The sequence below is a fragment of the Humulus lupulus genome, chromosome 4 (genome assembly GCF_963169125.1).
Source record: "Humulus lupulus chromosome 4, drHumLupu1.1, whole genome shotgun sequence".
NCBI lineage: Eukaryota > Viridiplantae > Streptophyta > Magnoliopsida > Rosales > Cannabaceae > Humulus > Humulus lupulus.
The window spans coordinates 228,042,781-228,114,869 of NC_084796.1; the positions used below are offsets into that span (position 1 = coordinate 228,042,781).

The 72,089-nt window shown below is 37.2% G+C and overlaps 2 protein-coding genes and 1 non-coding gene across 3 annotated transcripts; 2 read left to right on the forward strand and 1 right to left on the reverse strand.

The window, feature by feature from the left end:
* Window positions 1-8,842: 8,842 nt before the first annotated feature.
* LOC133832966 (uncharacterized) lies at window positions 8,843-9,456 on the reverse strand. Its single transcript, XM_062263235.1, has 2 exons — window positions 9,017-9,456; window positions 8,843-8,924 (listed from the first exon to the last, which is right to left on the reverse strand). Exons 1-2 carry the CDS (start codon window positions 9,454-9,456, stop codon window positions 8,843-8,845), a joined length of 522 nt encoding a protein of 173 aa, XP_062119219.1.
* Window positions 9,457-31,292: 21,836 nt separating this feature from the next.
* LOC133833725 (small nucleolar RNA R71) lies at window positions 31,293-31,399 on the forward strand. The gene has a single exon (XR_009893091.1). It is a non-coding gene; the product is annotated as a small nucleolar RNA R71 (small nucleolar RNA).
* Window positions 31,400-40,879: 9,480 nt separating this feature from the next.
* Window positions 40,880-45,243, forward strand: LOC133831281 (delta(14)-sterol reductase). Its single transcript, XM_062261524.1, has 13 exons — window positions 40,880-41,083; window positions 41,197-41,314; window positions 41,579-41,649; window positions 42,100-42,156; window positions 42,273-42,364; window positions 42,624-42,671; window positions 42,969-43,089; window positions 43,180-43,226; window positions 43,500-43,581; window positions 43,795-43,871; window positions 43,968-44,087; window positions 44,612-44,686; window positions 44,784-45,243. The coding sequence occupies exons 1-13, from the start codon at window positions 41,036-41,038 to the stop codon at window positions 44,935-44,937; spliced, it is 1,110 nt and encodes a 369-aa protein (XP_062117508.1). The 5' UTR covers window positions 40,880-41,035; the 3' UTR covers window positions 44,938-45,243.
* The last annotated feature ends 26,846 nt before the right edge of the window (window positions 45,244-72,089 follow it).

The window sequence follows — 72,089 nt, forward strand, 5'->3', positions numbered from 1 at the left end:
TCACAACTAATAGGCATAAATTGAAAAGATCACAATAATGAAGAATAAAACATAAACTTTGCATTAATTCATAGTAGAGTTTCAAGAGACTTAATTAAAAACCCTAGAAATAGATTTAGTTCATATCCATAATACTAGAATTCAACATGAAATAAAGATAAAAGAAAGAAGAAAAGAGCTCTAGATCGATCCAATATTCTCCTAAGTGCTCCAAATTGTTAACTCTAGGTCTTAGGCTCTAAAAACTTAGTTAATCTGATTATGTACTAAACCTTGCGTTTCCCCAGAGTGAAAAGACCAAATTGTCCCTTAATAAAAAATTCCAGAAAAAGGCACTTCTAGAGAACCAGTGTGGTCGCACTGCCCTCTGGCGCGGTCGCGCTACTAACTTCAAAATGCTAGTTTAGACAGATTTTTGTCTTTTTGTTATTTTTTCGCCATTTTCGCTCCAAAGCATCCCGAGTCCTTCAAAACCTAAAAGCAAACCAAAAAAAGCGTAAAATAGAACAAAATAAACATAATTAACTAAAACACTCCCTAAAAAGACACACTAAAAATAGTCTAAAAGTTGTTTATAAACTCCCCCAAACTTACCCTTTACTCGCCCTCGAGTAAAGAACACAAAGGACAAATAAAAACACAACTAAAATGTAAAACAACCAACACAAATGAATCAAGCCAACAACAACACATTAAGCCTCAAAATATTACGAATGACATGTTCATATAATCTTTAGAAAAATCAACAACTAATCTAGAATTTCAGTCAAAACATTATTCCAACTTAGGTCTAAACAAAAATAAAAGCTCTCCAAATCATAATTAATAAATAAAATTCATTTGAATCAATTCATGCTCACTATTTTTTTTTCAGTACAATCAATCAATATCATTATCACATAAGCTTGCTATACTTACTAATCTCCACTAATGTAGACAACACATGTTCAAAATCAATAGGAATTTCATCGCTTATAATTGAACGACTTAGGTAAAGGTAGATGAAATAGTCATTTTAGCTCAAGTATACCACAAACACACAGACCAAACAAACCAATCTTGATATAAACCTTACAAACCCAAAGCAATCCCAAATGTCCCATTCTTTCTTGTTTTGAGAGAGAATTCACAAACATGGTTTTTTTCTCTCTTTGTTTTTTTTTTCATTGTTTTCTATTGAAACTGCACTCCCCCAAACTTATTCATTTGTATTTTCAATTGGAGTGTAGTTCATTTTCAATATTTTTTCTTTCTCTCTCAATTTTTTTTCTTCTAATGACACAAATTTCCAAATATAAACCCCATTACAAACCAATCCCCCAATCACTTTTCATATGCTCATGGTATAAATCAAAGGGAATGGAGAAGAAAAAAGTTTCAAATAGGCTCAAAATTAGTGTCAAACAACAACAAGATTCACATTAAGCTCAAAAATGGGTAACTAAGGATTTAATAAATCAAGGTTGGCTTGAAAGGCTCAATCGTTCCAAAGTCATCTAGGATTTCGTCTTAAAAAGCAAGAAAACAAGTTCTAGGATATCAACAATTTCATATTTTATTTTTATTTTCAAAATTCAGCAAGTATAAATATTTTTCAATCACAAAAATTTTATTAAAAATCATGATCAAGCTCTCAATTATTTAATTAGACCCAAAGTAAAAATGGAAATAAATATTCAACCAAACACATAGATTTTGCATAGCTTTCATTTCCATTCAATTTATACACATATCATTCAACATATTGTCATTAGCTAATCATTGTCAACTTGATTCAACGACACTCTAAACACCCTAGACACAACACAACAAACACAAAACAACACAAACTAAAAGAAACAAACAACCTAATATACACAAAACAACAATAAATATCTTCCCACAAACATAACCTAAGCATTGTCCCCAATGTTTAATAAAAACAATCAGGAAAAGAAACTTACCTGAAAAACTCAGTACTCACGACGAAGGACCTTCACCACCGTCTCCCTCAGGTGGAGGATAGCCAAAACGTAGTGACTGTGGAAACTGAGGTAATTGACTATTGTCAATAACGAAATGAGAGGCGAACGCTTGCTAGTACCCATGTTGATATTGTGCCATATTGACGCTCCATAAATGATGCTCCTGAAAATCAGCTCCTTTCTACTCATCCTCTCCTCCAAAAAAGAAGGACGAGGATGTCTAGGTCGAGCCTGAGATGAAGTGCCACTTGAGAAGCAAAAATAGCAGGGCCAATGGTTTTGGTCTTGTTAATTTGAACAATATCATATATCAAAGGAGTCAAAAGCTCCCCAGTCTTATCAAATTGGACCTCGACTTTCAAACAAAGACTAGTAATCAAACTAGGAAAATACAACCCCACATTTTGAGTGAACAATGCAAATTGGATTTGGGAAGCTATAATCCTACTGATATCTACAGTCATAAATGACAAAACAACATAAAGTAATACTGCCTTATTAGGATTCACAGTAGTCACATGACTACTAGGTGTCAGATTAGTACAAATGAAATTCAGCTAAATTCTTTTTTCTCTTTTCAATAGGTTAAAAGGAAAACCTATTCTAACCATCCCATTGAAAGTCCATTGACTCCTAGATGGAGTCAAAGCAGTCAAAATTGTAGCCCAGGTACTCTCCTTACATAAATTATTTTTGAGTTCATGATAATCATCATTGTCACATGTGGGCAACCTAAAGAATTCATTTATAGTTTTGCTATTAAAAGAAACAATTTTCCCTTTAACTATTGTTTGCCAAGTATAGTCATGGTCATAGGCAATGGCATAGAATTCCCTAACAATGGGTATCACAACATGGATAGTGGGGAACAAGAATACTTCTAGTGATGAGTATTAATAACAAAGACATATTCCTCAGGGATAGTAAACTCTCCCTGAGCATCAGTGGCAAACCCCCTCTTCGGAATCAAATTCCTATTCTTACCTAGACTTAGCAAGCATTGGTAAATCTAGATGTAGGCTCTATGTCCGGATCTTGGGATAAAGGCAATTATTCTTGCACTTTTTTTTATTTCTTTTCCTAGATGGTGCCATCTCAACAATAACAATTCACAAAAATTCACACAAAGAATTAGGCTCAATTGACATAAATGATTTTCAAAAATTCCTCACAACCACCTAAGAAAATTCAAAGGATATCAAAGATCACCACAAAATTCAAGAACAAAGGCAATTGCAAGTAAAATTGATAAGCCCTAATTTGATGACCTAAAATGCAAATTTCTCAAATTATACCACAATTGTCAAATTAAATGAATGCCCAAGAAAATTCAAGCTGTATATGATCAATAAACACTCAAAGGAACATCAATTTCAACTTGATTTCATCAAATCATTACAAAAATAAAAAACCCCCAATTTCATGCCCTAAAAATGTCAAAATTCAAAATCCTCCAAAATTACAATGAAACTCAACGAAATAGATGACAATAATTCACAAGCATCACAATAATTACATCAGTTTCATCTTAATTTCATCATAACACCAAAATTTCAAAACCCCCAATTTCTAGGTCAAAGCCCAAAATCCATTCAATTCTTAATCATTTCTCCAACAATAATCTCAATTTCCAAGTAAACAATGCCCAATTTTATAAAAAAAACAACCTTAAATCCTAAAAATGGACAACATAAACATCAATAGCATCAATATTTTTGAATTCCCTTCAAAGAACACAACAATTCAATTGAAATAAAGAGATTACAATGAAAAAACTTACAATGTAGATGCAAAATCACTAGAGCATGAAAAAATTAAGAGTAAATTGAAGACATACATATTAATGGGAGCTTTAAATTGAAAACCCAAAGAAAGGAAAAGAGGAGAAACTCAAGGAAAAGAAGAATAACTCGTGTAGGAAAGAAAAAAATGTGGAAAGAAAAAACGATAAAAAATTGTGGGTTTTCAAAATTTAAAAACCCTTAGAAGTTTGGGCATGGTTGTGGTGTCGCGCTACCCATGGATTGGTCGCGCTCATCTCTCCCAATGCTTATTTTGAACGGCGTCTGGCGTGCTCGCGCTCCTGCTCCTCCCATCATGGTCGCACTACCGGGCTTGTTTTCCCTGGGGCTCTACGAGTGCGGCTGCAAAAGGCTCACCACGATCGCGACTAGGGCTGTGCAGAAATTTTTACAACTCGCCCAACACGAATAATCCGCCCAAACCAACCCGAAAAAACCGCCAAAAAATGCAACCCGAATAAACCGACCAAAATTTAAACCGCCCAATTGTTACATTGGGCGGGTTGAAAATAATTATCAACCCGCCCAATTAAGAATTTATTATTTTTAATATATTCAAATAAATATATAAATTAATTCAGTTTTATTTTAATTTTTTTACTATAAATTTAAAATATTGTTTTAAGCTTAAAAAGATAAACTTCACATTATTAGTACTAGTATTTAAAAGAAAAAAAATTACAAAAATGTAAAAAAAAAAATACCACTTTTGTTTGGGCGAGTTGACCCAACCAACTCGCCCAATCCGACCAACCCGCCCAAAAAAAATACAATTTCGGTTTGGGCAGGTTAACCCGACCAACCCGCCCAAATTATTGGACGGGTTAAATTTTTTTTTTCTTAATTGGGCAAGTTAGGGGTCACTTTTGCTAACCCGATTATGACATTGGACGGGTAAAAATGCCTTGTAACCCGACCAACCCACCCAATGCTCAGCCCTAGTCGCGACACTTGCCCATAAATCCTCTTTTTATTTTTTATTTTATTCACATATTGAATGATTCGATCATTACAAAATCAATACTAAAACTTTAAAATTAAAAACTAAAACCTAAGAAAACAAAAACAAAAATGGTTCAATGAAATTCATATTTACAAGCTTAAAAAGAAATAAAAACAATTGGGATGCCCCCCAATAGTGCTGCCATTAACGTCATTTAGCTAGACGTTGAATTCCTTGCCATAGTGGTTTTAAGAGGAGGATGGACTTCTCTTAACCATAAAATCCACCCAAGTATGGCTTAACTTATTGGTCATTCACCTTGAAAGTTTCCTTATATTTATTTTGCAATTCCACCGCTCCATAAGGAAAAAATTTCACCACCGTGTACGGTCCCGACCATCTTGACTTTAACTTTCCCAGAAACAACTTCTACCTTGAATTAAACAATAATATTTGCTGCCCGGGTTGAAACTCTTTATGAACAAGGATTTTGTCATGCCAAGCTTTAGTGCACTCCTTATAAATCTTTGTATTCTCATAGGCTTCATTATGAAATTCATCAAGTTCATTCAATTCCATGAGCCTATTTTGTCCAGATATGTTCAAATCCATATTCAACTGTCTCATTGCCTAATAAGCTATGTGCTCTAACTCCACTAGTAAATGACATGCTTTACCTAGACCAAGTGATAAGGAGACATGACAATGGGAGTTTTAAATGTCGTCCTATAAGCCCATAGTGCATCAACAAGATTTTTAGACCAACCTTTCCTTGAGTTACTAATAATCTTTTCTACGATACTTTTCACCTCTCTATTGGACACTTCCGCTTGACCATTGGATTGGGGATGATAGGCCAAAGCTGTTCTATGTCTTACTTCATACCGAGCAAGCAAAGCATCAAAACAATTATTGCAAAAATGACTCCCTTCATCACTTAGAATAACTCGAGGAGTTCTAAACCACGTGAATATATGATTTTGTAAGAAATTAAGTGTTGGGGGAGAGTGAGATTACACCACCATAAAATCTAGAATCTACACAAAATAATGGTTGATGGAGACCAAATAAAGATTGAGACAGATGATACAAACCCTAGTGTTGGAACATAATTCTACAACTTTGATGATGCTTCAAAACCCTTGATGAATCCACCACTTTGAACCTCTTATTCTTCAATGCAAAACACAACCAAAGGCTTATAGATGATTCTTATTATTGTCCTAATTATCTATCTCCTAGCCACCATTGATCCTTGAGGCCTTTTCTAAGAGGAAATAGGAATTGGAATTGAACAAGCCTTAAACTCACAAAGTCAAGCATTTTCTTTATGAGTTTCTTGGAGAAAACTAGTGATTCTTGAAAGCTAGAGAGAGAGAGGTTAGAGAGAGATTTGAGAGAGTGATCAAGCCTTCCAAAACTCTATGAGGACATTTTATAGTGTAGGCACCATCATTAGGTCTAACCAATAGGATTGGAGCTAAAGATCTCATCATTTCAAGCTTAAAACAATTGTCCGTATGGACACGTCAGGCGATGCGTTGCCTGCCAGTAGGCGATATCGCCTACTAGCAGGCGATGCGTCGCTTGCTAGGGCTTTTTGAGCCCTTTGTATCCAGGTGATGCAACACCTTTCCCTCAGACTTTTGACCCCTCCAACAGGCCTAAAATTTCGCCATATGGTACCAAAATTTGTGGGGATCCTTAGATACCTCCATGTATCACTTTGGACCCAAAAACACAATTTTTAAGTGCCTATAATTGAAACTCAAATTTCACATCTACATTATGTGAAATTCACTAAGTGTTTTATACCTAGCTTGTATAACAACACTTATCCTTTGTATTTAACCAACCATAACATTCCCCCACTTGGTTAAATACAAGCCTCAACCTCTAGCTCAAAGTGCCTTTCGACTTGAACTTTGCCTTAGTGAAAATACCACAAAGTCTTATCGAAATCATTGGTAGCTTAAAAGCTTGAACCAAGTATTCCTTATGATAAAACCAGTAATACCTCACACACCTCCACTAGATCTTTTGTTTTCCCACTTTCTCGCTTAGCACACTTATGGCCATGTGCTCATCCCTTCATGAACTTTCCAGGGAGAAACTCCAACTCACATGAGAGGCGGCACCACCTCTAAGTTCACATAGGTAAAGTTCTTACAACATCTTTGTTTCCTTCAAAGATGCTTGTTGCACTTGACTAAACTTCATTAAAAGCCTTAGGCTTAACCCTTACTCGGTAGCAACCAATACTAACCATCTTGGATGGAACTCACAAAAAATTTAGTGTTGAAACCATTCACTTATCAATGACTTGTTTTCACCCAATGAACTATTTCCCTTAATGTTCACAAGTTTGGAGTTGGGTTGACATAATTCGCAAACCAGGGCACCATAGAATCCTCTCTTACTCCAAAAAGTTGCTCATTAGGAACGTGATCATTAATTTGCACCTCCTTAGTACCTTGGTTTTCTTCCACCTCAAGTCTAGACAAGTGATCTGCTACAAGATTTTCTGTCCCCTCCTTATCACGAATCTCCATGTAGAATTCTTGAAGCAATAACACCCATCTAATGAGACGAGGCTTGTCATCTTTCTTGGTCATAAGGTATTTGATAGATGAATGGTCGGTATACACAATCACCTTATTTCCAATAAGATATGGTAGAAATTTGGAAAATGCATAAACATTAGCTAGAAGCTCTTTGTCTGTGGTTGCATAATTCAAATGAGCATCATTCAAGGTTCTACTAGCATAATAGATGGTTCAAAATACCTTTTCAATTCACTGCCCCAAAACTGCTCCAACTGCATAGTCACTGGCATCGCACATAACTCAAATGGAAGGTCCCAATTTGGTGCAATTACAAAAAGTGCTAAAATTAACTTCTCCCTAAGTACCTTGAAAGCATGAAGGCACTCTTTATTGAAAACAAAAGGAACACCATTCATCAACAAGGTTGAAAGAGGCTTCGAATTCTTGGAAAATTCCTTGATGAATCTTCTATAGAACCCCGCATGCCCAAGAAAACTTCGAACCCCTTTTACAGAAACCAGAGGTGGAAAATTTTCAATAGTATAAATCTTTGCAAGATCCACCTCAATACACTTGCTAGAAATTTTGTGCCCCAAAAAATTTCCCTCGTTCACCATAAAGTGGAACTTCTCCCAGTTCAAGACTAAATTTGACTCTTCACACCGCTTGAGTACCGCTTCCAAATGCCCCAAACAATCATCAAACGGCGACCCAAAAATTGAGAAGTCATCCATAAAAAATTTGATACTCTTCTCCACCATGTTAGAGAATATGGCCATCATACACCTTTGAAAGTATTCGGTGCATTACAAAGTCCAAATGACATTCCTCGAAAAGCAAAAGTGCCATAGGGACATGTGAATGTCGTCTTCTCTTGGTCTTCAGGTGCAATTGATATTTGATGATATTTTGAGTATCAAACATTTGATCAAAAAATGACAAAGGGAAATGATCCTTCCTCGTCGCCATATTTAGCTTGCGGTAATCTATAAAAATTTGCCACCCCGTCACAATACGAGTCGGGATGAGCTTGTTATTCTCGTTCTTCACCACACTCATACCACATTTCTTAGGCACCACTTGCACTGGACTCACCCAAGCACTGTCAGAGATTGGATAAATCACACCAGCATCTAACCACTTTAAAATCTCTTTTCTGACCACTTCTTTCATGGCTAGATTTAATCTTCTCTGAGCTTCAATGAAGGACTTGCTATCGTCTTCCATGAGAATTCTATGCATGATTGTTGATGGGCTGATTCCTCGAATATCCAACAAAGTCCACCCAATAGGCAATTTATTGGCCCGGAGTACTCTAAACAACTTTTCCACCTCCACTTCAGAAAGAAAAGAAGACACTATCATATGCAAGGTCTTCTTCTCACCCAGATAAGCATAACAAAGGTGGTCTGGCAAGGACTTCAACTCTAATAGAGGTGGCTTCTCACTAGAAGGCAGTGGTCTCTTCGGCCCTTGTCCCAACTCTTCAAATTTATTTCTATAGCATGGTCCATAGGAGTTCACCCAATTAACATATTCCATGACCTCCTTACCATCTTCTTCATCAACATCTACCTTTGTCAAAGTTCACTCAAGAGGATCATCCGCCAAACTTGTACCAGAAACTGCTCCATCCACCACATCAATATTGAAACAACTATCACTTGCTCTAGGATAATTCATCACCTTAAACACATTAAAAACAACCTCATATCCTTGAACTCGAAGCCTCAACTCACCCTTCTATACATCAATCAATGCCTGCCCTTGGCCAAGAATGGTCTTCCAAGAATGATAAGGATGTTGACATCTTCCTCCATGTCTAGAACAATGAAATCTGTTGGGAAGATGAACTTGTCCATCTTTACTAACACATCCTTAATAATACCCTGAGGATGCTTGACTGAATGATCCGCCAACTGTAGAGTCACTGTTGTAGGCCTTGCTTCACGTAGCCCAAGTCGATGAAGCACAGATAAGGGCATCGGATTAATACTTGCCCCCAAATCACACAATGCATGTTTGTACTCAAAGTTCCTTATAGTGAATGGTATAGAGAAACTTTTCGAATCTCTAAGCTTTTGTGGAAGCTTCCTTTGCAATATAGCGCTACAATCTTCTGTTAATGCCACAACATCATAATCATCCATCTTCCTCTTCTTAGATAGAATTTCCTTTATGAACTTTACATAATTGGGCATCTTCTCTAAAGCTTCAGCAAAAGGAATATAAATTTTGAGAATTGTTTATCAAGAGAATTCTTCCGAAGCATCTGAGGATAAGGAATCCTAATGTGGTGATCAATACTAACTGGTGGTGCCATGTAACGTCCTCCTAATTCAAGACCGTTACATTGTGTACTTTAAATAGTGTCAGACTTGCTAATCAAGTCATTTTGTTATAAACGTGTAACTAAGGTTAACGTCAAGGGTTAGGGTTAAAATTTTTGGTCAAAAGGAACTGTTGACTTTTCATTTAAAAGTTTCATATATACATGAGATCCAAAAATATTACAACAACCGTTTAAAAGGGTGTATATACATCAAAAGTTACAATTGACCGACCTAAGCGGCAAAATAAGGGATATAACCCTAGTTCCTCTGAGATACCCTTGGTCGTGAGGGATGAGCAGTCGTATATGTACACGCCGCCACCGAAGCTCTCCAACTCATGGCTGGTCAAGCTTTCCTTTCCCCTTACTTGCACTACATAGCTCCTGTGAGCCAAGGCTCAACAAGAAAACTTAAACATGTGCATGAACAATAAATACAAGTTCTAAATACATATCTAGCATGCCCAGCAGTAATAACCTACTTATGCATGCATACAATTACAAATAAATTATCATTGGATCATTTTGGGGCCCACTGCCCTGAATAGTATACCATAGAGTCAACCCTAGGCCCTATGCCCTAGCTATGTGACCATAGAGTCACCTGGGGCCTTTGCCCTTAGCTCTGAGTAACTAGCCATAGAGCTAGTCCAGCATACCTGACGCTTTAATTTTTCAACGATCATAGGGTCGGCCAACATAATAGTACGTTCCGGATTGGGCCTAAGCCTTTCGACCAGTGCGTAGCGCGCTATTGCTGCCCTTGACTAATAAGTCAAGCCCTAAGCCAAATATTCAGACACAGAGACAGATACGGATACAAATACAGATACATATATAGATAAGCATACTTCAAACAATACAAGTATGCATACATAATAATCATACAATGCCATCAATTAAATGCAAACATAGTAATAACCATGTTCCTTAACGGGGTCGAGCCCTAGCTACGCAAACCATGCGAACAATCATATAACACTTAGCCAGAAACAGAATATTCAAGTATGTTTAATCAACAAGCGCAAACATAACTCAATCACGTTCATTCACAGGGGCCCGAGCTCTATTCATAGTTATAATCACCAACCGGGCCAAGCCCTAATCACATATACCACATATTGGGTGAAGTTTTCTTATCTCAGGTCCAAGTATAGCGTAATAATAAGAATGACCCTAGAGCACAATCCTGGTTCTGAGCCCCTAGCGGTAACCTAGTCACAACCATAATATAGGATCCCATCAATAACGAGCAAATAAAGGTTTCCGAACCGAGCCCTAGCCTTCGAGACGTCGAATTATACTAAACCGGGTAGTAGGATCGATCTCGAGCCCTTAGGGTTGAGTTCCCGCACTCAAAACCTAAGGTGACCAAAACAGCCCAGGCGGACCACGACTTACCCCTAAGGGCTGCGGCGCGCCTCCCAAACAGAAAGCCCGCTGTCTGAAAAATGAGACACGGGCCGCGACATGCCTACCCAGACAGAACTGCCCCTAACCTCTGGGTTCAAGAGGGTCGCGGCACCCCAAGAATAGGGCTGCGTCCCGACCCTACAAACCCAGAATTCTCTATTTTTCCTCAGCCAAAGCCTTACCAAAAATCACCCCAATCAGTTCCAAAACCATATTTAAATCCCCCAAACATTACCAGCATCAAAACCCAATTTAAACTTTATTAAAAAATCTATCAAAACTCAAAATCCAACACTTGAGCCACAAAGCTCAAGAACACATCAAGAACACTAAGAAACCTTAACTGAATTCAGCTAGAACAAAGGTTAGAACTTTACCTCAGTTGTGATTTAAGTCCCCCTACCTATAGCTAATCCAATTCTAGAGCCAAGCCTTCAATTTCCCAAGCTTCAACAAAAAATTCTCCTTAGTTTCCTCAATAATTCACTTACAAAGTTGAAAGAAAATGAGGGAGAGAGAGAGAGAGAGTAAGTTGGTGTTGGAAAGAGAGAGTTTTGGAGTGTTTGTGTTTTGATTTCTTAAGGCTCAATTAACTTAAGCTAATCCCGAGTGTTTGGGGCACCAAAAACATCCCCTCCTATTCTCAATGACTCCAAGTATATCCTCAAATATCTATTCCCGTTACCCGATAACCCGATAACGTCTTACTGCTATTTATTTTATATTCACCATTTCGAACCTTATACGGAAGGTTTTTCCGTACCATCTCCTTCTACCTATATCACAATTGAAGCACCTAAAGTTACCCAAAATACCCCTTGACTCGCCCCGAGTCGAGTATTGAGTCCCGTTGTGACTTTCCCGCTAACTTGCTCCCTAGGATCGTCCCGTGTCAAGTAACCCAAATAAACCCACATAATAATGTGGTCTCTCACATATATCACATATATGTACATATATACAATTATGCCCACAACAGGCAAATTATGAAAATTGCCATTCTAATAAGAAGTGGGCCCACATGCATATTTAATATACCTAAACATGAATATCTAGTCATTTTATCATATAACTTACATAATCACATAATTACACACAAATATATCTCATATAAGCATATAATCCCATAAATTGTCATCCTGACCCCCTAATCAAGACCCTAAGCCATATTAGGTAATTTGGGACGTTACATGTGTTGGGAATTGTGCCCTAAAAGCATATGTAGTAGACATTGTTTTAAGAAATAAATAAATAAATTGAATTTTTTATGCATATATTTTATAGACTATATTATTATGTGATAATATTATGTAAATATCAGCAAAATTTCTAAATTCATATATGTGATCTCAAACACGTATTGGTACGGGAGGATTGTGTTTGAGATAAATGAACTTGAATAGTTCGCAGTAAAATAAAGTTATGGAATCTTTAGATTAATTACTACAAGTACGGTCCACTAGTATTATGAATACATGTGATCTAGATCTGGACCACTAGTGTAGTAGGACACTTTTGTGGAGATACTTTATATATTAGAGAATATATAGAATTAGACCAGATATGTTTATTAATACTTAGTTGAATACTGTTTCAAAGTATTAATTAAATATATCAACTAATGATCATATAAAAATAGATCTTAATCCTGAAGTTACTATGAACTCTTGTTTATGTTATATGAGTTCTTTGATTCACTCGTTTGGGTCTATCTGAATGATCAGGCTAGAAACTTTTGTTTTGGGAACTCATTAATGTAAATGACTGGGGACATAGTATACATATATAGAATCTATACATTCTTGTAAAAGATTGTATAATGGTTCTCTTAAGGGTTGATTTTGGGACTAAAAAGGTTATTGAGCTCAAATTCATAATTTAGTTATGAATTAACCTTCACTAGTAAAGTCAATGGTACTTAAGGAAACAAGATATAATTAAAAGGGTAAAACAATAATTTTATTCCCGATTAACTATGAACCATTATTAGAGGGTTAATTTGCATGTAATTATTATATCAATGGACGCTTTACTTTATAAAGTACTCAGTAAATGAAATGTCTATAATTACAAGAGTGCAGTCTCATATTTATAGTGGAATAATTAGGAGATTAATAAATTAAGATTATTTAATTAAAGAGTTTAATTAATAATCTCAAATTTATTGGAGCTTGGAATTATAGGTCCATAGGTCCCCACATCGGCTCTATCAACACTATTCAAGGCAAGAGTTGATATAAAGGGAAAAATGGTTGAAAGACATATTTAAGAAGAAATTTGTTCTTCAGGCCAAATATGCAATTATGTGATAATAGTGATTAATTATGTACGCCCTGATTTTCCCACGGGCTGATTGGCAGGCCGAGCTTCGGACTAATCATGGTTAGTCCATAAACATCCCCCAGACCGGAGCTCCTGTCTTGAGGTCGTACCCCCCTTTAGCTCGAGGAATCCTCAAGGACTCGCCAAGACTCTCCAAGACTGGAGCAAGGAATCGGAAGGCCGAAGGTCGGGTCAGATGAGCAGCTCGTGGTACGAGCTGGATATGGAGGCTATGACCCCTTGTAAAGTCAACACACGCAAGATAAACGTGCATCTATCTGACATCACGTGTCTGATATCTCCCTGACTTCTCGGACACGCAGCAGGAATGTGCGTGTTCAGACACCCACGACTGGGTTAGGCCGTGCGGCCCATTATCTCCTTACCTATCGATTTGACCATACTTATGTGTCAGGTTTAGGAATTAATCATGAATGTCACAGAGTTGATATGACAAATAAGAAGGTCATGGGATGACCTCCTTACCAACTTCCAGGTGCCTTCTCCTATAAATATGGAGACCCTGGGAGTTGATAAGGGTTGGGAAAAATAGTCTCTGGAGAGATATACTTTGTAACCAAATACCCAGAATATATCAATAATATTGACTAGTGGAGTAGAAGGATTTTAACCTTTAAACCACTTCAAAACGTGTCTTGAGTCGTCTATTTCATTCACTAAGATCTTATATCTGTTATGGTTCTATATTTGACACTAATCATTTTCTCTCTTTCTCTTAATTACCTGTTGGCGAAGAACCGCGTCAACAAATTAATTAATTACAAATTAGTTGTAATTAACAAAATTAATTAATATTTAATTATTTTATAATTTTCAAAATTATATTAAATAATTAATTAATTATAATTTTTGAAATTATAATAAATTAAACATTTAATTTCGAATTTTATATTGGTTTTAATTAATTGGTAGAATTAGTTAAATATCTTTATTTGAGTAGGAGATAATAATCTGATAAGTTCAAATTGGATTTGAATTTAAAAGATTGATATTTATTCAAATAATTAATTATATTAGATAATTAGTTAAAAATATATTTAATTCAAATTTGAATTAGTTATTAGGTTGTTAGATTTTTATCTAACAAAGTAGTTTGAATAAATAATTAAATAAAAATAGAAAAATCATATATCCCTAAAATATAGGGTGGTACACGAACACACACAGTCCATGTGTGTACTGCACAATTTTCAGGGATATATTTTTTAATTTTATTTATTTAATTAATTAATTAATGGAAAATTAAACAAAAATAGTTTTTTTGATATTTTCATTAATAAGATAATTAATTAATTAAAAGATAAAATTTAAATTGGTTATAGATTTATTTTTTAAAATTAAATATTTTCTATTTAAGTTAGACTTATCAGAAAATATTCAAGATAGTCATTCGCTCTGTGAAAAAGAACGATTCTTTTCTATCTCTCCTTGAAAAGATACATAACCAATTTCAGGCCTTATTATCTTGATCTCATGTGTTGAGTACATCAAGTAGAATCAGAAATTAACCATCATTTATTCTCTAAGTGCCCACACACTTCTTGAGGTATAGAGAATGTTGTGGAAGATCTTGGTGTGAGTACCTGGGAGCAGCTTGGATAGGAAGTTCGTTCAAATTACGAAAAGATAGCAATGACACTTGATAGGCACCAAGAGGTATGTTTTCTATTTACTTGCTTATGATTAATGTATTTATATTAATGGATCCGAATATTTAAAGGTAGTTTAAATATGTTACAAAATTTTTGTTGTACACTGGGCCAACCCACCACCATTCCGCTGCGTATTAGGAAACTCGTTCCTAACAATTGGTACCAGAGCAGTCATTAATCTTTGCATACATTAATTACTGTGTGGGCATAATGTGCATTGTTATGTTATTGTAATATATGTGAATGGCTGGATGTATGTATGATTAAAGTTTATTCTTAAGGGTCATTAATTATATGGTGTTTTGAGTTTAGGAATTGTTCTTAAATTTCTAGATGAAAAATGTAAGCCATTTTGGGACATAGGAAATTTTTGTAATTTAAGTTTCTGCATTAAATTATTTGAAAAAATTCTGTAAGGACCGAGCCTCGGGTTTCGTGCCCAGCCCCTGCGTTGCTACCAGCCCAGCGCTCCCCTGTGGACCTCGCCCAGCCACGCACCTCGCGCACCCAGCGCGTCCCTGTGCCTACTGCTGCCATGCGCACAGCGCTCCCCTGCGCACCTCGCCCAGCCGCGCATGCCTCGCACCTGTCGCGCGCCCATGCGCCTGTCACACCTACACCGTGCACCCCAGTTGTACCCTCCAGCAGTCGCGCACCTCCCAGTAGGCTCATGTCGAGCCTTAGTGTGTCGCCGGCCCCAGGATTTTTTAATCCTAGGGTTTGCACATTTTTATCCATTTAAATTATGGGCCTAATTAATTTTAGCCCATAATTAAAAAATATTTTATTTGAATTAATTGTATGAGCCTAAATTCAAAACTGGGCCTAATAACTTATTGGGCATTAAAGCCCAAGTAAATTATTCTTAAAATTTGTTTAAGATAATTAAAAGTTATTTTAATTCAAAATTAAATGGATAAATGGCTTAAAGGATCAAGATTACTTGTGAAGGCCCAAAGTTGAAGATAGAGATCTCTTTAGGTTTTATTTAGTCTCTTACATTTTTGTGTATATTTTTGCAAGTGTTGTAATTTTTCTAGAAATATCCAAGACACCCGACCCACATTTATTTATTTATTTAATTAGTATTTATTTATTTAAATGTTTGAATGTGATTAAATTGTTTAATACTTTATCATACATTTTTTACATGCCATACATATAACCCACACAATATTTAAAATTATGCATGCATCTCATATGAGTAGAAACATGCCTTAGGATTTTCCTTTGTGATTATATGCTTTATGTGATGGACCATATAATAATAAATCTAGTTTTAACTAGTTCAAGAGCGGAAATAGATTTTAAAAGTTGTTTAATTTCTAGTATTTAATAAAATTATTTTATTAAACAATATATGACATTCCAAGTAATTATAGCAAATTAAAATTGAATTAATTAGGGCATAGTTCTATAATTTTAATTTTGCTTAATTGGATTAGTAATTATTAGAATATCATTTGGTAAAAATAGATCATTTTATTCTTACAAACCAATTAAAAAGCATAGGATGTTTTGAGAAAACACATATTTTAAAATAGTGAGTGGGAGAGAGAGTTATGACAATAAGTCCCATTGGCGGCCTCGCGGCACCATTGCTTGTGTCCCCCTAAGGAAGGCTTCCGACTGTGTTATTCTCAAGGCAAACTTCTTTTTCAAGAATATGATTTAATGATGTATTTCAAGTTTGACTGACCCTAAGGCACACTCTTGAGTTAAGTCATTGATCTAAAATAATGGGTTACACTCACAAGGTACATTAGGCTTTCAAGCAGACTAGTGTATTCTTGACCAAACAAGCGGTTGTTTATAAGTTAAAAGAGAAATATTGATTTGAATTTTCACTTATAAATTTGAGAACTTGTCTCAAATCTTTAGTTTTTGAACCTGAAAACATGCGACACTGGTTTCGAGGTATTTTGACTATTTTTTCTTATAAGAAATTAATATCAACCGTCTGTAACAAACCTACAACAGAACCACCTTTGGCTACTAGCTATGAAGCAGAAGAAAAATATGCAAATTGGATGAAATTCGATCGGTTGGCACGTTATTGCATGCTTTCAACCATGCCTGACGAAACAAAGGAAAAATAAATACACTATGACTCAACCCATGAGATGTGGCAAGCAATGACAAAGGAAGTCTATGCTGAGTGTCATCGTTTGCACCAAACAAAAAAGGTAAATGAGATTTATATATATTTTTTCAACTTTGAATGGTAGATTCAAATACTATGAATAACAGATTCAAATTTTTGGATAGTAGATTAAAAAATATATGCCACTAATATATTTTTCTTTGTTTTTCCTTTTGCAGAATCAGAACCCCAAAAAGGAGGAAGAGACTGATGAGGATTTTGATAGCAAGTAGAGCTCGAGGAGTTGGAGAGTAGTTTTATTTAGAAATTTTATTGTTAGTTGAACAATTTAAAATTTTTATTTCGTTTTAGAAATTCTAGATTTCTTTGAACAAAGAAAACTACAGTCTAGAAATTTAGTTTATTATTAGTAATTTTGATTATTAATGTTTGGAAACTTATTTCTATTTTTACATGACATTTATTTCTTTTATTAATAAAATATTTATTATTTAAAGAAATTATCTATTCACTTGTTATGCAAATGCTTTGGGATAAACAAATTTACATACTTATAATGAATGACAATTTTTTTTTAAAACAACTAATCCTAGATCTATTAAATGATAAAAGACCGATTCCGATAGTGAAACATATTTGTGGCACTTAAGATTGGGCCATATTAGTCTTGACATAATTAATAGGCTTGTAAAGGATGGTCCTTTAAGAGAACTATCTATTGGATCTCTCCCTGTTTGTGAATCCTGTCTAGAAGGCAAGATGACCAAGAGACCTTTCTCTGCTAAAGGTTCAAGAGCTACAGAACCACTTCAGCTGTACATACGGATGTTTGCGGTCCACCTAATGTACAAGCAAGAGGAGGTTATGAATAATTTGTCACTTTCATTGGCGATTATTCAAGATATGGTTACCTATACTTAATGCAAAGAAAATCTGAAAGTTTTGAAAAGTTCACAGAATTTCAAGAAAAGGCTGAAAAACAATTAGGTAAATCACTAAAAGTTCTTCGGTCTGATCGAGGAGGAGAGTACTTGGATTCTGAATTCGAGGACCATCTGCGTGAGCATGGTATTCAATCCCAACTCACAGCACCTAGAACGCCACAGAAAAATGGTGTTTCAGAAAGACAGAACAGAATGTTATTAGATATGGTTAGATCAATGATGAGTTTCTCATCATTACCACTGTCATTCTGGGGTTGTACGATTCAATGTGCTCTATACATATTGAATGTTGTTCCATATAAGTCTATCTAGAAGACACCCATGTAATTATGGAATGGTTGTTGTGTACCCTAATTTCAGCATGAGTCTTTCACTCAGCTCGTGTACAACTGGCAAATAAACACATGGAAGAAATAGGCAAGGAGTCCATTTATTATCCATGTAGACAACACATTTTTCATGATGGTTATATGAGTTAGGGATGCATAAGTTGAGAATTGCGAGCTTATAATATTCATAAGGCACGACCTCCATAGTACGAGCTCGAAGGCATATCCAGCCTGTGGTAACTTGGATATATGGCGTATCCTCGGATCCCCGAAGACCCAGATATTTTATACGATCATTTATGGCTAGCCTATGATATTTAATGTCCCAGATATTAGGAGACCATTTATTTCATGATCAAATCACATCCTAGTATAAATGGGAATATTTCTGTTTATCCATAAATCAGCTACTGATGACGTGGCAAGGATTCTCGACATGTGGCAGACACGTAGTAGAGATCCAGCTCGCCTATCGACCAGCATTATTTCTACACGAAGAGATCAAGTTCTATATACGGCCAGCTTGGTCGCATACTCCATTTATTTATGTAAAGATCTGTACAGTTGTGATGATATCCGAGAATATCTTTTCATTATGGCTTGCAGATCCAATCATTAAGGATAGATATTATTTCCTAATTCATGCAACTCTTCTTGAGCCTATAAATACACAAGAGATAGCTCAAGGAAGGGGATTGATCCTTTTTGCTTTGAGAATTATATTACTATTATCCATCGTTGTATTGTTTTCTTCTTCAAAGGTCCGTGAAACTCAGGAACCCTAGTTCTTTGATCACGCCTTGGGAGCTCAATATTAATAATAGTATCAAGTGGACGTAGGTCATTACCAATTACTGGGGCCGAACCACTATAAATCCCTGTGTTCTTTATCTTTCCATTAGAGTATTTTCAAGCTCTATATCATTTTCTTGTCGTTTTCTAGACTCTGTATCGTTGACCAAAATCAGAGTCAACATTCTGGTGCTTTCATTGAGAGCCTTGAATCTGAGAAAATATAATGGCAAAGACTACCAAGAAAATTGGATAGGCTGCTGCCGCACCATCCCAGCCTCCTCCCCCAAACATGGCTGAAGACGAACCTCATTTGGAGTTTGAAGAGGAGGAAGTAGACTCTGATGCCCTGAAGACAACACTGGGGGTGTTGCAAGATGAGCTGGCCGCGTTGAGGGCCAATCAGGAGAGTGCCACCGAGATAATGGCGTCAAAACAGAGGGAGATAGAGCGCCAGCATCAAGAGCTGAGCGAGAGGCAGGCGGAGATGGACCGTCGTCAGAGGGATGCCATGGCAACCCTCGAAGCAGCCCTCCAATTGGCTAGGAATCAGGCTGCACCTACCTCGCAGCCTGATCAACCCCCGAGTGGGCCACCTCAAAGAGGTCCCAATCCTAGCCCTCCGCTCCAGCCTACAAGCCCTCAGGATCATGTCCCACCTAGGGACCCTGAGACGCAGCCTCCATCCCAGGCTGGTCGAGCAATAGCCCCACAGCCCTAGATGCCCAGGGGGTGAAGAGTCGCACCCACCGAGCAGGGGGCAGCGTCCTTCTGCCAACAGAAGGAACTTAGAGACAGGCTCTGCGGTCAGGGGCCCTCCACGGCATGACAATGCACGGGGACCCACCGACCAGCGTAGGCCTCCCCCTAACGCTCTGGAAGTTCTAGCCCAAGGAGGCAATAGAGGAAATAGTCGGTCCCACCATAGCCAGTCAAGGTTCAGAGATGGCCACGGCTACAATGAGGCCGACTCAGGCAGAGGGAATGTTGGTCGGAGAAACGAGGAAAGAGGTGGAGGCAGAAGCCCACCACCTAGAGAAGATCAACAAGCAGGACATAATGCTGGGGGGCAGCCCAGACAAAACAACGTCTTTAGCTGGCTCGGAGCCAGTGAGCAGCGGTGAAGAGACGATGACTTGAGGGATGTATTCAACGATCGCCGAGAAAGGCACGATGAGTACATTCCCCCGGTACTAGAAGCCCCAGCAATTCCTGATGTTGTTCAGGCTCGAATCGATGCCCTGAACCAAGCGGTACAGCAGCTGGTCGGGGGGTGGACTTCGCATATCAAGTGCGATCGGAGGAGAGGCACCCCTTTCGTACAAAGGATTGCTGTGGTGGAAACCCTCAGCAAGTTCAAGATGCCAATCCTGCCAAACTTTGACGGGTATAGAGACTCGGTATCTCATGTAAAAAAATTTGAGATACAAATGGACATTCAGAAAGTCTCTGAAGACGCTCACTGCAGGATCTTACTAGCGACCCTTTCTGATGCCGCACAGGAGTGGTTCTTTAAGTTCCCTCCTGCAAGTATAGTATCCTGGGAAATGTTCGTGAAGGAGTTTTACAGACAATTCTATGCGGGTCGAGTGCACCCCACCGAGGCAAACCAACTGGTTGAGATACGCCAGAAAGAAGGGGAGCCTTTGAAGGAGTATGTTCAGCGCTTCATGCGAGCCGTAGCAGAAGCCAAGACTAAGGGCGATGAAGGCAAGATGATGGCCCTAACCGCTGGAGTTAGGCGCCATTCTCCTCTCTGGAGTAGCCTCAGGAAGCATGGGGTTAACACTACCCAGGAGTTTTTAGATCGAGCTGATCGGTACATCAAGCTCGAGGACGCGATTTCCAACGAAGGGAAATCACCAACAAAGGACAAAGGGCCCAAAGAGGAACCCGCCAAATATGCCAACGGGATCTAAGCCCAATGGCAATGGCAAAGGCATCGGGAATGGCAACGGTAAAAATGGTGGAAAGCGGACGAATGGCGAAACCTCGACCTCCAAGAGTAAGCGCCCCAAAAATAATCGGTATGAACCGAAATTCACCAATTACACCGCCCTTGTCAAAAGCCGAGCCGAGGTTTTCCAAACGACCAGCTCGAGCGTGCCCTACAGACTAGACGACCCGCGCTTACAAGAAAGGATATCTCCAAGAGAGATTCAACAAAATTCTGTCGTTATCATAACGACTACGGGCACCACACCAATGAGTGTAACCAGCTGAAGGATGAGATTGAGTTCCTGATAAGACAGGGACACTTAAGAAGATATGTACGAGCCGCGGGAGGTTCTCAGTGAGAGGCTCAAGGTGACAACGAGTCAGTGCCTACACGCCAGTGCTCGCCACCTTTACAGCCAGCTCCCATGGCAGGTACCTTACTCACCATCTGCGGAGCCCCGCATCTTACAGGAGATAGTGGAAAAGCGAGGGAATGATACGCTCGAACCCTATGCCACGACCAGGACATCGAGATGATGAGTGTTGAGGATCGTGCACCCAAAAAGGCTCGAACAGAGGAGGAACCGATCACCTTCTCTGATGACGACGCCCAACATGTGCGATTCACACACTTCGATCCGCTGGTCGTGGATATCCAAATCGCAAATATGATGGTGAAAAGGGTGTTGGTCGATGCAGGAAGTTCGGTCAACATCCTATATAAGTCCTCGCTGGAAAGGATGAAACTGTCCATCAAGGACCTAGAGCCATGCAACCAAACCATTTATGGTTTTTCCGGAGAAGGGCTCGCCCCAGTAGGGTCAATTAGACTCCCAGTCACAGCAGGTACCACACCTGCTAACAGGACATTACTCACCACTTTTATAGTGGTTGATTGTCCTTCGGCGTATAATGCCGTGATAAGGAGACCTATTCTGGTTGACCTTCGAGCCATCACTTTTGTATGACACCTCGCCATAAAATTCCCAACAGACACAGGAGTAGGATGCGTATTGGGAAATCAGCAGGAGGCGAGAGAATGCTACAATGCCTCAATCACCAAGGCAAAAAAGGGTGTATTGAGGGATGCCATCGGAAAAGAGTTGCAAATGGCATCTGATGTTCAAGCCCGCGCAGGTAATAATCTCACCAAAAAGGGCGTTGCCCAAAGTGAGGATAGAGACTTAGATCCTCGCTTTGGGGATTTCGAAGAAGAAGTAGGCCCCATCGAGGACCTTGAAGAATTCCAACTTGATGAGGGAAATCCGACCAGAGTTGTGAAAGTCAGTAAAAACTTAGAGACAACAATAAAACAAGCACTGGTGGAGTTCTTAAAAAGGAACCAGGACGTCTTTGCCTGGTCGCATAAAGACATGGTTAGGATAGATCCTGCAATCATCAGCCATGTCCTGAACATTGACAAAAGCTTTCCACCTGTGCAGCAGAAAAGAAGGCTGCTCGACAAAGACCGATCGAAAGCTTTGAAGGAAGAAGTCGAGAAGCTGAAGGAGAATGGGTTCATCAGGGTGGTGTTGTGGAAATTAATATACGCAAGTATACGCAGTCACACAAGTAATACAATGATAAGTAAGATCGTCTCCACAGGGATTGCAAACAAAATACAATGTAAAACCAACTAATTACAACTTAAAATAAATGGAAAATATGAGAATGATTGAGTAACGAATCTAATTTAAAAGGACTGTAAATAAACTTGCTTAAAATGTAGCTACTATTGCTGGAAAACTAATTGCAAGAAAAGTTGTATATATGAAAATGGACTTGAATAACTAATCCCCCCTCTTCTGAATTTGCCCAGTTGTTACAGCATTTCGCTCAGCAAAATTACACAGTGTTAACAGAATTCACAATATGCTCGTGAGGTTTTTCCAAAACTCACCAATTCAATTCTACCACTTAATTCAATACATTCCTATATTAAATAAGGTTGTAAAACATCAGTTAAACACCAATTCTCAAGTTATGCAAGGTAGTAAAATATTCCTATCTTACTTACTAAAAACAACCTACACATGGTAATTCACTTGCATCATCCAAGTTAATTCCACTAGATTTAACCTTTCCAGAATCAGATCTAGCTTAGTAAAATTGTTATTCATGGCCGGTTCATAACAATTAACAACAGTGAGCTCACTTGAATGAACAAAGGTAAAATTTCTAAACTCATGCATTCAATTTAATTAATCAAAGTCATAGGGGTTCATAGCTATCCAAGCCTCAAAGAAGCTTAGCTCATGTTCAAAACAGAAAATAAAATGGAAAATAAAATCTGTCTTGCCATGGAAGTTGTTTTGTCTTTTACAAAATATTAAAATCCAAGTTAAAAAAGAAGACAAGAGAATAGAAGAAGAAGAGAAATAACAAAATCCAAGCTAGGAAGCTCGTGTTCTTCTTCTTTCTCGGAATTCCACTCTTTTTGCTTGGTTTTCGGTGTTCTTCTCGTTCTGCAACTCTCTCTCCTCACTTAATGGCAGCTCCTATATGTTGTAATCAATGTAATGGTGGCTGGTACTTGTTTTTTTTCTATTCCCCTAGGGTACACTTCATTTACCCTGATTAGAAAGCCCAACAACATTCTCCTTTGGCCCACAGGTTGGTCTCCTTTCTTCACAACAGCCAGCTGGCATGTTTTTAAGTGATTGCCACCTGTGCGCTGACTTGGATGAAGAAAGTCCTGTTGTTATTTGGTCCACGCCACTGCTCAGTATTCCCATAATTGCTGCAGCAATTTGTTCTTCAGCAACTCGTCAACAGTTTCAGCTTTACTGCTCACTTTGGCCTTGCATCATTTTCTTTCCCTTGGCACTTTAATTTTTCTTTCCTAACAACAACCAGAACAAATTTAATTAAATAATTACAACTAAAAACTACAAATTTACAAGACTCAAAAGCTAGCATACTAAATAGAATATGAAGACAAAAACTAAACAAACTTAACAAACAACACACTTTCACTACTCTTTTTTATGATAAATCAAGTTTAAAGCCATTAAAAATAACTCTATACCATAGAGTTATCAGGTGGCGTTTTATCAATCATGGGTCTCCAATCCCATACTCGTGCCCAAGCCGAATGGCAAGTGGCATACGTGCGTGGATTTTACAAACCTCAATAAAGCCTGCCATGATGACGTGGCAAGGATTCTCAACACGTGGCGGACACGTAGCAGAGATCCGGCTCACCTATCGACCAGCATTATTTCTACACGAAGAGATCAAGTTCTATATACGACCAGCTTGGTCGCATACTCCATTTATTTATGTAAAGATCTGTACAATTGTGATGGTATCCGAGAATATCTTTTCATTATGGCTTGCAGATCCGATCATTAAGGATAGATATTATTTCCTAATTCATGCAACTCTTCCTGAGCCTATAAATACACAAGAGATAGCTCATGGAAGGGGATCGATCCTTTTTGCTTTGAGAATTATATTACTATTATCCATCGTTGTATTGTTTTCTTCTTCAAAGGTCCGTGAAACTCAGGAACCCTAGTTCTTTGATCACGCCTTGGGAGCTCAATATTAATAATAGTATCAAGTGGACGTAGGTTATTACCAATTACTGGGGCCGAACCACTATAAATCCCTATGTTCTTTATCTTTCCATTAGATTATTTTAAAGCTCTATATCATTTTCCTGTCGTTTTCTAGACTCCGTGTCGTTGACCAAAATCAGAGTCAACAATTTCATATTAAATGTAATAAATATGTAAATCCGTGATTGGCTTACGCAGTTACCCAAACCTGTCCAAGGAATTTCTCTATAAATACCTGAGAATATTAGACAGGAGGGGGGACGATTATTCTGTAATACTGAAACTCTGCCAAAATAAAGAAAGAAAAGCGGTAATAATATAGACTTGTGGACTAGGTGGATTTTAACCACTGAACCACGTAAAAAGATTAGTGTTCTTGATAGTTAATTTCTTATTTCGGTTTATCATCAAGCACTAATTCAACCTTGTTATTTTCTTAATTCACTATTGGAAAAAAATCGCGTCAACAGTTTGGTCCTTTCATTGAGAGTTGAGATTAGTGTTTTCATCAAATTCCCAATCAAATCTCATCATGGTGGTCACTCGATCGATGCACGAAAATGAGATGGAACAGCCTGGTGGGCAGGGGGCCCACCATACCGCTGTTTCAAATGATCATGGACCTGAAGTTCAGCAATGACTGGGAAAGCAACCGGTGGGCCACGATGATACTGGGAGTTCGATGTCATTGCCGCCGAATCCAAACCCAGACTACTTAACTATGGTAGAAATGGAAAACATGCAGTTAAGAAACCATCTTGCTAAGGCAAACATGCAAATTGAGGAGGTTTTGGCTCGGTTACCCCCTCTTACAACCGACATTAATGTCGGAAAGAGGAAAAATGGGTCTCATAAGTCCCACAGGAATAATCGATCCAAACCAAGTCGGTCAGTCAGAACTGCCACCCCAAGTTCTGTGCCCACAACGCGAGATCGCCAGAATGCTCAACCTAGTGGCCCTCCCTGGGGTCATCGGCACGTTAGTTGATCAGTTAGAACCATGACCCCAAGTTCGGTACCTCCGTCGCACGCGCCTGGAAATACCCATGGCAACCCACAACGAGGGGCCGGAGTAGTACAAGACCTGACATTTGTTATGCAGTAGGGATAGTCAGCCGTTATCAATCCAATCCTGGATTGAGTCAATGGATTGTAGTGAAGAATATTCTCAAGTATCTTAGAAATAGTAGAGATTATATGCTTGTATATTTAGTCAGAAAGAGATAGTTAGAAATTGACATCTGAATCAGTGTTTATTCTTGGAGGAGGAGCAGCAGTTTGGCGAAGTATTAAACAAACCAGCATTGCAGACTCCACCATGGAAGCTGAGTATATAGCAGCTTGTGAAACAGCTAAGGAGGCTGTGTGGCTCAAGAAGTTCTATTCCAATCTGGAAGTAGTGCCAGATGTGGATAAGCCACTAGTCCTATACTGTGACAACAGTGGGGCAGTAGCTAACTCAAATAAACCACGAAGTCACAAGAGGGGAAAGCACATCGAGAGGAAGTATAACTTGCTTAGAGAGATAGTTCATTGAGGAGATGTTGCAGTTATAAAGATAACTTCAGAGCATAATCTTGCAGATCCTTTCACAAATACTTTATCCATAAAATCTTTTAAGGAGCATGTAGGAAACACGGGAATTAGAGATATGCCTTATTTTCTTTAGGGCAAGTGGGAGATTATTGGGAATTATGCCCTGAAAGCATATGTAGTAGACATTGTTTTAAGAAATAAATAAATAAATTGAATTTGTTATGCATATATTTTATAGACTATATTATTCTGTGATAATATTATGTAAATATCAGAAAAATTCCTAAGTTCATATATGTGATCTCAAATACGTATTGGTACCGGAAGATTGTGTTTGAGATACATGAACTTGAATAGTTCGCAGTAAAATAAAGTTATGGAATCTTTAGATTAATTACTGCAAGTATGGTCCACTAGTATTATGAATACATGTGATCTAGACTCAGATCATTAGTGTAGTAGGACACTTTAATGGAGGTACTTTATATATTAGAGAATATATGGAACTGGACCAGGTATGTTTATTAATACGGTTTTGAAGTATTAATTAAATATATCAACTGATGATCATATAAAAATAGATCTTAATCCTGAAGTTACTATGAACTCTTGTTTATGTTATATGAATTCTTTGATTCACTCATTAGGGTTTGTTAGAATGATCAGGCTAGAAACTTTTGTGTTGGGAACTCATTAATGTAAATGGCTGGGGACATAGTATACAGATATGGAATCTATACCTTCTCGTAAGAGATTGAATAATGGTTCTCTTAAGGGTTGACTTTTGGGACTGAAAATGTTATTGAGCTCAAATTCATAATTTAGTTATGAATTAACCTTCACTAGTAAAGTCAAGGGTACTTAAGGAAACAAGATATAATTAAAAGGCTAAAACGGTAATTTTATTCCTGATTAATTATGAACCATTAATAGAGGGTTAATTTGTATGTAATGATTATATCAATGGACGCTTTATTTTATAAAGTACTTAGTAAATGAAATGTTTATAATTACAAGAGTGCAGTTTCATATTTATAGTGGAATAATCATGAGATTAATAGATTAAGATTATCTAATTAAAGAGTTTAATTAATAATCTCAAATTTATTAGAGCTTGGAATTATAGGTCCATAGGTCCCCACAGCGACTCTATCAATACTATTCAATGCAAGAGTTGATATAAAGAGAAAAATGGTTGAAAGACATATTTAAGAAGAAATTTGTTCTTCGGACCAAATATGCAATTATGTGATAATAGTGATTAATTAATTAATTACAAATTAGTTATAATTAAAAAAATTAATTAATATTTAATTATTTTGTAATTTTTGAAATTATATTAAATAATTAAATTAATTTTGAGTGGGAGATAATAATCTGATAAGTTCAAATTGGATTTGAATTTAAACGATTGATATTTATTCAAATAATTAATTATATTTGATAATTAGTTAGAAAGATATTTAATTCAAATTTGAATTAGTTATCGGGTAGTTAAATTTTTATCTAACAAAGTAGTTTGAATAAATAATTAAATAAAAATAGAAAAATCAAATATTCCTGAAATATATAGGGTGGTACATGACCACACACAGTCCATGGACTGTGTGTGGCGTGTACTGCACAATTTTCAGGGATAGATTTTTTAATTTTATTTATTTAATTGATTAATGGATAATTAAAAAAAATAGTTTTTTGATATTTTCATTAATAAGATAATTAATTAATTAAAAGATAAATTGTAAATTAGTTACATATTTATTTTTTAAATTTAATATTTTCTATTTAAGTTAGACTTATCAGAAAATATTCAAGACAGTCATTTGCTCTGTAAAAAAGAACGATACTTTTCTATTTCTCCCTAAAAAGATACAGAACCAATTTCAGGCCTTATTCTCTTGATCTCATGTGTTGAGTACATCAAGTAGAATTGGAAATTAACCATCATTTATTCTCTAAGTGCCCACACACTTCTTGAGGTGTAGAGAACGTTGTGGAAGATCTTGGTGTGAGTATCTGGGAGCAACTTGGATAGGAAGTTTGTTCAAATTACGAAAATATAGCAATGACACTTGATAGGAATCAAGAGGTATGTTTTCTATTTACTTGCTTATGATTAATGTATGTATATTAATGGATCCGCATATTTAAAGGTAGTTTAAATATGTTACAAAATTTTTGTTGTACACTGGGCCAAGACACCACCATTCCATGCCACTTCTTTAGAAGGAAGGTATTCTGTAACCTCATTTTCAACTTAATCATTTTTCTCTTTAGCCCTTGTGTTCTTCTTTGTTGTTTCTTTTGGTGCAGGCTTCTCATATTGTTTCCCACTTCTCAAAGTAATTGCCTGGCACTGCTTCTTAGGATTAACCTCTGTATTACTAGGGAAACTTCCTTGAGGCCTAGTGTGCAACATATTTGCCAACTGATCCACTTACATCTCCAAATTTCTGATGGAGTATCTAGTCTCTGCCATGAACTGAGTATGAGTGTTTGTGAGCGTTAAAAGAGTAGCTTGCAACTCATTAGGCTTGTTCTGTGGCCTAGGTTGCTAAGATGAGGTTGCTAAGATGATGATGCTTGAGGCGACATTTGTAACATAGGTTGTTGATATTGGTTTTGGTATTGAGGTTGTTGGCCTTGATTATTTCTTCAGGAGAAATTAGGATGATTTCTCCACCCTGGGTTATAGAAGTTGGAGAATGTATTGTTATATGGCATCTGAAAGTTCCCAATATCTTGAACTTGAGCTTGATCCATGTGAATATTATTGTGTGGATCTACTGCTGTATGATAACTCTACAAAATATAGTTATTTTACCACTTTTTATGTGCTAATTTTTGCTTAATTCTTGAGTTTTTAATTTATTTATTAAGTTTTAAAGTAATTTTGATTTTATTGGGTTTATTTTGATTTTATATATTTTTGTGTGTTTTTATAGTTATTTTATTGTAAAATGTTGTAGTTTAATTATTTAAAATTAATATTGTTAAGTTAGGAGTAAAAAGATGCAATTTTGAACTTAAATGTTTAAGTAAATTAAATTTTAATTAATATTTTCATGGAACTTTTGTTGTATATTTTATTATTAAAAATATTTAGTTTTAATTTAATTTATGTTGATTTTTGTAGAGAACTTGTTGCATTTTTGCTCTTAAAAAAGCAAGAAAAGTGAAGGAAAATTGGCATTTTTAAGGAAAAGAAAGAAGGGAAAATGGCATTTTTAAAAATGCCATGGACCATTCTCCTCCCAGCCGAAGCCCATTTCAGTTGTGCAAGGCCCAATGCCAGCTGCTTCAATCTCCACCAGCCGCTGAAGCAACAATCAGCCCCTGCACAAGCTCAATCAACCACATCATGCCAAAGCTACCTCTTCCCAGCCCCTTCAGTCGGATCCAAGGCAGCATCTCCCTTGCCCATGTGGGCCTGCGCATCACTCCAGGCCCAAGCCTCCAACACTCCTCTGCCCAGCCGCCTGAACCACTTTCCTGCGCCTATCTCCACCAAAGCAAGCAGCCTCCTCTTCCTAACTCTTGAGCCCAACAAAAGCAAAATGTACCATTGTCCCCTTTGTCAAAAATGCCAACATTTTTACCCCACTTTCTACACATTTTACCCAAAAACATAATTATTACACTCTATATTTTACCCCTATTTCCATATTATAATTAATTAAATTAATTTAATCAATTTAATTAATTTAAATTGATTATTTTAATTTACTCATTTTGGCTATAAATAAGGAGTTTTGAAGACCATTTAGGGTGTCTATTTTAGAGGGGAGGTTACCATACCAAAAATTCTACACATTTCAAAACCTCTCTATTCTCTTCATCTTCTTCTTCTTTTTGGTTATTTTCTATGTATTTTTAGAGGAAAAATTTGGGGTTGCTCCTCCAAATTTTCCCATTTATGTTTGTAATTTCTAGTTTGTATTTGTTATTCTAGTTATGTGTTTCTAATCTTTTTAAGATTATTAAGGTGATGATGAAACATTATGTAACTAGATAGTATCCATTTTGTATGTTGATTTCCCATTTTGTGCAACAAAGTTTATGGGATTTTCTTCTTCAAATATCTTATTTCATCTTAAATATCATGTATTTTGGATTGTTAGCATATTTACATTTTGTTCTTCATTAGTGCTAAAACATAATATTCTTTGTGTAAGATGTGTCATTAAATTGTACACATCCATACTTAGAACAAAAATATTATGTTTTGCCTTATAAATAATGTTCATTGATTTATTTGTTATTTCATTAGATTGATTTACACTAAATGCTTTGAAATTATAATTTTGAAAAGTGAAGAAAAATCCTATCATTTTAGAAATAATTTGTGCTTAAAATTATAAATCTATTTAGAAAATGATAGTTTGATTTATTTTAACTATCACTAAAACTTGGGAATCAATGTACTTATAAATATTATTGAACTTATATTTTGTGGATTCTAATCCTTAATAATCTTATTTTACCATCTTCATTTCTATTATTAATTTATATTTATATATTGTCTTTAATATCTTTATTATTATCTTTTAGTTTATTTTATTGTCACAAATTCTCATCAATCTTTGGGGCTAGGTTAGAATTTATTAATTTTGATTTAAAATAGTTTTCTTTTCAATTTTAAGACAGCTCCTTTGGGTTCGATATCCTTGCTTACACGATCACTATTCTATATGAACAATTCGTGCGCTTGCGATTTATAAATATTTAAAACATACCCGTTTTGGGCCCATCACTGTACATTTCTCAAAAGGATGGGGTCCCCCACACATGTCACAAACTGTTTATATCTGTCTGGCTTATGCTGAAATAGAGATCTGTTGCAACTGCTTAGTCAATGTTGCAGCTTGAGCAGTTAAAGCAGTTATAACTTCTAACTCATGAACCCCTGCTACTTTTCTGGTATGAGATGCTCGCTCATCAAACCACTGGTGGTTATTCATAGTCATTTCCTCTAGTAGATCATAGGCCCCATTAGCACTTTTGCTCGTCCCCTCTTGATGTGGCATCAATTATGGCACGAGTAGTACCGCACAATCCATTATAAAATTGTGGACCAGCATCCACTTCTCAATGCTGTGATGAGGGAACTTTCTCAGTATTTCCTTAAACCTCTCCCATGCTTCATACAATGACACCCCGTCAGTCTAGAAGAAGTTACTAATCTCCTTTCTCAACCTTGCAGCTTTCAATGGAGGGAAGAACTTGGCGAGAAATTTTTGTGCTAAATCCTCCCACGTGCTCATAGAATTGGCCTTCGGTGAATTTAACCAGCTCTTGGAATTTTCCCTCAATGAAAATGGGATTAGCCTCAACCTTATAACATCGCCACTCACCCCATTCATTTTAAAAGTCGTACACAACTCCAGGAAATTGGCAATGTGCATGTTTGGGTCCTCATTAGGCAAGCCACCAAACGAACAGTGGACTGAACCATTTGTAATATTGCTAGCTTAATCTTGAAATTATTAGCGGCAACTGGATTTCATGAGGGTGGAAGGGAATGAGAGAGTAGCCTGCGCTAGCTACATGTTGAGAGAAGATGCCCACATCTGGTGGAATGTTGTGTCTCAGAGAAGGAATGTGGCAGTCATGACTTGGGAAGAATTCAGAAACATTTTTAATGAGAAGTATTACAGTGTCACAGTCCGAGCTACGAAGGTTGATGAGTTTACCAACCTGACTCAGAATCGGATGACGATTACTGAGTATGCCTTGAAGTTTGACCGGTTAGCGAAGTTCGCGCTAGATTTGGGACCTACCGACATGGCACGGAGGGATCGATTTTTGCGGGGATTGAATGTGATGATTGCCCGTGATGTCAAGATAACTATGGATCCAAGAACTATCAACTAAGCATAGGTAGTGGAGAAGGCCCTTGGATCAGATTTGGTGAGAGGACACCGCTAGGCGCGATGCTCGGAGGACGGTGCCTCCTTTTACTGGATCTAGCCAGGGTAGTGGCCCAGTGAACAGAAGAGAAAGGCCCCATATTATTTTGTTCCTTCTGGCTCAGATAGGAGGGCACAGGGTGCTTTCAGTGGCCGTCAGGGCGGGGGAGATAATTGGAGGAGTTTCCCAGTGTGTCCTCGGTACAGGCAACGACATCAGGGAGAATGCTAAATCAGGGTCTACTTTACTTGTGGGAGCATTAGCCACCTGAGGAAGGACTGCCCACAAGCCAGGAAAGAAGAACCAAAACATAGTGACAACCTCACTTCTGCCAGAGTGTTTACCTTGACCCAGATTGAGGTTGAGGCTAGCCCCTTGGTCGTGACATGCCAAATTTCTAGTGCTGGTTCTTCTTTTACTGCATTGATTAACTCATGAGCTACTCATTCATTTGTATCTACTAGAGTGATAGATCAGATATGTAGACCTAGTGATTTGTATGCTAGGGGATTTCAGACTTTGTTTCCGACTAGGGAACTGGTAATCTCTAGAAGATGGGTTAGAGCATTGCCAGTGGAGATAGACAATAGGGAGTTATCTGTGGACTTGATTGAGTTAGCGATGGATGACTTTGATATGATCCTAGGGATGGATTTGTTATCAAAGTATGAGGCGATGATTGATTGCAAGCGCAGGATGGTGACCTTTGAACCGGAAGGGGAGGTACCCTTTGTATTCGTGGGGACAGTGAGTGGACTGCGAGTACCTATGATTTCGGCGCTGAAGGCTAGAGACCTAATGCAAAAGGGGTGCATAGGAGTCCTAGCCAACATTTTGGATACTTCTAGAGTTGTTTTGGTTGGACCGGATGAGACCAGATTAGTATGTGAGTTTCCTAATTTGTTTCCCGCAGATTTGTCAGGGTTGCCACCACACCGAGAGATCGAGTTCATTATAGAATTGGCGCTAGGGGCAGAGCCAATATCTAGGACACCTTATAGAATGGCTCTGGCAGAGTTGAAGGAACTGAAGATTCAGTTACAGGAGTTACTAGATTTAGGATTCATTAGACCAAGTTTTCGCCATGGGGTGCTCCAGTGTTGTTCGTCAAGAAGAAGGATGGATCATTAAGGATGTGTATTGACTATAGAGAGTTGAACAAGTTAACCAGTAAGAACAAGTACCCACTGCCTAGGATCAATGACTTGTTTGATCAACTACAGGGGAAGACAGTGTTCTCTAAGATTGATCTTCGATTAGGCTACCCCAGTTAAGGATTAAAGAGGAGGACATACCAAAGACTGCATTTCGCACGATATATGGACACTATGAATTCCTGGTTATGTCATTTGGATTAACCAATGCCCCAACAACCTTTACGGACTTGATGAATAGGATCTTTAAGGATTATCTGGACAAGTTTTTTTATTGTATTCATTGATGACATACTGGTATACTCTCACTCAGAGACAGAGCACGAGCAACATTTATGCATGGTACTTCAGTGATTGAGAGAGCACATGTTATATGCTAAGTTCAGCAAGTGTGAGTTTTGGCTACCCCAAGTAACATTTCTGGGTCATATTGTTAGTAAGGAGGGGATTTTGGTTGACCCAAGTAAGATTGAGGCAGTGAGAGATTGGTCTAGGCTAAGCAGTGTACCAGAGGTTAGAAGTTTTTTGGGATTGGCAGGGTATTATCAGCGATTCGTTGAGGGATTCTCCAGAATAGCCACATCATTGACCGAAATGACGCGTAAGAAGACTAAGTATGTGTGGAAAAATAGGTGTGAGAACGGTTTCAAGGAGTTGAAGCAGCGACTGATCACCGTTCTAGTATTGAGTCTGCCGTCAGACGATGAGAAGTTTGTAGTCTACTACGATGCTTCTCGACAGGGTTTAGGGTGTGTATTGATGCAAGCTAAAAATGTGATAGCCTATGCTTCGAGACAGCTGAAGGAGTATGAGCAGAGATATCCCACACATGATCTAGAATTGGCAGCGGTGGTATTTGCACTAAAGGTTTGTAGACATTGTTTGTATGGTGAGAAGTTTGAAATATACATCGACCATAAGAGTTTGAAGTACTTCTTTACTCAGAAGGATTTGAATATGCGCCAGAGGCATTGGCTGGAATTGGTAAAGGATTACAACTGTGACATTCTATACCATCCTGGGACGGCCAATGTGGTGGCCGACACGTTGAGTCGGAAGGGCCCAGGACAGTTTTGCAGTGCGAGGCAGATATCAGATAGGTTAGCTGAAGAAATGACTAGAGCATGAATTGAGTTGGTAGTTGGACAACTAGCCAACATCACTCTTCAGTCCACGCTCCTTGAGAGGAGCAAGGAGGCACAGGGGGAGGATCCCTAGTTGAAAGAGCACAAAGAGGGCGTCTTAGCTGGAGCGGCTAAGGACTTTTCTATTTCAGAGATGGGTTTGTTGAGATGTAATGGTCGAATTTACGTTTTGATGGATTCTGGTATCCGACGAGAGATTTTAGATGAGTCTCATACCGTTCCCTATTCTTTACATCCTAGTACAAAGAAGATGTACCAAGATTTGAGAACTTTATATTGGTGGCCAGGAATGAAAAGGGATGTGGTGGAATATGTGGCCAAGTGTTTGACTTGTCATCAGGTAAAGGCTGAACATCAGAGGCTAGCAGGGTTGGCTAGTAGGGTTGCTGCAGCCTCTAGGAATTTCGGAATGAAAATGGGAGGATATCACCATGGACTTCGTGGTTGGATTACCGAAGACTGTGGGACAATATGATTCAGTGTGGGTGATTGTGGATAGGTACACCAAGTCAACCCACTTTTTTCCTATTAAGACAACTTATACGGTGGAGCAGTACGTTGAATTTTATGTGAAGGAAATTGTATGACTACATGGGGCTCCAAGGTCGATAGTATCCAACAGGGACCCCACCTTCACCTCCAAGTTTTGGGAGAGCCTATAGAAGGGTATGGGTACACAGTTGCAGTTTAGTACTGCCTATCATCCTCAGATGGATGGACAGTTTGAGAGGACAATTCAAATACTGAAGGATAGCCTACGTGCTGGATTTTGGGGGATCTTGGAGTAAGTATCTCCCTTTGATTGAATTCTCGTATAATAAAAATTATCAGGCGACTATTGGAGTGGCTCCGTATGAGATGCTATATGGGTGGAAATGTAGATCACCCATCCATTGGGATGAGATGGGTGAGAGGAGATATTTAGGTCCTAAGGTTGTTCAGAGGATCGATGAGGCGATTGAGAAAATCAGAGCGCGAATGCTCGCCTCCCAAAGTTGGCAGAAGAGTTACTCAGACTTGAGACACATGAGCGTAGAGTTTCAGGTCAGGGACCATGTGTTACTCAGAGTTTCTCCCTTGAGAGGGGTGAAACAATTTGGAGTAAAGGGAAAGCTAAGCCCTAGGTTTTTTGACCCCTTTGAGATTTTGGAACGGGTTGGAGAGGTAGCCTATAGATTGGCGATGCCTCCAGCTCAATCAGGGGCTCACAATGTGTTTCACGTATCTATGCTCTGGAAGTATGTAGCAGATTCTACGCACGTGCTGAGTTATGAGAACCTAGAACTAGATCAAGATTTATCTTATGAAGAGCAACTGGTTCAGATTTTAGATCGAAAGGATAATGTCTTGCAGAGCAAGACCATCGCCTTGGTAAAAGTGTTGTGGAGGAACAACAAAGTGGAAGAGGCGTCTTGGGAGCTTGAGACAGATATGCAGGATCGATATCCCGAGTTATTCAAGTAATTTCAAGGATGAAATTTTGTAAGGAGGGGATAGTTGTAGCGTCCCAAATTTGCTAATAAGGCTTAGGGCCTTGATTAGCGTGTCGGGAAGGCAATAATTGATTTAATTATGCTAATATGTGAATTAAATGAGTATGTGATTAGAAGTGCACGTTTAAGTGAACTAAATATGTGTGTGGGCCCCATTTGGTTGTTATGGGTATATTTGTAATTTTATCCCGTTGAGGGCATAAATGTTATATATGTGTAAATTGTGATTGATGCCATGAGTGAGTGGTGCTATATTTGTGAAGTACGATCCGAGACAGTCCTAAGGAGCAGTTTAGCTAAATAGTCACAACAGAGTCGAATACCCAGCTCGGGAGGAGCCTAAGGGTATTTTGGGAATACAGTATATGTTCGGGAGTTGCTGGGTAACAGGTAGTAATTCAACAATTATTTGGGCATGTCGGAATTAAATGGAGATTTATAGGAACACTTGGGGAATTAGCAGGATATGGGAATTGACGGGATTGCCCTTAGTGGTATCAAGGATTTAGGATTTACCTTAGGGGTAATTGGGTCATTTTGTACTAAGGAATGGTTTAGTGTAGGCTGAGTAACTTTGAGAAACCACTGGAATTAGGAAAACAGTAGAAGGAAGCAGAAGTCTTAGCAGTCTCTCTCTCTATCTCTCGGTTCTCTCTCTCCTTCTCTTTAAGGCTTAAGCAATCTTTGGAAATTCTAGTGATCGAGGCTTTGGATTTGATGCTAAAGCTTGGGGAAATTTAAAGCTTGTGGCAACTGGAGTTAGCTCAGGGCGAGATCATCACGAAGGTAAGGATTAGAACAAGTCTTTTTTATAAATTTTTCTATTTGTGTTAGAGTTTTGGGGGTTGGGAACTTGGGTGATTGGATTTGGGTCGTAATGGGGTTTTGTTCAATTTCTTTGAGGTTATGAGCTACTCTAAGCATAGTATAAATGATGTGGGGCTTAATTATGGCATTAGCATAGGTTTGGATTGATTTGCAGGAGATTTGGAAGTCTAAAAATGGTTGTATTTCTGGGTTTTTGAGGCTCGAGCCGCGGTCGTGTTCTTTAGGCGTCGCGGCCCGCTTGAACGAAGAGGCCTGGGGGCGTCGGAAACTTGCCCAAGCGTCGCGACACAAGGTGTAGCGCGCCGCGGCCCGTGTCCTTCAGTAGAGAGGGATTTGCCTCTGATTTGGGCGCGCTGCGACCCTTAAGGGATGGGTCGCGACTCAAATGTGAAATGTTGGCTATTTGAAGGTTTTAAGCTCGAGAATTCGAATGTTAAAACTTGGGAAGGGTTCTACTACCCGGTTTAGTAGAATCTAAGGTCTCGGAGGCTAGATTAATATTCTGAAGTTATTTATTGGTTTAAGACTTAATGGATGGTTATTATGAATGCATTGTGACTAGGTTTTCAACGAGACTCAGATTAGGGGACTGTGCTCGGGATCGCACTGGCTTATCAGCTTGGGACACTAGTAAGAAAACTATTGTACTCGTAGAGCAGGGCATAACCCTATTATTTGTATTGCAGGGCACAACCTTAATGTGTATGTTTAATATGCGTGTAGATATCTGTGAATGTTATGTATGTTTATGAATGAACGACAAGGACAGAGAACGGCAAAGGCCGAGAACGACAGGAAGCTGGGTACGGCAAGGGGTCGGGATCGGCGTGAAGCACGCTGAGTGCTGGCCACTATGGCGAGACCGTCCTAGGGTGCTGTATCCACCCGCTCGGTGAAGACCGCAAACCCAAGGCCTGGTAATGCCCCTAGGATGGCATAGGCCACTATGTGTTTAGCCCGTTGGCTGTTTTGTTGTATACTATTGAATGTAATGTGAAATGTTATATGTTGAGTTTTCTTGCTGGGCTTCGGCTCACAGATGCTCTATGGTGCAGGTAAGGGCAAAGGAAAGATCGACCAACCATGAGTATGGAGAGCGTGGAGCGACGGGTACATGGTCGCCTTACCTGGCTGCCACGGCCAGGGTTATTTTGGAGAAAGTACTGTAGTGAATCGCTTTGTCGCTTAGGTCGACCTTAATTATATTTTTGAGTTGTAATGTATTTTCTAAACAGTATTTTGGGATCCCAACTGTATAGCTCTTTATGATTTCAATTATTGTCCAAATTTTTATAATTAATATCATTAAATGAGTTTTATTTCAGTTTAGTCACACTTTTAACTTAAAACTTCGATTAACGAGCTGATGGCACATTTTTAACTCACATAATAACGACTCTAAGGAAATAGGGCGTTCGATGCTTTCAGCAATGCCTTTACCTTTGGTTTTGCATGGTTTAATTTTTTTTTTTTAGTTTTTTTAATAATGATGTTTATCACCCTCCATTGCAATGTCTCTTTGATGGGACTAGTGGTTGTGATGATGATTCCTTGGCTCATGGTACATCAGATTATAACATCAGCTATCATGAATCTTCTGGATCGTTTATTTAGTTTCCATGTTCTTAGTTTGAATATTAGAATTATTAGTAGCCTAAATCTTTTGAAAGATTATTAGCATTTATTCATTATTAGGCTTCAAGGACGAATCTAGTTGTATAGTGGGGTTGGCCTTGACCCCCTCAAATTTTGAAAAAAAATATATTTATATATTATTTTTTGTTTTTTTTTATAAATTGCATGTTTTACCCCCCACAAAATAAAATTACACTTTGGCCCCCCTTTGAAGACACTCCTGACTCCGTCTCTGGGGTTGGTTTTTCATTTTTCCATTTCGTCCACTTCATAATTTTTTTTAAAAATAAGAAAAATTATAAAAATAAGAAAGAATATAATTAATTAAAAAAATAAAGTTTTTAAATCTTCTTTATCTCAGTATTTCTATCTTCCTCTTCCTCTATCTTGCTTTCTTCTTGCCTCTTTTCTTCATCTTTTGACTAACCCATAAATGTCAAAAAATAAAATAAAAATGTAAAACCATGATTTTTTTTTTTATCTTTATTAATTTTTCTCTCTCTCCCACCTTCTTCTTCCTCTTTTCTTCATGTTTCAACTAATCGAGAAATGTGAAGAAAAAAAATTGTAACCCAGATCCCTATCGCAAACCCCATCAACGAACAACTCAGAACCCCACATTAAGAGGAGCTCTACAACCAAAAACTCAAAACTCCATCTCGAACCCCATCAACAGCAAAAGTCAACCCAGATTTAGTCTTGCCAGAGCCATGCGATGACATCTCCAACCCAGCCTGGCAGCCTCCATCCTCTACGCAGAGTGAAAGGAATAAGCTATAATGTCTTCCCAGATGTTGAGACTAAGTTTGTTAAAAGGTATTGACTCTCTCCTTTGTCAAATCAGCTTTATTATAGTCATGGTCATCTCTGAATTGTAGCTGACTACAGCGTGATCGGCTGTTCACGCTATTTCCTACATCTGCCTCCCATACCGTCACCATCTATGGATGCAAAGAAGAAGAGAAAAAGAGGAAGGGAGGAAAACCGAGACAGAGAGTTCGAGAGAGAGAAAGAAAGAGATTTAGTTTTAATTTTTTTTAAATATTATTTAATGAAAATATATTTATTGTTATATATTATTAAAATATATTTTATTAGTTTATTATTATTTTAAAATAAATTAATAATTTTTTAATTAAAATTATGATACGTACCAATGAGAACGTGACACCTGTCAGCTTCATATTATACATTTAACGGACTTGGTAGTTTTTTATTTTTATTTTTTGCTGAAGTGAGCCATGCGTAAAGCAAGGCAACACAAAATAGATTACTTAGAAAACAAACAGATACAAACCAGAGCACTCCCATACAAGTAGCTCTGAAAAACACAAAAGCTAACAACTAGCTGACAAAGAAAAATGAAACCAAAACTAATAGATGAGTCCTAAGATAACAACACAAAAAAACAGAAAAGAAAGCACACAACACTTCCTTACATAACACTACAATTCCTCGCAAGACCATAGCAGAGCCAGTGAAAAGGCCACGGTTTTTCGGTGCCACTATCACTGCATAGGTTTATGGGAGGTTCCAAGCTTTGTAGTTATTCACACTAGAATCACTACAACTCTCCAAGTCCACTAGGCCATTTATACCCAGATAAAGGGCATACTTTGCAACATCAGATAATTAATCTCCCTGTCAATTTTTACCACCTTCCAATGCATAATGTTGCTTAAGTGTTGGTAGTTACATAAGTAACCAAAACATAACGTTTGATATTTTTGTCGAAATAAAATTAAGTGTATAAAATAAAAATAAAAAATATTTATGATGCAAATACCCTAAGATAATTTAATATACTATTTTTTCATACAATCTTTTTACGGTGAAAAAAATATATAGTTTTTTTTTTCCAGCAATTGCGCGGTTTAGTCTGGTTATAACATATTTTAATCAACTCAATGTAAAAATTGGGTTGTAAAAATCCAACTCTAACCCATCCAATTAAGAAAATAAAAAGTTTAACACGTCCAATGTTTTAGGCGGTTTGGTCAGGTTAACCCGCCCAAACGAATCTTAAGTTTTTTTTTTAAATGTTCAATTAATTAGATTTAACAAACTAAATGTATAGTATACATCTTCCAAACTTAGACATATTATTCTAAATTAAAATTTTAAAACATTATTCTAAATTTATTGTTAAATTTTTTTAAAATAATATTTAATATTACATATAATATATGTAATAGTATACGTAATATATGTATGTATAAATGAAAAAAAAAATCTTAATAGGTTTATTCGAATTATTTAAGCATGTTGGTATAATTCTCAAACCCCTAATATAATAATTAGGTGATTTGAATTTTTGTGAATTTATTCGGATTCAATTTTTTATCAATTTTTTTTTTAGTTTTTGACGTTTTATTCAAGGTTGACAGGTCTCAATCCTACTTTTTATTAAACTTTTTATTTTCTCCTCTAGAAAGGTGTTTTCATTTTTTTTTCTTTTATTCAAGCAAACCTTATATATTTGTATTGAAGGACAGCTGTCATAATAGTATAGGTTAAACAAGGAAACAGATCACCCTCTTGGGACAGAGGATCCCTTTTCCAGACTGTGTCACGACTCACTCCATAGCCTTAGCGAAGACCATAATAGAGTAAGCGTAGTGAGACTGAGTAGCTAGAGCGAAACGGACAGAACGAGGTGACACTGAATCATGGATCTGGGTCTTCTGCTTGACAGTCTTACTCCTTCATGGAATTCTGTAAGTCATACCTTTTTCTGCTAACTCCCTTCCATTTCCGACCATTACCTTTATCTATTTCTTGTTAAATTTCATTGGTTTGGCCTTGCATTTTCACCACTTGGGGGTCTCAGGTTGCTATACTAGCAGCATTTTTTGTGTACTTGGCAATAGCTGGATCTATATTGCCTGGAAAAATTGTTCCTGGGGTTACCTTACAAGACAACACTCGTCTTCGTTATCGCTGCAACGGTCAGTTTATCCACATTTCGATACATATGCATGTCTAAATATGTATTCATATCTTTGTATACGTTAAATTGGTTGTTTATTATTTTTCGTTTTTGAGTTCTTAATTGAAAGATATGTTGAGTAAATGCTGACAACACAATTGACATTTTGTATTGAGATCTTTAGGTACTGATTTTGTTATAGAAGTTTAGCTCTGATAATGTTGGTTTAGTTTATTGACATATTTACTTATAGAATGATTTTTCTTTGCTTTGTTATTGGTAGGCTTGGTTTCACTTCTTTTGCTGATTGCGCTTATTGGGGTTGCGGCTAAGATCAATGTCTTATCGCTTACTGTATGTGTTTCCCTATTTCCATTATCTTGCTAAGTTGTGTTTGGACTTTTTCTATGTGATGATCATGCTCAGTTGATTCTTTGGTTTTAGAAAGAAAAAAAGGGATATGGATTTTATGCTCCTTGGGATGAAAAAGAAAACTTTCAATGAAAATTTAAAAGAATTTGAGGTGCATGATTCTTCCAACTTGTGCATAAGGTGGCTTAGAAGTCATATGGTATCTAGTGTGACCTGAAAAGAGAAAAATGTGTATTGTAATGCCTGGAAAAGGATTTGGTTCCAAATGATCGGCTGAAGCTTTTTCAGGGCTCTTTCTCTCTTGTTTTAGATGTTGAATAAAGATAGCGTATGCAACTATTGATCGGGCAATCAATATTATCTTTGTATATTATTAAAATATATATATATATATATATTATCTTTGTATTAACCTTGTAATAATGTTTGCAGGCGATATCAGACAGGGGTCTTGATCTTCTTTCAACTACTTTTTTGTTCAGTGTACTGGTAAGTTACCAATGACATTTCCACTTATTGATAACACTGGAATAAACTTTGGATTCTCTGATGTTGTAGTTTCTGCACATATATTGGTATTTAAAGTCAACTATTTTCAATGATAGGTTACTTTACTCCTCTATGCTTCTGGCCGCACTTCAAGAAATCAGGATTCTTCCTTGAAGCCTCATATCACAGGAAACCTTATACATGACTGGTAAGTTAGAGATATCTGTTTGAGATAGTTTTAACTGATGTCCAATTGGGTGAAAGTTTCCCCTCTTCACATATTCTAGCAACTTTTTATTTTTCATGTTAAAACTTAAAAATATGCCAGGGGGAAAATGTTGGGTGGTGAAATTTTGAGTCATGTAAAATTTTGCACTATTACGATTTCCATTTTGATTACTTCATTCCCTGGTTATACACTTTTTGGGTACCTAGATTGACAAGGCCAACCTGCATTTCCTTACTAGGTGGTTTGGCATACAGCTGAATCCTCAGTTTTTGGGCATTGATCTCAAGTACGTAATCTAATTCCCTTTCTTCTCTTTTGTTATGCTCTTTCTTAAATTATATTTCATAAAAATTCAACATATAACCATAAATGGATGTTAAGTTGTTATAATATTTTTGTAAGTAATGTCTTTTAATTGCCATATTTTAGCTGCTCGTCATTTGCCATTAATCAAGGACTTTTACCCTATATACATGTAGCACATGCTTTCTGTTTTTGGGAAGAAATAGGAACTGAGAATTATTATAGTCTTTCAATTAAAGGTGTTTGTAGCTACCACAACTTATGGTACTTTGTTTCGTAGATTTTTCTTCGTTAGAGCTGGAATGATGGGCTGGCTACTTATCAATCTGTCGGTTCTTGCAAGAAGTATTGAAGACAGGACTTTGGATAGGTCAATGATCCTGTTCCAGTTATTCTCCACAGTAATCTGCTTTCTTAACTTCTAATTTATTGGTTTTTCCTTTTACATATCTTAAGTGATTATTGATATTCTGTCCATGTGTTTCTTCCAGCTTTACATCCTGGACTACTTTGTTCACGAGGAGTACATGACTTCCACGTAAGTGCATTATTGTGTCTTTGAGGCAATTTATACCACATTGATCAAGATGATATTCTGTTACTTTAGATTATTCTTCTTTCTTGCCCTCTTGAGTATAATATGTGCCATATAAAATTGGCTGATTATTTCTTCAAGTGTTGGTATTTATGCTTACAATTGCATTTTTGTAACCTCCTTTCTTTCAATTTTTATTTTTCATTGCTAAGCTTTGTCATTCAGAAATGTTTCTTATACACATTTGATTCGTTTCTTTGTTATTGTCTTTTATAGATGGGACATAATAGCAGAGAGGTTAGGTTTCATGCTGGTATTTGGAGATCTAGTGTGGATCCCTTTCACTTTTAGCATTCAGGCATGTATTGATATATTTGCATTCAGAGATTAGATGTTTCCCATTAATCATAATTAATCCTTCTTTTCTTTTTTAATATGCATAGAGCTCACCGTAAATTGTGATTTTTTTGAGTTGTTACACAACTGTATCAGATGCACATGTAATTATCAAAGGCATATATACTTGGTTTGTTTGTTACTGTTGATCATGATTGTTGGCTTTGTTACACAGGGTTGGTGGCTTCTGCATAATAAGGTTGAATTAACAACAGCTGCAGTTATAGCAAATTGTTTCGTCTTTATAATGGGGTAACTTTCAATAATAGTATTTCTAAGCATTTTAAAGCACTATAACCATTACTCAACATACAATTTTTCCTGTTTATGTGTTTCAAAATTAAACAGGTATTTAGTATTTAGGGGAGCTAACAAGCAAAAGCACGTGTTTAAAAAGAATCCAAAAGCACTAATATGGGGAATGCCTCCAAAGGTTATCGGTGGAAAGTTGCTTGCTTCTGGTTATTGGTAAGATCACGCTCTACTTGACTATTACTGTCATTATTCATCTAGACAGTGTTTGGAAGTGATATTGAAAAAATTAATCCATCAACATAATTAATTCACTTAGTATGAGATAACTTAACCCAAAAACTCAGGATAATTTTATCCCATTCAATGAAGGAACAAATACAATGTTACGTTTAACTTATTTTAATTTATTACTGACAAATAATCAACTCATTCATTTTTCTATGTTTTTTCTTTTATACTTTTTAATCCAATTCACTTCTAGTTTCCAAACATGACCCTAATGTTGTCGTGCAATACAAAATCCTTCAAAATTATCATTGATGATCATGAGATGAATGGGAAACTTATTTGAACCACATTTGGGAATTTTTAATTGTTAAGTGACACAATAATTTGCTTAATGAGAATATAACAATACGATGATAGTTTAAGAGCTTGCTAAATGGTTAAAAAGAAAAAAGAGGGGTTGAAATTTTTTGTTACACATCACATCATAACAAGTTCTTTTGGCTGTGAAGGGGAATTGCAAGACACTGTAATTACCTTGGGGACTTGTTGCTTGCATTTTCCTTCAGCTTACCTTGTGGAATAAGGTAACTTTAATGAACCTTATACTCTACATACTTGAATAATTAGTCATAGAGCACAGATTAGAGGATCTACTTTGTAATAACTTCATTCATTTTGCAGTTCCCCAGTTCCATACTTCTATCCAATATATCTTCTAATTCTGCTAATATGGAGAGAAAGAAGGGATGAAGCTCGGTGTGCGGAGAAATACAGAGAAATCTGGGCAGAATACTGCAAACTTGTCCCTTGGAGAATATTGCCTTATGTCTATTAGTAATAGCATAATCAAAGGCTTTGTACTTGTAAACAATGGCTTGTCTGCCTGGAGATCTCTTGTGCTCTTTATATAATTACTCAAATTTTGTATGCAATTTTGCATAATCTTGCAAGGAAAAGAAAAGGGCTTTGCTGAAACATATTATTCATGGCTGTCATTGAGGTTTACTGAGGAAACAAACAGTCATGAATAAAACATATTCCACAATATTCTTCCTCAACCAGTTCGTCAAGTCTTGTTATCATTTTATTAAGGCCCTTGGGCCCATTTTGATGGAAAAGGATTATGACTGATTCACTTCAAGTCAATATGTTATTATGTGTAAGGTGCTAATGGATAAGAATGAGAAATGTCCTTATATACAACATCACATATATTTAAGTGAAGTATATCAAACCCTCACGCACTACTATTCAAACTTGTAATTTTTAGCGTTTTTCTTGTGATGGTAGTCTTCCACTAGCCTCGGTTTTCTAATAAAATAATGCCAACAAAAAAATATCACATCTAATGACCAAACAAGATTCCATTGCCAATGCATAACACTGCTGTTTTAACTTTTAAGCTTTGCTATGTTATGGCAGTACATGTGTAAATGATGCATGTCATTTCCTGAGCTTGGTATTTGTGAAGGCTTTTTCTATTGCTTTGATTTGAGCAATAGTGAAAAGAAAAATGAGTAAAAAAAGGTTGTGGAGTGGGTGGGGAGGTTCCTTTGTCTCTTTTCTCCATTATCTTTTTTCTTTTTTTCTTTAGTACTTGTCCTTGAGGAAAAAGAGAAAGCCAGCATCTTTATTTATGTATGCAGAGGTAATAATAGAGGGTAACTATTATGACTACATTGAAAAAGTGGTCCCACCTTACATAAATAATATAAATAGAGAGTGAGGGAAATTGGGAATTGTTAATGTACAAATTAATGTCTCCTATATATCATTATTCCCTGCTAGTGTGGGACCCTCTTTCTTCAATAACTATTTTTCTCATGTCATAAAACCAATTATCAAGAAAGAAAGAAAAACTGACAAAATACCAACTTATCCTTTTAAAAATATTTATCCCTTTCCAATTCCTATTATTTCAGGACATAAATGTAATGAGATTACTAAACCCAAATAGCTTTTCACTGTGTATGTGAAGTCTCAAACTCTAAAATTATTTATTTCCAATTCCTATTATGTCGCTTGATTTGATATTATTTAAATGACAATGTGTTATGATGAAAGCAATTACTTTTTATTTGCTTTTGATGCGTGTGGTGATTGGGAGCTGAACCATATGTTTTGGTAAATCTGCCCACTCTTTTTTTTTTTTTTTTAAAAATGGGTCTTTACTCTTTAATTGATATATCTCTTGCTTGTAATTTGGTTAAAGCATATAATCATTTTCGTATTGACACTTTTGTTGTTACATGTAAAATTATCATTATTTTAATCATAAATCATTAAAAAAACTTTAAAATAATAATAATAAAATAGGTAGTTTTTTTCTTAAAAAATAAGAAGTTAAAATAGAATGTCTATTTCATATATATATATAAATAAATATTAACATATACTACCTGACAAAAAAATATATTAACATATACTAAAATAATTGCATTAAAAATAGACTACAATGCATATTAATTTAGTCAAAAAGAAATTAATTTAGAACACCATGATAACTTATATATATCCAACTATTAATTTGGCACATTAATTAACTAGCTATCAAAATTAGCCTCACCTATTATAATAAATGATTAATTATATCACTTAATTTTCAATTAAAAATTGGTACTTTTCTCATAAACTAGTAAACCATATAAAAAATTATATAAATTAATAATTATATATTTACATGGACAATGATATTGTATAGTTAATTATACCGTATAATCATTGTATCAAATACACATAACAATATATCAATGGACATGAATGATGTTTCATATGACATAGTTACATATTTAATAAAAAAAATCTATATGATATATAACTAACATCATATGTATCTATTGATATATGGTTTTATACATTTGATACAATAATTATACTATTATACTGTGTAGTTAGCTATACAATATTTTCCTCCTACATTTATATTGGAGATCTATTTTATAAGTAATGTTACGAGCATATAAAATGTGCACCAAAATATATTTCATTATTAATTATATTTATTTAAGATATGACCTACTACGAAAAAAAGATGTATTATTCTTATATATTATTTTGTGTGTACACATCCTTATATTACAATTACTACAAATTGATGTGTTGATACCATTATATAATTTTTCTGTTCACCAATTCATAATTACTTGAAGTTATAAATGGGCCTTACCCAAATTTCATGTTGGGCTTGTATTCTCTTCTCTAATTCAAATGAAATATTTTCGATTCAAAAATATATCAATCATTTTATTATGTCGAGAATTTTTCATATTTATACATCAGAGTAATTATATATGCAGACATAATATTTATCTAAACATTATACATAATATATAATGACGTGATTTAATTGGTCAATTATCTTTATCTAAACTAGAATTCATTATTTTGAAAAGCAGTGCTATGTCATTAGGTATAATATTTAGACGCATATTTTAGCTACACATATCATACTTGTTGGCTTTTGAGAATGCAACAAACAAGATTCACCTGAAGTCATTAATGGACCTTACCCAAATTGCATGTTGGGCTTGTATTCTATTCTCTAATCCAAATGAAATATTTTAGAGTCCAAAATACATCAATCACTTTATTATGTCGAGAATTTTTCATATCTATACACCAAAGTAATTATATATGCACCCATAATATTTATCTAAACATTATACATAATATATAATGACGTGATTTTTTTTGGGCAAATTATCTTTATCTAAACTAGAATTCATTATTTTGAAAAGCAGTATTATGTCATTAGGTGTAATATTTGGGTGCATATTTTGGTTGCATATATCATTACTTGTTGGCTTTTGAGAATGCAACAAACAAGACTCACCTGAAACAATTAAGAAAGAACCACAACGGAAAAAATACACAACTAGAAAAAAAAATTATAAAGTTGTGAAAGTAAGCAAATAACTCAATATACAAACAAGGTATAAAAAATATATCTTGAGCATGAAACAATAAAGAAATAAACATAAAAACAAAACACCAAGATTTATACTGGTTCAGACAAAATTTTCCTATGTCCAGTTGAGCATTACCACAAGTTTTATTGATTAATATTCGAACAGCTTTGTACAACCCTCTTTCTTCACAGTTGAGAAGAACACACACTAAGTAATAGTATAAAATCTCCTTTGTACAATAAACTCAACCAAGCTTCCACCCTTTCTTGAAGCTTTCTCTCACTTAGAACTAAACTCGTTCTCTTTCTTTCTTGAAGGACAAAAACACATACAAATCTAACTTTCTCTCTCTTTCTCTCTAGAGTTTACAAGATTTTTCACTGTGTTACTAAAATGACTATAATAACACCTATTTATAGATTCTAGGCTTGTAACCGACTCAACCTACTGAACCAATAGGAATAGGCGGTTACTATCTTGACTAATAGAAAAGAACCAACTGGCTGAGTCTAGAAGGAATAACTTGCCACAAATTCCACCTTATTTCTTCAGGATGAAGCCTTTAAGTTGCTCGTGAAAACTTCTAGTGGTGGTATACTCTTCCTCAGTGATCACCAATATTTAGCAAGTCACAACAATGAGCCAACTTGCCGGTCATTAGTATCTTTGTGCCAATATCTGCAAGATTTTCTTCACTGGGAACCTTCTCCAGTTCTAACACCTTGTCTTCAATCTTTTCTCTGATCCAATACAAATGAATGTCTATATGCTTGCTCTTTTCATGATATACTGGATTTCTACACAGATGAATAGATGATTGACTATCTGAGTAGATGGTTCCCTTTTCCTTTAACAACTTTAGTTCAAACAAAATCCCTTGTAACCAGATTGCCTCCTTGAAAGCTTTTGTTGTAGCCATAATTTATGCTTCTGTTGTAGATAAAGCTACTACTTGTTGTAACTGAGATTTCCAACAAATGCAATTCTGATTTAGCTAAAATACATACCTAGTAGTTGACCTTCTATTATCCCTATTCGTAGCAAAATCATAATCCCCCATTCAAGATTAAATTTCCTTGAACTTTCTCGTAGCATAATCCATACTTCACAGTGCCTACTAGATACCTTAGTAGCCATTTTAAAGCATTCCAATGCTCCATTCCTGGGTTGGACATAAATCTACTTAACACACTTAAAGCATGAGCTATATCTGGTTGTGTACTAACCATGATATACATTAGGCATCCAACTGTCATTGTGTAAGGAATTTTCTCCATTTCCTTTTTATCAAACTCATTTTTTGGACTCTGTTCATTGCTAAGCTTAAAATGACCTGCTAACGGTATGCTAACTACTTTAGCATCTGACATGTTCAATTTGTGAATCACTCAAGCAATATAACTTGCTTGAGTGAGAATCATTCTTCCTGTTCGCCCTTGCCTTATTATCTCTATACCAAGGATTTTCTTTGCTCGCCCAAGGTCTTTCATCTCAAACTCAGCCTTCAGTCTCTTTTTGACACTTCTAATAACCGATCTGTCTTTTTCGAGTAGTAACATATCATCAACATACAGTAATAAGAACAATGTAGTTGGCAACTCCAAATCCTTGTAATAAAGGCATGAGTCATACTTTGACCTACTAAAACCAATATCTTGCACGAACATATTGAACTATTTGTTCCATTGCCTTGGAGCATGTTTCAGTATGTAAAGTGACCTCTTCAATAAGCATTCCCGTTCACTTCCCTTCTTTTCCACTTGAAATCCATGTGGTTGTGACATGTATATCACTTCATCGAGGAATCCATTCAAAAAAGTTGTTTTCACATCCATCTGTTCCACCTCCAACTGAACTGCAATGGCTAACATCATTCGAATCGTTTTATACTTGACCACTGGCGAGAAAATGTCAGTGTAGTCAATACCTTCCACCTGAGTGAAACCCTTGGATATCAGCCTTGCTTTAAACTTGATATGTTCATTACCAGAAGTGCCTTTTTTTACCTTGTAGATCCATCTACAGTCAATTACCTTCTGATCCTTTGGTATCTCGACCAATTCCCATGTCTTGTTCTTTATCTAAGAATCCATCTCTTCCTTCATTGCGACCAACCATTCTTTACTATACTTGCATGAAATATCTTCTTCATATGATGAAGGTTCTAAATTATCTTCAGGTTTAAATACGTTTGAAGCATACACAATCAGATCGTCTTCTCCAAGTCGAGCAGGTGGCTTGGTAACTATCCTTGTCCTATCCCGAGCAAGTTAATAATCTTGCAACTGTGCTTGAGAAATTTCATCTATTCGAGAAACCTCTCTTGCTCAGACAACATCTCATATTTGGTGAACATCTCCTACTTGGACAACATCTCTTGTTCGGTGAACATCTCCTGTTCGAACAACATCTCATGTTCGAATAATATCTCCTGCTCGGAAAGCACTCCTATTCGGATAACATGTCCTGCTCGGACAACATCTCCTATTCGGATAACATCTCATGCTCGATCATTATCTCTTGTTCGAGTTTCTCCAAGAACTCGTGAATTTACCTCGATTTCAATAAAATCATCCTTGTTATCCTGTATACCTGCATCATTTGAAACAACACCTTTCTCGACAATCAAGTGAGTAAATTCTTGTTCATTGAACACAACATCTCTAGAAATAATAATTTTTGGTTTATTCTTTTCAAAAGAGCATAATCTATAACCCTTAGTACCTAAAGGATGACCTAAGAAAGTGTAACGTCCTCCTAATCCAGGACCGTTACACTGTGTACTTTATATAGTGTCAGACTTGCTAGTCAAGTCATTTGGTTATAAACGTGAAACTAGGGTTAACGTCAAGGGTTAGGGTTAAAAAATTTGGTCAAGAAACTGTTGACTTTCATTTAAAAAGTTTCATACATACATGGGATCCCCAAAATATTACAAACAAGTGTTTAAAAGGGTGTATATACATCAAAAGTTACAACCGACCGACCTAAGCGGAAAAATTAGGGATACAACCCTAGTTCCTCTAAGATATCCTTGGCCGTGGTGGATGAGCAGTCGCATATGTACACACCACCACCGAAGCTCTCCAACTCATGGCTGGTCAAGCTTTCCTTTTCCCTTACCTGCAACACATAGCACCCGTGAGCCAAGGCTCAGCAAGAAAACTTAAACATGTGCATGCACAGAAAATACAGATTCCCATATACTTATTTAGCATGCCCAGTAGTAATAACCTACTCATGCAGGCATACAATTACAAATAAATGTTCATTGGACCATTCGGGGGCCGCTGCCCTGAATAGTTGACTGTAGAGTCAACCCCGGGGCCCAATGCCCTAGCTATGTGACCATAGAGACACATGGGGCCCTCGCCCTTAGCTCTGAGTAAGTAGCCATAGACACTTTTGTTTTCCAACGACCATTGGGTCGGCCAACGTAATGGTACGTTGCTGATTTGGGCCTAAGCCTTTAGACCAGCACGCAACGCGCTATTGCCGTCCTTGACTAATAAGTCAAGCCCTGAACCAGGTATTCAGATATAGATACAAAAATAGATATATATATATAAGCATACTTCAGACAATACAAGTATGCGTACATATTAATCACATAACATCATCAAGTAATCGCAAATATAGTAATGACCATGCTCCTTAATGGGGCCAACCCCTGGCTACGCAAACCATGTGAACAGTCACGTAACACTTAATCAGGTACAAAATATTCAAGTACGTTTAATCAACAAGCGAAACAATAACTTAAACATGTCCATTCTCAGGGCCTCGAGCCCTATTCATAATTATAATTAACAATCGGGCCAAGCCCTAATCACATATCTCACGTATTGGGTGCAGTTTTCTTACCTCAAGTCCGGTTATAACATAAAATAAGAACGACCCTTAAGCACGATCCCAGTTTTGAGCCCCCTAGTGATAACCTAGTCACAACCATAATATAGGATTTCATCAATAATGAGAAAATAAAGGCTTTCGGGCCAAATCCTAGCCTCCGGGACCTTGAATTCTACTAAATCGGGTAGTAGAATCGATCTCGAGCCCTTAGGAATAAATTCCTGTCATTAAAAAACCCATGGTGGCCAAAACAGCCCAGGCGAGCTGCGACCTGCCCTTGAGGGTCACGACGCGCCCCTCAAGTCAGAGGCCCCTTTCTTCCTGGGAATGGGACACGGGCCGTGACCTGCCTTTGAGGGTCATGGCGCGCCTCCCAGACAAAAGCCCCCAAGGGCTCTAGGTTCGGTTGGGTCGCGACCTGACCCTGTGAACCCAGAATTCCTTCATTTTTCTCCAGCCAAACTCAATCAAAACCACCCCAAATCCACCCTAAAATCACAATTGAATCCTCATAACCAATCTAACATCTTCCCAGCAACAAAATCCAACCTAAAACTTGATGAAAAACCCACCCAAGATTCACAATCCATCACTTGAGCCACAAAGCTCAAGAACACTCAAAACTCAAGGAAAACTTGACAGAACATCAACTAAAACATGGATTAGCTCTACCTCTACTGTGAATGATGCTCTCCTAGCCGCAACTAGTCCTGAATCCTAACCCGAGCCTTTAATTCCCAAGTCTTCAGCCAAGAATTTCCTTAATTTCTCAAGAACTTCACTCACAATTGAGAGAGAGAGAGAAAGAGAGTCGGTTGGTGAGCATAGTGTTTCTTTTGTGTTTTGTTTCTTAAGGCTTAAGTAATCTTAAGCTAATCCTGAGGCTCGGGGTACCAAAAACGTCCCTGAGGGAAAAATAGTCAAAATCCCCAGCATTCCCTCCTAATCTCACTAACTCCAAATATATCCTCAATTATTCATTCCTGTTTCCCGATAATCCGATACTGTGCTAAATACCTAAAATTCTCCTTGACTCGCCTCGATTCGGGTATTGGGTCCCGTTGTGACTTTCTCGCTAACTTGCTCCCTAGGATCGTCTCGTATTGAATAACCCAAATAAATCCACATAATAATGTGGTCTCTCACATATATCACATATATACAATTATGCCCATAATGGGCCAAATTACAAAAATTGCCATTCTAATAAGAAACGGGCCCACATGCATATATAATACTCATAAACATGCATAACTAGTTATATTATCATATAACTCACATGATCACATAATTATACACATAGAAGCGTATAATTCCATATATTACCATCCTGGCCCCCTAATAAAGACCCTAAGTCTTATTAGGTAATTTGAGACGTTACAGAAAGTATATTTGATGGCTTTAGCATCTAATTTGTCTTTCTTATCATGAGCATAAGTTGTGCAACCAAATACTCAAAGGTGTTTGAGATCAGGAACTTTGTTCGTCCATTTCTCATATGGTATTTTACATTCTATAGCCCTATTATGACTCCGATTAATCAAATAACATGCAGTAGCAAGAGCTTCACCCCAAAATGGTTTGTTTAACCCCGACATAATGAGCAAACATTTGACCTTGTTTAACAAGGTCCTGTTCATCCTCACAACAACACCATTTTTCTAAGGAGTTTTCACGACAGTTTTATGTCTAATAATCCCACAATCAGCACACAATTGGTCAAATTCCTTATTAATAAATTCTAACCCAGTATATGTTCGCAATATTTTGATTTTTAGACTCTTTTTATTTTTAACCTCATTTTTCCATTGAACAAATTTACAAAAACATTCATCTTTTTTTTTAAGCAAATAGGTCCAGACACATCGACTGAAATCATCAATAATGGATAGAAAATATAGATTACCTGAGTGTGTTTCCACTCTGCTCGTCCCCAAAGATCAGCATGTACATACTCCAAAGGTCTATGCGAACAATGTGTAGCTGATGAAAACATGAGCCTATGATGTTTTTCGAGTACACACGCTTCACAGAATGGGAGTGGTCCCACCTTGGTTATCAAACCTCTTTTGTGTAACTTTTTCAATCATTGCTCGCCCATATGACCTATTCTTCTATGCCATATTTCCATCTCAGATTCATAGTGTATAACATCAGCTTCTCCCATGCAAACAACTTCACCTTTCAGCAAATATAACCCATGAACCTTTTCTCCTTTCATCACGACCAGGGATCCTCTTGAAACTTTCAAGTTTCCATTTGCTGATTTAAAGCTATATCCCTCATCTTCAAGCGTGCTTAGAGAAATCAAATTCCTTCTTAACTATAGTATATCCCAAACTTTGTTGAGATGTCTGATTGTTCCATCAAAGTGTTTAATCGTTACTTTACCAATTCCCATCACTTTACACAATCTATCATCTCCCATCAAAATTGATCCCAAACTAACTTGTTCATACTCAATAAAACTTTCACGACCATGACACATATGAAATGTGACATAGGCAGAGGTGGAACAATGAGTGTCTGAGTCACCTGCCCAGTCTGCATCAGAGAAGGCATGAAGCATGAGAGGAGCATTGCAATGCAGAAATAGGCCATGAGAGGAGCATTGAGATGAAGTGTTGCTTAGATAACAAAGTACCAATTTCATAGCACGCTAATGTTGTTCAGTAGGACGATGCATACTGAGACAGTTTGTTTGCTGCAAAGCATTGGTTTGGTCGAGAAAGAGACAAATATTGGAGAGCACCAATAGTTTGACGACAAGGCTTAGCATTAATGGGAGTGTTGGTGTCATGGAGCGAGATATTCTCAATGGTAAACAGAGGAGTGGATACAGGTTTGTAGTCGAGCATGTTATTTTGTGAAAGAATATTTTGAATATTTTTCTATTGTGACAAAAACAAGCTAGAAGGTGTTGAATGAGCCTCAATACCAATGAAATAGTGAAGATTACCGAGATCTTTGAAGAGAAAAGTGAGCAGACAATCTTTGTATGAATTTTGTTACTAAACCCGGAGATGTTCGTGTGACAATTATATCATCAACATAAACAAGAAGATAAAGAATGAGACCATGTTGATGTAGTATGAATAAAGAAGTGTCTGACTGAATTTTTGAAGCTTTGAGCAAGAATAAAATTGCTTATTTCCATGTACCAAGCTCGTGGAGCTTGATGAAGACCATAGATGGATTTCTGCAATTTGCAAACATGTGTGGGATAATTTGATTGAGTGAATCCCAGTGGTTGAGCCATGTAAACATCATCTTCAAGATGGCCAAAAGGCATTATGGATATCTAATTGTCGTAGTGGCCAATTGTAATAAAGAACAATGGTGAGTATGATGTGCACCGTAGTTGGTTTGGCCACTGGACTAAAGGTGGAGTGAAAATCAATACCTGGTCGTTGATGAAAGCCTTTTGCAACTAATGGGGCTTTGAAACGATCAATTGTCTCATCAACTTTTCTCTTAATCTTGTAAACCCACTTACAACCAATAATATGTTGTGTGTTGTTAGAAGGAACCAAATCTGAAGTATGATTATTCATTAGTGCATTATATACATCAGTCATGGCTTGTCACCAATTGGGATCTTTATGGTCTTGTCTAAAGGTAGTTGGTTCAACAAATTGTGTGGTGAGAAAAAGGTGATAGTTAGATAAACGAGTGTTTGGTGTTAATTTATTAGCTTGGGATCTAGTGGTCATGGGGTTAGTATTTTTGGATGGTAAGATGGATATATTGGGGGATGGGCCAAGATAGGGGTTTGGGTTATTAGTTGGGGATGGGCCGTGAGAGTGGTGTGGGGAATTAGAAGATATTGGCCTTGGGGTTGATTTGGAGAATTTGGGCCTTGGGATTGATTTGGAGAATTTGTGCCTTGGGTGTGGATTGGTGGATCTAAGTTGGTGGGGATATTTTGTTATGATTGGATAAATACAAATGATAAGTGTTAAAATACAAGCAAGGTATAAACACTTAGTAGAATTCACATAATGAAGATGTGAATTTGAGCTTCAATTGTAGGCACTTATAAAATGAAAATTTGGGTCCAAAGTGTTACATGAGAGTATCTAAGGGTTCCCAAAAAGTTTGGTGGCATTTAGAGCAATTTTGGGACCTTTGGAAGTGCCCAAATTGAGAGAGGGTGGCGATATGTCGCCACCCAAGAGGCGAGACATCGCCTGAAAGCTAGGGTTTCCAGAAACCTTAACAGGCGATGCGTCGCCTGCTGTATTATGTGAAATATCGTAAATGCTCTAAATGGCGTGTTTTTCAAGTCTAATTATATTGGTTAGATATAATGATGATGTCTACTCTATATAAGGGTCAAAAAATATTTTTTTGGTGGACTTGATCACTCTCTTCAATCTCTCTCTACCCTCTCTCTAGCTCCAAGAATCTCTAAGTTTTCTCCAAGAAAGTGCTTGACTTTGAGAGTTGAAGGCTTGTTCAATCTCGATCATCATTTCCTAAAGATAAGGCCTCAAGTGTAATGCCCTGGATTCCCTATTGTGGTTTAGCGGCTGGATTTGTAGGCCGGGAGGGCCATAATTGCTTAATTACGCTATTAAATGTGTTTATGCATATTTATGAGAATTATATTATAGTATAATGTTAATTGTATGCATGTCGGTGATATATGTTGAGACCACATTATGATGTGGGTTTGTTCGAGCTGTTCGACATGAGACGATCGTAGATTATTGATTAGCGGTTTAATCACAGCGGGTTTAAGTGTCGGGACTTGGGTTGAGTCTCGGGGTGATTTTGATGATTAGAGCGTTACCGGGAAATAAAGGGTAACGGGATGTGAATTATTGGTGTTTATGATTTTCGAGAATAACGGGAATTGGAGAGCGTTAATTATGATTAACGAGTTAGGAGGAAAGTACCAAAAATGCCCTTAGGAGCCTTTAGAAAGTATTAAATGACCTAGGGGTAAAATGGTCATTTCACCCCTAGGATAGATATAACCTTATTTAGCTGAAAAAGGTGATGGAAAAACAGAGTATCTTTGAGAGTTCTCCCGTACCTTCTTTTTCTCTCTGTTCTTTGTGGTTTTGAGCCAACTTTGAGGATTCTAGCTTGGGAAGCAAGCCTTGGGAGTTTGGGAGTGTGTTCCACTATTGAAGAGCTTCGTAAGCCAAGCTTTGGGTAAGTTTCTAACCATAGTTTCTCTGGTTTGCTCTGTTCTAGTTTTGGTTTTGCAGCTGAAATGTTTAGGGTGAATTCATGGGTTTTGTTGGGAGTTTTGACTAGGGTTCCCATGCTTGTGATGTTTGGGATGTGTTGGGATGGTTTTTGGGTTCATTTGGCATCAAGAATAGGCTTTGGAAGCTTGGGAATCGAGTTAGAATCGAAGGAGATGAAGAAGGTCGGTTCAGGGAAGTTTTGGGCTGGAGGTAGCGCTACATCGCCCACCCTAGGGCGCTATAGCGCTCCTCAGGAGGGTTTCTGACACTTGGGCGATTCTGTGTTTAGCGCTGTAGCGCTAGGGGTTGAGCGCTGTAGCGCTACCCTGTTCCTTCCAAACCCCGTTTTGAGTGTTTTTAAGGGTTTTTTACTTGGGGTTTCAATCCTTAAGGCCCGGGATCGATTCTACTCACCGTGTGGGCATGTTTCGAGGTCCCGAGGATGGTGCTTAGGTTAAGACCCTATTATTGTGGATTCTCATTAATGGAGGTTATAATTGGTTGTGATTAGGTAACCGCTAAGGAACTAAAAGACCGATCGTTCTCAGGGGTCGTCTTTATCATACTTCTCGCTCGAACTTGAGGTAAGAAAACAGTGTATGGACACAGTTGCACCCTGTACAGGTATATGACATGCATGGTTTGATATTGAGGCATGTTGTTTGTTATATGTGAACGTGGATTGCATATCAAATGCTAATGATTGCTAATCACCTGTTTAAGACACTGACTAGTCAGGGACCGACTCTAAAGTTGATGATCACGCATTGAGTGGCTCTATGGCATTAATGCGAGACCGACCTAAGGTCGAAGAAACTTACAAGCGCTTGCCTGGTCTACGACCAGATGACTATAGCCAAGGTATATGACCCCGGTGACCGTTTGTCACGTGGCTAAGGGACGTTGTCCATAGTTTCGACTCTAGAGTCGTGAGGAAGGTTATGTTGGTGACCAATCACCATGCACCTGTCCTAAACAAACTTATGAATGAAACACTTATCGATTAAGCCCTGGTGACCCTATCGTCACATGGCTAGAGGGAGCGATGCTCATTACTGTGACTTTTGGCTATTGTCACCTATTTGTTGGACTGATAGTCCTGGATGATTTTTATGATCGTTGTTGATATTATACCGTATCTTATTGTGTTTTCTTGCTGGGCCTTGGCTCATGGGTGCTACGTGGTGCAGGTAAAGGAAAGGAAAAGCTTGGCTAGCCTTGAGTGGAGAGCTTGGGCGATGTAATGTACATACAGGGCCGCTTGACTGCCACGGTCGAGGAGTTCTCAGAGGGACTAGGGGTTTACCCTATTTTTGCCGCTTAGGCCGGCGGAGTTTGTATTTATGAAACTGTAGCGACTCTTTTGTAATACGAACTACTTGTAAACATTTTAAAAGGCTCATGAGCAGTTTATTTACTTAATGAAATGTACCATTTCCTTTTACTGGTTTTCCACCTTAACCTGATAATAACACTTAGATCACGTTTTTAGCCAAAGGACTCGGGTAGCGAGTCAAATTTCCGGTTCACCGTTCTCCGTAACTGTTCTGGGGTAGCTAGGGCGTTACATCAAGCATCAATGGTGGCTGAGAAATAGAGTATTAGGACAACGTTTTGCAACATGTATAAGCCTTGGTTTGTGTTTGGTTTGCTCAAGGGTTTGCTCAAAGGATTTGCTGAAAGTGGTGATCTTGCCTAGGGTTTTGAAGCTTCATCAAAGTTGAAGAACACCATTGTTCTACTTGGGTTCGCATGTTCTTTCTTAATCTTTTTTAAGTCTATGTCAATCCAAATTTTGTGTAAATTCTATTTCTTGTGGTTGTGTTATCTCACTCTCCCCCAACATTCTAATACTCTATAATCTGAGATAGCATATCATGGAAGAATCTAACTCTCTTTTGGCATTGAAATTCATAACTCAAGACTTTGTTAGATTAGATAGATTTGATGGGACTAACTTTGTTCCTTGGCAAGACAATATTAGATTCTTACTCATTACTTTGAAAGTTTTCTATGTGTTGGATAAAGACCTAAAGGCCTTGGAAGAGCCCAAGGAAGATGATACACAAGAAGTTGTCAAAGAAAGGAAGAAGTGCAAAGAAGATGAGTTGATTTGTAGGGGTCACATCCTCAATGCCCTCTCGGATATGCTATACGATCTCTACACCAACACCAAGACCACCAAGGAAATTTGGGAGGCCTTGGAAAAGAAGTACAAAGAAGAAGAGGAAGGTACTAAGAAATTCCTTATTACTCAATATATGGAATTTAAATTTTATGATGATAAACCCCTTCTTCCTCAAATTCATGAGCTGCAAATTATTGTGAATAAATTTTCTACTCTTAAAATTGTATTGCCGGAACAATTTCTTGTGGGTGCCATTATAGCCAAGTTACCTTCTTCATGGAGAGGCTATAGGAAAAAGATTCTCCATAGAAATGAAGATATTTTTTTTGGAGGAAATTCTCAAACACTTGAGAATTGAGGAGAAATCTCACTCTAGAGATATGAATGAAGAAAAGTCCAATAGAGAGACTTCTAAGGCCAATGTTGTGGCAAATCCTCTTAACTAGGGGAGAGGAAATGACAAGAACAAGGGAAAGGGTCAAAAACCCTTAGGGCCCAAGAAGAATGAGAGACAATTCAAAAGTTCTAAGGGACCTTGATTTGTGTGTGGCAAGAATGGCCACTTTGCTAGAGATTGTAGGTTCAAGAGGAGCCATAACAATGAGGCAAAAGTCAACTCAGCCCAAGATGACACTAAGTGAGCAAGAATCTAATCTTGTCTTGCCAACGAATAAAGTCAGGGAAAAACGATGAAGTATTGAATAAAGACCGATGAGCAAAAAAGATAGGTCCAAGACCAACAGGGAAGTTGACCAAGCCTAAACCCTCTAGGGGTGGTCGGCCTGGCCCTAGCCCCTAGGGGTGGTCATCCTGACCCCAAATCCTAGGGGTGGTCGACCTGAGATGTTAAAAATCCCCCTAGGGGTGGTCGGCCTAACCCCAACCCCTTGGGGTGGTCGGCTCAAGCATGCCCAGGAACCCCTCGGGGTAGTTGGCCCACCCTATCCTCCATAGGGTGGTCGGCCTACACTCCCAAAAATGGGTAAAAACTCATGCTCATTCAGACTGAGATTAACAGGCCTAGCACCCAGAAGATCAATAGGCCTAGCACCCAGAGGACCAACGGACCTAGCACCCAAGCTCTAAAGGATCGTCGAGCCTAGCACCTAAGTCTCATAGACCAATCTAGACTTAACATTTTCCCAGAGGTTTCATTCGTGCATTTTCTACCACGATCCAGAGAAACAACGAGAAGACCCACGATCTCATAATCATGGGGAGGTGGACACGTACCACCACTACCTAATAATCATGTACCAAACCACGATCACAATACTTCTGATCATGTAATAGCCCCTAGGTACTATAAATAAAGGACCCCGGACTTCATTGAAGGGGAGCTGAGGAATATTTGGGGAGAAACTCTGGGCAAATTAGTAACGAGTGAATACTTTTGTTCATCAGTGTAATTTTCTATCGAGTGATTCAATACTAAAAGCTAAGTGGATTAGGTTATTACTTTTCATCAGAACAAGGTTGAACCACTATAAAATTTCTATGTGTTTGTTTAAGATATTTGTACTCTGTTGTTTATTATATTTATTTCGTTCAAAAGGTGTCGTATACTGTACATACGACCATTAGCAAATTTCATAGGTCAACATTTTGGTGCTTTCATTGAGAGTACGAAATAAAGAAATACACTTTCATCAGCCTCCAAAACCCAACCAGACAAAGAAGACGGCTCCCAGGGATTCCACCACTCAGGATCCCATCAATCCTGTTAACGAACCTCAGGTGGAGGTTGGAGATCAACCTGATGCAGAAGATCCACAAGATGCTCACCCGGAGGAGATGGCGCAATTTCTGGCAAGGCAGGAGGCCTTTGCTGCAAAAATTGCCCTCCAGAGGGCGACTATGGAACAACGACGACGAGAGATAGATGAGCAGGTCCACAGGATGATCCAAAGGGAGCAGGAAGCTGGCCGGAGGCACCAGGAGGCTGTTGTGGCCCTGGAGGAGCGCTACCCAGTTAGCCTGAGCTAACGTTGTACACATGAGATAGAGATCTAGAAGAGAGGAAGAAAAGAGAGTGAGTGGCCAAGAAATAATTAGATTGTCTAGGTTTTCGCTTACCCAATGAATCAACTAAGACTAACTAATTGAAAATCCTAAATATCATATTCCTTATATAGGCAACTTAATGGGCTTTATTTAAACTTAAATTTAAGTTAATTAAAAATAATAAACAAAAAATAAAGCCTTGGGCACCCACAAATGGACTTGGGATCAATCTCTTGGCTTTGAATTTAAATCTCAATTGAGCCTAAATTCAAAACTTTTTTATTTATTTATCTTTTAATTAATTAATTAAATCCTTATTCAAATTAAATAATTATAATTTAAAACTTGATTTAATATTATTTATTTATATTGACACCAATTTATCAATATTAATAAATTTGGCCAAAGATTCTCTTTTATTCTCTAAATCTCATATCTCTGTAAAATTTTACAAAATTGACCTAGTCAACTTTAAAAATCCCAATTGATAATTAAATCAATTAATTGAGACATTCTAGATGATTTACTCAAAGGTGATGCAGGGACCATGGTTCCATGAAATCAAGCTTCAATTTGTTACCGTGAATTTATTTACGAATAATTTCACTGCCTTGTTAATTCCTCGTGACCTACTATAGCATCAAAATTGAACTCTTGAATTCATAGAACGTATTTTCCAAACCATAAATATGTTATTCATTGTTATAACCATTATAATCAGTCAATCCTCTATCGATGACTTACTTACGAGCCCGGTGCAAATTACCATTTTACCCCTCATTTGTATTTTATCCTTAAGTCTCACTAAGTCCTTTGTAATGATAAATTCATGAACTTAATCACAGATATGAGCGCTCAATCATTTACCCTTTTAGACTAAGCTATTAAGAAAGTATTATTTTCACCTCTCATACATAAGCTATAGATTTCATATCTATGATTAATACTCCCACTATATTACACTACTAAATCTCCAAGATGTAAGTATGGTCTAGACTGTAGGGTAAGCTGGTAATGAACAAGTCAAAAGATTTAAATAATATAATTAGCAGAATATTATTACTCAGAATTAAGATCAACTTGACCTATGGTCAACGTTGTGACATTGATTAGATTCAATAACAATGATACTTATTTATCTATCAATAATCAATATCGATCCTAGTCCAATGTATCCACCATATACATCTGATCTTATCTACTTGTTCAATGCCTTGGATAAGACATCACACCCGAAATGTGTAAGTAGATCATATCGTAGATTACTAGATCAGTGAAAATCCAATGCACTGACTTAATGTTAGGACTTATTCTTTTAAACATATATTTACAATTATAATCCAATGTGACCTAGTCACTATAATTGTAACTATTTATATGATCGAGATTTTATAAATGTTTGTATTATTCCAATAATCATGTAATAAAACAAGCAAGCAACACAGTTGTCAAACTAAATGATTTCTACTTCTTTTATTGACAATATAAAATTGTGTTGCATGTCTGACGTGGTTTTATAAGGGCATAAAACTCAACCAACTCCCACTTGCCCTTTTAAAACAAATGGGACATGTTTCTCAAAACCATTCATTCTACATGCTTCACAATTATGCTCTATGCTTATATCTTTATAAAGGGACATGAAAGATTGCCTTACAATGCTATCTTCATCACCTTCACTCCACGTTTTAGCCATATATCCCCGATGATGTTGTAACGCCCTACTACCTTAGAGCCGTTACTAAGTGAGTTTAAAACGTGCAATCACTCGCTAATCGAGGTTTTTAAAGAAAAAGTGTAATTAAGCCATAATCAGAGTGAGAACTTTAGAAATAACTCTATTCCATTGAAAATCATAAAATTTTAACACTTGGGATCCCAAAATACTATTTAGAAATATTTACAACATATAAATACAACCAAGTCAGCTAAACGACAAAATCTAGGTTTTATTACAACCATCTCCCAAAATCCACTGGCTGTGGCAGCCAGGCAGACCAAACATGTACACGCCGCCTCATGCTTGCTACACTCAAGGTTGGTTGACTTTCTCCTTGCCCTTACCTGCACCACAGAGCATCCGTGAGCCGAAGCCCAGCAAGAAAACCCACAAACAGATAACATATGCAAAAATCAAGACATAGCATATAAACAGGGCATCAACAGGCTAAACACATACGGCCAAGCCGACCCAGGCGCTTTACAAGGCCCTGGGTTTGCGGTCCACACCGTGAGGATATCCCAGGTATCCATTAGGGTCCCACCCTGGCAGCTCGCACTCCACGTGCTCAATACTGCTCCCGACCCCTTGCCATACTCGGCCTTGCACTCAACGTGCCCAACACCATTCCCAGCCCTTCGCCGTTCCCGGCCTCTGCCGACCTTGGCCTACACCGTTCCTGGCTCTTGCCGATCATTCACATAATTGCACTCATAGCATAATAAACATATACTGAACACTAACAAATTCAATCAAAGGGCTACGCCCTGCAATTCAAACATATTAGGCTCAGCCCTGCATACAAGCTCTATGGGAACAAGGGTTTTCTTACCTGAGTCCTGAGCTCTCCGAGCACAGTCCTCTAACTTGAGCCTCGCCGAAACCCTAGTCACAACACATTAACAATTATCCATCCATCAAGTTCTAATCCATTAAATAACTTTGAGCTAAAACTCTAACCTCCGGGACCTTGAATTCAATCAATTCGGGTGATAAAATCCATCCCGAGCCTTAACCACTGAGTTCCCAAGCCTAAACACACTTAAAAACCCAAACTGGCACTAAGAGCCGCGACCCTACCCACAAGCGACGCGGCTAGCCTCGAAACAAAGGCCAGCACTTCCCTGCAACACACATAGGCCGCAGCGCGCATCACCAAGCGCTACGGCGCGCCTCAAGCTTCTCGGCCTCCCATGGCCGCGCACGCACACGGGTCGCGGCATGCCCCTCCTAGGGCCGCGACCCTCACCTCCAAGCCCAAAATTCTTCATCTTTTCCTGCGTTTTCTCCAGACCAACTCATCCTATAATCAAACTAACAGTTCCAGATAATCAACACAAGGATTCTAGCCCAGTTTCAACATCAAAACCTGCTCCAAAAACTCAACTAAAACACCTAAGAACAAATCAATTTCTACCCACATGCATACCCTAAGAACATAGCTGAAATTCAAGCATAATTCCCATAGTTAGAGCTTACCCTTGCTGAGTTATGCCTCTGAACTGATTTCCCCAAATGCCCAGCTTTAGCTCCTTAACTCTAACAGCCCAAAATCCTCAATTCTTGACTAGTTCCACCAAAGCTTCTTGACTGGTTTTTCACTAACTTGCCTCCTTGAGTTGCCTTAGAGAAGAAAAGGTGAGAGAGAGTATAGAATTAACTCCAGCTGAGAATGAGAGAAGAATTTCGGTTTCTACAAGTCTCCAAATGATTCTTCCTTTTTGTTTTATTAAACTTAATCTATGTGGTCACCTTAAGGCTCGGGGTACCAAAACGTCCTCGAGGGCAAAATGGTAAATTTCCCCAACATTCCCTCCTAGACATTCTATCCTCAAATATATCTCCAAATATTTATTTCCATACCCTGATAACCCAATAAAATAACTAATGCCCAAATTACCCCTTGACTCGCCCTGAGTCGGATTCTCAACCATGTTGTGACTTTCTGGCTAACCGCTCCCCAGGATTGTCTCGGGCCGTGCTACACAGATAAATCACATTAATCACATTTATCACAGTTATACCCCTACTATCCAAATGGGGCCCACATGCACATTTAACCCAACTAAACATGCATCTTTATCATATGTTCACATAAATTCACATATTAGCATATTAATTCATTTATTGCCCTCCAGGCACGCTAATCAAGGCCCTAAGCCCTATTAGCAAATTTTGGTCATTACAGATGTGGTACTTTCTCTCTACATGTTTTGCTCTTTTATGGCTTCGAGGTTCTTTCGAATTTGTTATTGCCTCATTATTGTCACTTGAAAAAATGAGTGGTTTATCCATTTTTGGAATAACACCGAGATCCATATAGAACTTCATCAGCTTGACTATTTCCTTAGCTACCATAGACGCAGCTATATACTCAGCCTCGAAGGTGGAATCTAAAATGGCAGATAGCCTAACGCTTCCCCAAATCACAACTACTAAGATGATAGACAACCTATCGCTTCTCCAAATCATAGACTAACATATAGTCTCTTGTTCGTCTAAGATATCGACCCCTATCTAATGTTAATTTCCAAGGTTTCACTGGCACTCGCTCACCACTCCCACTGCATAGCAGATCTTCGGTCACATCACACAACATAGCATCCATTCTAATTGCAAATGCATAAGGAATTTGTTTCATCTTTTCTTTCTCTTGAGGAGTCTGTGGAGACTGTTGCTTAGAAAGATAAATTCCATGTCAAGACGCTAAATATCCTTTCTCGGAATTTTTTACAGATTAACGTCCAAGCATCTCACCTAAGTAGGTCGCTTGAGTTAGAGCCAAAATCCAGTTCTTTCTATCCCTGATGATCTGGATACTAAGAACACGACTTGCTACAACGAAATATGGAATTTTGTTTCTAGCCAATTCTATATGTCTGATAATTTCTTGACATTGTTTCCAATGAGTAAGATATCATATACATAAAGAATTAAGAACACCACAATTTCTTTTTCCTTGAGTTGGTTAAACACAAGGTTCAACTACATTTTGTTCAGAACCACCGGTCTTAATGTTTCCATTAAACCTTAAGTTCCAGGAGCGGGAAGCTAATTTAAGTCCATAGATTGCCATACTCAGCATGCCGACTTTCTTGTCCATCTACATTAAATCCTTCTGATTGATCCAAGTTAATATTCTCATCAAGATAGCCATTAAAAATGTTTCTTTGATGTCCATTTGCCTTATCTCTTAATCAAGAGTTGTGGCTAAGGATAAGAGTCTACTAAATTAATTTTAACATGGCTACTGGAGAAAAAGTTTTCTCTAAGTCAACTTTCTCTCTTTTCCACGAGTCAAGCCTTGAATGTCGACCTTTCCAACTATTGGGGTTTTATGCCCTAATTAAAACCTAAATTCTTTGTAATCTCATTTTATTATCAATAAAAGAATAGAAATCATTTTTTGACTTGGTCAATCACTTTGCTCACATGTTTTATTTTCATGATTATTTGTTTAATATAAACTTCTATTAAATCCTGAGCATATAGCTAATCTTATTTATAGTGACGTAATCACAGTGGAATATAAATATGATTATATGTTCTAAAATAAGTTAGTCCTAAGATTAGTCAGTGCACCGGATTTACACTGACTTGCCAATCTACGATATGATCTACTTACACATTGCAGTGTTATGTTCCCAGAACATTAGCAAAGTAGATAAGATCGGATGTATTTGTTACATCGGACAGGACCGATATTGACAGTTGATAAGATAAGTAAACATACCGTTACTATCTATTCTAGTCATATCATATAGTTGACCATAGGTCAATTCAATCTCAATTCTGAGTGGTTAGTATTCTAAATGAATGTATTATTTGAGTTCTTTGACTTGTTCGTTACCAGCTTACCCTACGGACTAGCCCATACTTACATCTTGGGAACTCGGTAGTATAATTGAGTGGGAGTGTTAATCATAGATATGAACATCTATAGCTTCTGATGAAGAAGTGAAACGATGGTTTCCTTTTAGTTTGGTTCAAGGTGATAAATGATAGAGATCTCATTTCAGTAATTAAATTAGTTTACTGAAATATCATTTACAAGGAACTAAGTGTTTTAAGGATAAAATACAATGAGGGGTAAAACGGTATTTTAGTCCTATCTCATTGTAGACCGTCTATAGAGGATTGAGTGACAATTATGGTTGTAACAATGGATAATTAATAGAGTATCTATATTTGTTATAGAGCGCTCTATGAATTCAAGAGTGCAATTCCAAGTCTATAGTGGAGTCACGAGGAATTAATAAGTTAGTAAATTTATTTGTTAGATTTATGATAACTTATTGGAGATTGATTTCATAGGCCCATGGTCCCCATTGTACCTTGGATAAAATCATCTAGATAGTCTCAATTAATTGATTTAATCATCAATTAGAATTATCAAAGTTGACTAGGTCAATTTTAGATAGTTTCACAGAGTTGTGTAATTTTGAGAAGAAAAGAGAAATTATGGCAGATTTATTAATTAAGATAAATTGGTATCTAAATTAATAAATAAATTTAAATCAAGGTTCAAATTATAAATAATTAATTTGATAAAGGATTTAAATAATTATTTAATTAATTAAATCGATATAAAATAATACATGCCTTGATTTTAAGTCCATTGGGCTTATAATCAAATGGGAAATTTCACGGGCCTATAGCCCATGATAATTTCGATCTAGGGCTTTAAAATGGCTATTATTTTATAGATTTTTTAATTAAATTAAATGGCCTAATTGAGTCTATAAAAGGAGTGCTTAGAGAGAAGATTTTAGAGACGGCAGATAAGTCACAAGTCAGATTTTCTGATAGTTTTATATTCTCTCTAAACACAAGTCATTTTCTAAGCCACTTTGTTGTTTTCTCTTCTTCTCTCTATATCTATCTCATGTGTTGAGAATTGCCCACACCAGTCTAGGTGGTTCTAAGGATACATTGGAAGATCGTGAAGAAAATAGAAGATCGGTTCAGTTTCTTGATAATACTCTGCGACAGAAAGGATACAAGAGTTAGAGAAACTGAAGGAATGACTCTTTAATTCCGCTGCGTATACTGTAAGTATTATATTATTTGTTTCTCTTTGAATTCAATTTTAGAAACATGTTTTAGGCTATCTCGTATTAATTTGTTTAATATTAGATATACATGAAAATAAATAAAGAACCTGTATAAGCTTTTTCCAACACCAACAGCTCCCCTCTTCTTCTTATAGATCCACTTGCACCCTATAGGCCTAAAGTCCAGTGGTGCATCTACAAGATCTCAGAAAAATTTAGAGTACTTAGACTCAATTTCCTGGTACTTGGCTTCGAGTCAAACATCCCTTTCAGACATACCCATTTTCTGTTTAAGGGCCAACAGATCATTGTTACTTGTGTCCCCAACCAGCTTGTGGGTTTCACTATCCATCTCATAGGTACCAGGTTCCGAGAAACCCTCCCACTATGATGAGGCACAGTAACTTTCTGACTTGGATTAGTGATTTCGAAATCTACCTTGTTTTCATCAACTTGCATCAGTGAGAATGGAATAGTAGTTAATCATTTTTCATCTAATACTATTTTGGTACGAGGCTTGAAATTCATTATGTACTCGTTATCCAGAAAAGTAGTGTTTGTAAAGTCAAACACTTTCTTGTCTACTAGACTATAAAACATACCACCCTGAGTACCTTTAGGATAGCCAACAAACAAGCAAACCTTAGTTCGTTGTTCTAGCTTTCCTACTTTTTTTTCTCAAAACATGAGCAGGACACCCCCAAATTCCATAATGACGTAAACCAGGTTCACGACCATTCCATAATTCTATTGGTGTCTTGGAGATAGCTTTAAGATGGCACAACATTTAAAAAATGTCACATGCGGTCTAGGTAGTATGTCTCCAGAAAAGATCTGGGTAAGAAGTCAGTAGAGTTGAATAACTTATCATAGAACACGCATTTTCATAAACGTGTGATTCACGCTGCTCAGCAACACCGTTCTGTTGCGGAGTCCTTGGGACAGTTCCTTTAGACAATTCTCCAAGTTCAATTAAATGATCTTGATTCTGATTATCCAAATATCCTCCACCCCAATCAGATCGCAAGATCTTCAACATTTTACCTAATATGGTTTTAAAGTCATAGCAATGAATTCTTTGAACTTCATAACAAATTCTCAGAATTCCTATGCTTTAGAAACTTACATGAGTCTCTATAGCAATCGTTGTAGCACCTTGGAATTTTACTTAGTTAGATAGTAGTATCTTATGCTGTAGTATTTTAGTTTTCGTGGATATTGGTTCAAGCCGGGAATTATTTGGAAACTCATAGAGATAGTTATGGATTTTATAAGTTTAGCCTATAGTTTAGAAATATTAATTTTATCATAAGGTTTAATTATTGAAGTTGGTCCTAGAAATATTATTTATTTTAACCTAAGGTTTAAATAGAATAATTAAGAATGTGACATTTGTCACATGTATGTTTATTAAGGATTTTAGATGAATAAAATAATCAAGGATAAACCTAGGAAGTCTAGAACCTTCCCTCAGATGTTAGGTTCTCGTATTACTCAGTCAAAGTGGTTTAAACAACTTCAAGTGTGCTTAAAATGTGCAAAAACGTGATTTAATATATCAGCGTAAGCCGATATATCTCAGCTATAGGGGCCGATATATCGCCTATGTTGATACAAAAAATACGTCTATTTCGCACGAATGAAACCACAGAGCCTTGGGAAAATGGGGCAGGCGATATATCGCCTATAGGGGGCACAATATAGGCTCCATCAAGCCATTTTGAAACTCTGTGGAATCCGAAGCTAGAAACAGCCCTCAACAACTTGGACTTGCTTTTGAACGATTTTGACCGAGTTCTAGGCATCTGTTGAGCAGAAAATTCCATTTTTATTCATTTTAAAGGGAGTTGGTTTCACTCCTTGAACTCTATAAATAGGACCTTTCACTCAGCCATTTGCATCATCTTTCAAACACTTCTCAGAGCCTCCAAGCTGCCAATTTCGTTCTAGAGAGAAACACTAGGGTTTTGGGGTTAAAAGCTTTCAAATCTAAGCTTTTCTAAACACTTGAGAAGTAAGACATAGTGTAATTTTGGTATTGAGGTATAGATCAAGGCTCTAAGCTATCTAAGGTACTCTTAATCCTAAATTTTAGTTCATTGCTATTCCTCTTATTCTTTTCTTTTACTTCAAATCTTAACTCATTATAATGGGTTTTGGTTAGTGCTTGATTCCTTTGAAACTTAAGGTTTTCGGAAAGTTCTTATCTTGATGAATTAGATCTTCTTTTCTTTAGAAAACTTATGGTTTTACTGTTTGGTTTTAGGAGTTTCCAATCCCGCACTTGTCTCCAATACCCCAGTTTTTGGTAAGGAAAATAAGTTAGATTTATATGATATGTGCTTTGTGTATGTATGTTGTTTTTATGTCTTTTAGTCGCTTGTGAAATATGGTTGCTTAGATAGCAAATCCCGAGATTTATCATTATCGTAGACTATAGTTGTGTCTAAACCTACCCCTAAATATTAACAAGAGGACTATAGCGGTTTCCATCACATACTACAGTAATGAGTTAATGGGCATTAATATTGTTGTCCATTTTTATATTTTATGTCTTATGTTTTATGTTTTAGTAGTTTTTCCTTATTGGGCATTAGGCTCATTCCTTTTTATTTAGATTGTGCAGGTAAATGAACATGGAAGGCGGGACGAATCCTAGGTTGCTTTGGCATGTGTATTGGGTGAGGACTAAAGGAATGGACCGATGGGATCAACCGAGGATGACGTTGACATTTGAGTATTTTTATTATGTATTTATGATTTCTGCATTTAGTATTTGAACATTTAAAAATAAAGGTTTAATTTTCTTTATGATTTTATGTATAAACAATGGGATCCCGTATTTTTGGATTTTCTATAATAAAGTTTTATTATTTATGTATGTATCCAAAAGATAGTAGTTATTGTCTTAGTAGTTTTAAAGGTCCAGGGTCTTTAAGTTAGTCGGGTCTTTACAATCGTCAATGAATGTGATGAAACACTCATAACCACCCATCGCTTGAACATTCATTTGTCCCCAGACATTTGAATATACTAGCTCTAGTGGTTCGTTGGTCCTTTCTCTTATCACAGAGAATGGACGCTTCGTCATTTTGCCCTCGATATTAGATTCACAAATAGGTAGGTCACCCTAGGTGAGTTCCTTAAAATGCCTAGCCTTTGTTAGTATTTGAATCTGATCATAGCAAATATGACCAAAGCGACGATGCCAAAGGTACATCATTTCTAAAGTTATTGACCTTTTGTCGATTAACGGTCATATGTTTAGCTATCTTAAACAACTCATTATTTAGTACATAGGATTCATTTCGTTGCAATAGGTATAGCTCGTTTTCCATACTTCCACCCCACAATTCACATCCATTTAAAGAAAGAGGATTTTATTACTTGTGAAAGTAACTACAATTTGTTGTTGATGTAATAAGAAAAACTGAAATTAAAATTTCCATTGAAAATCAGAATAAAATAAACATATATTTATTTCCAAAATTAATTCAATCTTATCATTTTGCCTTGTCTAATACGAATAACCCTTGATGGTTTCCAAGCTTTGGTTTTTTATCCTTCATGGCTTTCCTAAGTTGTCATCCCTCTTTGTTTCTTTTTTCTTCAACTGTGGGCAATCTTTCTTGAGATGATCCACCACCTCACATAGGAAACATGCCTTAGCACGACATTCTCTCAAATGACATCTCCTGCACCGAGCACATTTTGGATAGATCTTCCAGCTCTCATTTATGCTCTTACGACCACCCTTAGTATCTTGAAACCTCTTGTCTGACTCAAAAGTACTAAATGTGTCTACGATCTTTCTATTCTGATCACTGGGGGCTCCGCCCCTACTAGACCCAATAAATGGAGGTACCACTCTCTAGGCATCGTGCCTGGCGGCACCCTTTCTCCATATCTTGTCCTCGGCATCCTCAGCAGTAAGGGCCTTCTCTACTATCTGAGCATATATGGTAACCCCAGGTATTGAAGTAATCCTAACATCCTGGGCTATCATGAAGTTCAGCCTCTAAACGAATCATTCCTTCTGAGTCACATCGGTTGGCACCAAGCCAGAGACAAACTTGGTCAACCTTTCAAATTTTAGGGCATACTCAGTCACTTTCATGTT

Bases quoted from the DNA above. Each gene is read 5' to 3' on its own strand.
- LOC133832966 (XM_062263235.1), bottom strand. From the start codon at position 9,456: ATGCCCAATTATGTAAAGTTCATAAAGGAAATTCTATCTAAGAAGAGG. The intron at 8,925-9,016 runs GCATTGATTGAT...GAATTATCCTAG, and splicing joins CCATTCTTGGCCAAGGGCAG to AGCAAGTGATAGTTGTTTCA.
- LOC133831281 (XM_062261524.1), top strand. From the start codon at position 41,036: ATGGATCTGGGTCTTCTGCTTGACAGTCTTACTCCTTCATGGAATTCT. The intron at 42,672-42,968 runs GTACGTAATCTA...TTTGTTTCGTAG, and splicing joins TTTTTGGGCATTGATCTCAA to ATTTTTCTTCGTTAGAGCTG. The intron at 44,687-44,783 runs GTAACTTTAATG...TTCATTTTGCAG, and splicing joins AGCTTACCTTGTGGAATAAG to TTCCCCAGTTCCATACTTCT.